General features: G+C 34.6%; 1 protein-coding gene and 1 long non-coding RNA gene across 3 annotated transcripts; one reads left to right on the forward strand and one right to left on the reverse strand.

Moving 5' to 3' along the window:
- Window positions 1–44,276: 44,276 nt before the first annotated feature.
- LOC124898837 lies at window positions 44,277–45,987 on the forward strand. The gene is made up of 2 exons (XR_007055620.1): window positions 44,277–44,563; window positions 45,702–45,987. It is a non-coding gene; the product is annotated as an uncharacterized LOC124898837 (long non-coding RNA).
- Window positions 45,988–46,974: 987 nt separating this feature from the next.
- Window positions 46,975–50,765, reverse strand: LOC107852079 (zinc finger protein CONSTANS-LIKE 12-like). Of its 2 annotated transcripts, none has more exons than XM_016697130.2 (5): window positions 49,756–50,765; window positions 49,148–49,372; window positions 48,525–48,880; window positions 47,242–47,331; window positions 46,975–47,160 (listed from the first exon to the last, which is right to left on the reverse strand). In XM_016697130.2, the coding sequence occupies exons 1-4, from the start codon at window positions 50,326–50,328 to the stop codon at window positions 47,292–47,294; spliced, it is 1,194 nt and encodes a 397-aa protein (XP_016552616.1). In that variant the 5' UTR covers window positions 50,329–50,765; the 3' UTR covers window positions 46,975–47,160; window positions 47,242–47,291. The 2 variants fall into 2 exon arrangements, with proteins under 2 accessions (XP_016552616.1, XP_016552612.1); XM_016697126.2 differs by lacking the exon at window positions 46,975–47,160 and adding an exon at window positions 47,966–48,151 and having other exon boundaries at window positions 47,241–47,331; window positions 49,756–50,764.
- Window positions 50,766–66,764: the final 15,999 nt, after the last annotated feature.

The following is a 66,764-nucleotide window of genomic DNA, read 5'->3' on the forward strand; positions in this document are numbered from 1 at the left end:
GCTGGCCTGTTTTGCTCCTGAGATGACGAGTACTATGAGGGCCCGAATGAGGAAGTTTGCTTCCGTCCTTTCAAATGATCTGGTGCTTGAGTGTCAGGGAGCTATGCTCAATAAGGATATGGACTTTGCGAGACTGTCAGTCAACATACAGCAAGTTGAGGAGAAAAAGAAAAAGATAATCGAATCTAGGGAAAAGAAAGGTAGGCAAAGAGAGCCAGAGCGACAGACCAGAGTTATAGTCAGTAGCAGAGCGGTAAATGGGGCAAAAAATGGCAAAAAAAAAAGAATTAGGATAATGCACAGTCGGAAGCAAGTGCTCCAGTATTCAGACCCACAATTGAGTAGCGCAACCAGAATTTTCAATCTAGTCAGGATCCAAGGATGCAGGGTATGCAATCGCAGGAAAGTGTAGCCCAGACCTCTCGGTCCTATCTTCGCTGTGGAAGATATGGGAGGAATCATCTAGGGAGATGTCAGTTTGGCTCTTTGGTGTGTTATTCATATGGCCAACTAGGCCATATTCAGAGAGACTGTCCGGCAGCAAAGAGTAATGTTGGAGGAGTTAAGTCGCAGGCGAATTCATTTACACCACCACCTCAGAAGGGTGCCACTTCAGCCGCCGAAAATGATTGGAACCGATTGTATACTTTGACCAACCGATAGGAGGCAGAGGCCTCACCAGATGTAGTCACCGGTACATTGCAAATCTTTTCTCGTAATGTGTATGTATTACTTGATCCTGGGTATACCTTGTCTTATCTGACCCCATACGTGGCTGTTGGTTTTGGGTTTGAGCCTAATGTGATTGCTGAACCTTTTTTGGTTTCCACCCTGATGGGAGATTCTGTTGTGGCTAGAAGGGTGTTTAGAAATTGTGTTATGTCTATTTTCAGCGCGGGATACTGAGGCAGATCTCATAGAACTTGATATAGTTGATTTTGATGGCATCTTAGGGATGGATTGGCTCCATTCGTGCTATGCCACCTTCAATTGTAGGACCCAAAGAGTCACCTTTTTTTTGAATGAGTCGATGATAGAATGGAAGGGACATTCTCTAGCACCTAGAGGTCATTTCATATCTTATCTCAGGGCCCGTAAACATATTTCCAAAGGTTTCTTTTATCATCTTATTCGGGTTAAAGATTCTAATGCTGAAATTCTTCCTCTTCAGTCTATCCCAGTAGTGAATAAATTCTCGAAAGTCTTTCTAGATGATCTCCCAGGAATACCACCTGATAGGGATATAGATCTTGGTATTGATTTATTGCCAGATACCCGTCCTATTTCTATTCCGCCATATAGGATGGATCTTGTAGAGCTAAAAGAGTTGAAAGAATAGTTAGTAGATCTTCTAGATAAAGGTTTTATCTACCCCAGTGTCTCCCTGGGGTGCACCTATACTTTTCATGCGAAAGAAAGACGGTTCCCTTCGTATGTGCATAGATTACCGCCAGTTGAATAAGGTCACGATTAAAAATAAATATCCCCTTCCTAGGATTGATGATCTTTTTGATCAACTTCAGGGTGCTAAATGTTTTTCAAAGACAGACCTTCATTCGGTATATCACCAGTTGAAAGTTAGAGAGTCATATATTCCCAAAACAGCTTTCCGAACCAGATACAGTCATTATGAATTCTTAGTCATGTCCTTCAAGTTGACTAACGCCCCTACAGCTTTCATGGATCTAATGAATAGGGTTTTTCATCAGTTTCTAGATTTGTTTGTCATTGTATTCATTGATGACATTTTGATATATTCTAAGAGCGAGGAGGACCATGCCAATCACCTCCAAATCATCCTTCCAACCCTTAAAGATCATAAGTTATATGCAAAATTTTCCAAGTGTTAATTCTGGTTGAATGCTATTGCGTGAGAAAATGGCCCATACCCACGACTCCAATCGATATTCAGAGATTCTTGGGTTTGGTGGGTTATTACAGAAGATTCGCCGAGAGTTTTTCTTCCATAGCTGCACCACTTACTATGTTAACTCAGAAAAAGGTGAAGTTTTTGTGTTTTGACTCTTGTGAGAATAGTTTTGAGAAGTTGAAAGACAGGTTGACTACTGCTCCTATTCTAACTCTTTCAAAGGGTACAGAAGGTTTTGTTGTATACTGTGATACGTCCCGAGTGGGACTTGGATATGTTCTTATGCAACACAGTAAGGTAGTAGCTTGTGCATCTAGGCAGTTGAAGGTGCACGAATGGAACTACCCTACTCATGACTTGGAGTTAGCGACTGTGGTTTTTGCACTTATGATCTGGTGTTACTATTTATATGGGGTACACGTTGATATATTTACTGACCATAAGAGTTTACAGTATGTTTTCTCGCATAAAAAATTAAATCTCAAGTAGAGGCGTTGGTTGGAACTTTTAAAAGACTATGACATGAGACTGCACTATCATCCGGGCAAGGCAAATATGGTAGCTGATGCCCTAAGCAGGTTGTCTATGAGCAGTCTTTCTCATGTTGAGGAAAAGAAGAGGGAGATAGTGAAAGATATTCACTGACATGCAAATCTTGAAGTGCGACTTTTGGATTCCGAGGATTGAGGAGTGGTTGTTCATGAGATAGCTAAATCTTTCCTTTGTCTAGAAGTTAAAGAGAAGCAGATTGAAGATCCCATCTTGATGCAAATCAAAAAAGATGTGGGTCAATAAAAGGTAATATTATTTGAAATTGGTGGTGGTGGTATTTTGAGATACTAGGGCAGGTTGTGTGTGCTAGATGTAGATGGTCTGAGAAAGAGAATCCTTGATGAAGCTCACACGTTGAGGTATGTTATTCACCCTGGCTCTACTAAGATGTATCAGAATTTAAAAACCATTTATTGGTGGAATAATATAAAGCGTGATGTGGCTAACTATGTTGCCAAGTGTTTGAATTCTCAACAAGTTAAAGTGGGACATTTGAGGCCAGGCGGTTCTTCTCAAGAGATAGCTTTACCTTTGCAAAAGTGGGAGATGATTAATATGGACTTCATTATAGGACTTTTAAGGTCCCAAAACCAGTATGATTCCATTTGGGTGATTATGGATCAGCTGACCAAGTCAGCTCACTTTCAACATGTCAGGACAAACTATTCGGGAGAGGATTATGACAAGCTGTTCATTGCAAAAATAGTTCGTTCGAATGGGGCATATGTGTCCATCATATCTGACATAGGTACACAATTTTCTTCACAGTTTTGGAGATCGTTTCAAAAGGGTTTAGGTACCTAAGTGAATTTGAGCACGGCTTTCCACCCTCAGATAGATGGGCAAGCTGAGCGCACCATCTAGACCCTTGAGGATATGTTGAGGGCTTGCGTGATTAATTTTAAAGTATTTGGGTAGAGCACTTACCATTAATAGATTTTGCATATAATAATAGCTATCATGCCAATATTAAGATGGCTCTGTTTGAGGCCTTATATGGGAGGAGATGTAGGTCGCCTAATGGGTGGTATGAGGTAGGCGAGACACAGTTATTCGGGCCTAACCTTGTTCATCAGGCGATGGAGGATGTGAAAATCATTAGAGAATGACCCAAGACAGCTTAGAGTCGCTAGAAGTCTTACGCTAATGTAAGAAGAAGAGACTTAGAGTTTGAGGTTGATGATTGGGTATTTCTTAAAGTCTCTCCTATGAAGGGAGTCATGCGATTTGGGAAGAAAGGAACCTTATATAAGACCATACCAGATTGTGAGAAGGATAGGTGGAGTTGCGTATGAGTTAGAGTTGCCTATAAGTTTGGGTTTCGTTTATCCGATATTTCACATATCCATGTTGAAAAAGTGTATTGGGGACCATTCATTAGTATTGCCTATTGAAGAAATCAAAGTGATAGACTCCTTATCTTAGGAAGAAGAGCTTGTAGAGATTTTGGATCACCAATTTATAAGATTGAGGAACAAAGAGATAGCCTCAGTTAAAGTGTTGTGGAGAAATCAGAAAATTCAAGAAGCGACTTGGGAATCAGAAGTTGATATGAGAGCTAGATACCCAAACCTTTTTGATCCAATGGACGATGAAATAAAAGGTACAATCCTTGTCCTATTCTTTCTATGCCTTAGGACGCTTGAAATTAGACTTGTCTGTATCTTGCGTCAACATTCGAGGATGAATGTTCCCAAGGAGGGGATATTGTAACGCCCTAAAGTTTTTCTTAGCTAAATTTTATCCCTAAAATATCAAGCATTGTCTTTTAGAATGATTTATACTTATTTTCCTATGAAATCCCTTAGATTTCAACTTTTTATTGCGTAGATGACTGGATAAGCTTTCCGTTGATATAAGATTCATCAAAAATGGAAACTCGGTGAAGAAGTTATGGTTATTTTATGTGCTAGTTGTAAAACATCGCCATTCTTGTGTTTAGCGCATTGCGGAGAGGGTTTAATTAGCAATTGTCATATTCCAGTGGGACCTCGCAATAGTGGCGCGTCGCGGAGGATCCCAATTTCCCTTTCATTAATTTCTAGTGAGCCACCGCGATAGTGGTGCGTCGCGGTGGCCCATAAAATTGGGTTCCCAGTTTAATTTTTTCCAGCTTCGTTCAACAGTTAAAAAGGGTAATTTGGACTTTTTCCAAGCCTCTTAAAATGTCCAAACAGTAGATTAAGACCTCTACAAGCAGAATATATAACATTCTCAAGATTTTCCTCAAAATAAAAATCCTAGTTCATATACATCTCCTTCAAGAAACTCAAGATTCAACCGTGGATTTTTAAAATTAATCAGAGATTTGGAATCCCCAAACCGTAGGCTTCAAGGATCAGCCATTATTCTTTATAATCGAGGTACATGGGGTTTATCCTAAAAACTACATGGGCTTGAAATTGTTAAAGCATAATTTAAAGGTTTTGATGCATGTATTTTATTGTGGTTTTGAAAACTATATTATTTATTATGCATTTCGAAAGTTTCAATGCAACTATTGTTTTGGCCTTGTGGTCTTTTTTCCTAAATTGATTTACATATATATATATATATATATATATATATATATATATGAATTTGAGATTTAAGATTGTTGAGAGTATAAATTATGAACTCCCTCTCTTGTATTGAATTAAAGATTATGATTTTGTGATTTAAAAGATGTTTTTGCAATATCCTGGCATTTGAACATGATTTAGAATTGTTGAGAGGGTGTTTCTTGATATCAATATGTTCTTGTATGTATGAGAAAGAATTACATATGTTTACATGAGGTTTGAGAAAAAAGATTCATTGAATTGAATTATTGAAATGCTGGTCTCAAAACTTGTGTTTTGAATAGAGAGATTCATGATAGACTAATAATGGCTCAGAGATGTGACTTGCAAGTCAATGGTATGACGATACCATATGTATTTATGCCATAACAGATTATGTTTTCAGAGTATGTTTTCAGATACTGCATGTTTTAATAGATTTTAAAAAGAGGCTTAAAGAGGGTTAGGTGGTTACCCGAAGAAGGCGCGAGTTCAAGCAACTCTTAGCCTGAAACCGTATTTATCGATACGGGTAGATTATTATTGTACGCTGGCGATGGCCATGTGGCATAGTAGATTCAGAGACTCCGACCCTTGCGGTACACTTAGGTTGGGGGCTTCACTGCCGAGTTAATGGAAATTTCCATATAGCCCATGGAATTTTTTAAAGTTGTAGGGTATACCACCTAGCACAGAAATAACACAGATTTCTCAGAGTTGAGATGATTTTTACAAAGTCTTTAAAAGGCCTTTGTGAATTCTTACTATTTTATATACTTATGAACTGTTTTAAATTGCTCTCATATATGTTGAATAATAAATGATTATTTTGGATATGCTCTGCGTACCATTACATCAGTATTGATCCCCTCCCCTACCTCTTAGGTTCTGAGACTCAGTCTAGTGGTCCAGATAAGCAGCAGATAATTTAGACAGCTGATCAAATTATGCAGTGGTGATCCTACTCTATTCCAGAAGGTCTGTCTTTTTAAATTATGTCACTTATTTTAGTTTTGGTCTACTGGGGGCCTTGTCCCAGTTTTAGAGAGTTGTCAGATTTTTATATAGTAGAGATTTCACAGACTGAGTCAGATGTTATTTAGATGTAGTTGATTTATAGTTTCCATACTTATGTTGAATTCAGAATTGCCCATGTTTCTGTAGCAGATTATGTTTCCATATCTTCTTTTATTAAATGAATGTTGTACATGATTACCAGATAGAGAAGGGCATTCCGGGCCTTCATTGGTCGGGATATTCGTCACGGCCAGGCCCTAGTTTGGGTCGTGACATAGAGCTTTAGGTTCAAGGTCAATTGGGAGTTCATAACGCTGTGTCTGGTAGAGTCTCTTTTAAGAGTGTGTAGCGTGCCACAATCATAAGAGAGAGGCTACAGGGCATTTAGGATTTTTTTATTTTCTTAGTATTCTATTTTCAAGCTTAGAGTCTAAGTCCTAGAATTCTTCGCTAAACCTTGGTTGTTTACGTTTCAGATCATGCCTCGACGACGTTGATGGAGTACATCCTACGTCTAGAGTTCATCTTCGATCTCAGGGTCTTATTCCTGATTGTTCTAGAGTTCCTCCGATTGCTACTAGTTCTTCTCAGGGTGAGGTAACTAATGCCGAATTTCACCAATCTATTTATACTATTTTTAGTTGGTTTCTGCTCAGGTTGAGCGGGATACGTTTGGTGGGTTGTCTGTTAAGGCCACGAGGGTTGGCCAGTTTATGAAACTGAAACTTCCTATTTTTACTAGTGTGAAGGTGGAGGAGGATCCTCAGGGATTCTCTCATGAAATGGAGAGGATATTTAGGGTAGTGCAGGCTATTAATATGAAAGGTGTAAACTTTACAGCTTGTCAGCTTAAGGATGTTACATACCAATGGTACGAGAAGTGGGATAGGGATAGCGTTGATATGGTGGAGTCATCCTTATAGGATTCCTTTAATGGTGCTTTTCTAGATTGTTTCTTTCCTTAAGATCTGAGACAAGTGAAGATGGATGAGTTTATGAATCTTAAGAAAGGTAGAATGTCTGCAAGGATTATGCCTTGAAATTTCATCAGCTATCAAGGTATGCTCCTAATTTGGTGGCTCACATGAGCGCAAAGATGAGAAATTTTGCTTCTGGGCTATCTCAAGATTTGATCCTTGAAAGAAACACTTCTTTACTGATTAAGGATATGGATATTTCGAGGTTAGTTATCCGCATGTAGTAGGTGGATGATGAAAAATGAGGCAGACGGAGTTTAGAGATAGGCAGAATAAGAGGAGCAGGTTTTCTGACTAAAGAGGTACTCAATCTCAAGGTGGTCAGGATAGAGGTAAATAGCCGAAGAAGGAGTGGGGGAGTTCTGGTTTCTTTTTTACTGCTAGCACTCCTTACCCAAGGCAGTTGGGTGGCAGGCATCCATAAGGTGGTGATAACTTTCGGGTATAGGGTGCCCAATCTCAGGAGAGTGGAGGTCTATCGGCTTCTTTATTCCCTTTTTGCCAGTTCTATGGTCATCTTTATCAGGGTTATTATAAGGAAAGAAGGGACAAGTGTTTTAAATATGGCCAGCCAGACCATAAGCTCAAGAATTATCCAATTGGTAAGGGATCTTCAGGAGCGGTCAAGTTTTAATTGCATCATCTTCTGCTTCTACATTTAGTGGTGTGGCTTCAGTGTTTACTCCTAGTTCTTTTATTGGCCGAAATAGGTTGTATGCTCTTGTATCTTAGTAGGAATATGAGGCATCACCTGATGTCGTTACTGGTATGTTACAACTCTTTTCTCGTGACGTATATTATCTGTTTGATACAGGGTTCACTATTTCATATATGACCCCATTCGTAGTTGTATGTTTTGTTTTTGATCCTGATGTTGTTTTAGATCTTTTTTCTATTTCTACCTTAATAGGTGACTCGGTTATTACTAAGAGCGTCTATAGAGGGTGTGGTATATGTTGGTGGTAGGCAGACTTTGGTGGATATTTTTAAACTTGATATGGTGGATTTTGATGTTATTATAGCGATGGATTAGTAACACTTTTATTATGCATCCTTGATTTATCAGACTCATAAGATTGTTTTTAGGTTCACTGGTGAACCGATTATAGAGTGAGAGGGTGGTTCCCTAGCTGCTAGGGGAGGTTTATTTTTTATCTTAAAGCTTAAAGGTTAATCTCTAAAGGTTGCCTTTATCACTTGGTCCAAGTTAAAGATTCTAACCCGGAGGGTCCTTTTTTTATTTAGTTTTGATGGTAAATGAGTTTCCTGAGGTCTTTCCGGATGATCTTCCGGGTGTTCCTCCGGATAGGGAAATAGAGTTTGGTATTGATTTGGTTTCGAACACTCGTCCAATATCTATTCCTCCTTATAGAATGGCTCCGAATGAATTAAGAGAACTTAAGGATCAACTTAAGAATCTTTTAGATAAGGGGTTTATTCATCCTAGTATATCCTTGTGGGGTGAAACGGTGTTGTTTATGCGCAAGAAGAATGATTCCCTTCGGATGTGTATTATCGATAGATGAATAAGGTAACGGTCAAGAACAATCATCCTCTTCCAAGGATAGATGACTTGTTTGATCACTTGCAAGGTGTCAAGTTCTTCTCTATGATAAATCTTCAGTCTGGTTATCATTAGCTTAAGATTAGGGAGGAGTATATTCCTAAGATGGCTTTTCATACTCGATATGGGCACTTTGAATTCTTGGTGATATCATTTGGTTTGACAAATGCTCCAACAACATTTATGAACTTCATGAACAGGGTTTTCAGGCAGTTCTTAGATCTTTTTATCATTGTGTTTATTGATGACATTCTGGTTTATTCAAAGAGTAAGGTGGATCATGCTAATCACTTCAGCGTGATATTGTATACCTTGAAGAAACCACAATTGTATGCGTTCTCTAAGTGTGAGTTTTGGCTGAACGCTGTGACTTTTCTTAGTTATATTATTTCTAGTGAGGGGATTATGGTGGATCCTCAAAAGGTGGTTGTGGTTAAAATATGGCTTAGACCCATGAATCCAATCGATATTCAGAGCTTCTTGGGTTTGGTTGGGTATTACCGGCGGTTTGTGGATAGTTTTTCGATGATAACTTCTCTTTTAACTAAGTTGACTCAGAAAAAGGTAAAGTTTTCTTGGTCGGGTGCTTGTGAGGGGTGTTTCAAGAAATTGAAAGATAAGCTAACTTCGGCTCTAATTTTGTTTTTCCTTGAGGGCAGTGAGGGGTTTGTGGTTTATTGTGATGTATCTCGAGTAGGGCTCAATTGTGTTTTGATGTAGCATGGAAAGGTGATTACCTATGCTTCTAGGCAATTAAATATGTATGAGAAGAATTATCCAACTCATGATTTAGAGTTGGTGGTGGTGGGTTTTGCTTTGAAAATATGGTGGCATTATTTGTATGGACTACACGTGGATATCTTTTTTGATCATAAGAGTCTACAGTATGTGTTCATTCAGAAAGAGCTTAATCTCAAGCAAAGGAGATGGCTAGAGCTTCTCAAGGACTATGACATGAGTCTTAACTATCACCTTAGTAAGGCTAATATGGTTATTGATGCTCTTAGTAGGTTATCCATGGAGAGTTTGGCTCACGTGAAGGAAGGAAAGTAGGAATTGGTGAAGGATATTTACTGCTTGGCTAATCTTGTAGTTCATCTCTTGAACTCCAAGGATAGTGGTGTGATGGTACATAAAGTGATTCGGTCACCTCTTGGTGCAGAGATCAAGGAGAAGCGAGTGCTAGATCCCATCTTAGTGAAAATCAAGAGTAATGTGGGTATGCATAAGGTAATAGTGTTTGAGGTCAGTGGTGATGGTACTTTATGGTACCAAGAGAGGTTGTGCGTTCCTGATGTAGATGGGTTGCGACAAAGAATTTTGGCTTAGGCGCATGAATCGCGCTATGTTGTTTATCCCAACTCTACTAAAATGTATCATGATCTCAAGGAGATGTATTGGTGGAATGGTATGAAAAGGGGCGTGGCTGATTTTGTAGTCAAGTGCTTGGTGTGTCAATAAATTAAAGTTGAGCACATGAAACCTGGTAGGTTGTATCAAGAAATTATTTTGCCCAAATGGAAATCGGAGGTAATCAATATGGATTTCATTATCGGTCTTTCTCGGTCTCAAAATCAATATGATTTGATTTGGGTCATCATGGATAGGTGACAAAGTTTGCTCACTTCTTGCCAGTGAGGACTACCTTTTCGGCAGAGGATTATGTGAAGTTGTATCTTCAGGAGATTGTGAAGTTGCATGGAGTACCTATTTCGATTACCTCTGATTGTGGTATGCAGTTTTCATCTCATTTCTGGCGGTCTTTTCAGAAGGGATTTGGTACTAAGCTGAGTCTGAGTACCGCTTTTCATCCTCAGATGGATGGGTAAGTGGAAACAACTATTCTGACATTGGAAGATATGCTTCAGGCATGTGTGGTTGATTATAGTGGCGATTGGGTTAAGCATCTACCTTTGGTAGAGTTTACTTATGACAATAGCTATCATTCTAGTATTAGTATGTCCCCTTTAGAGGCATTGTATGGTAGGAGGTGTAGATCTCTGATTGGTCGGTTCGAGCTTGGTGGGGTGGATATGTTCAGTCCGAATTTGGTCTATCAGGCTATGGAAAAGGTAAAGGTGATTCGGGATAGGCTTAAGGCTGCCCAAAGTCGCCAAAAGTCCTATGCAGATATAAGGCATAGAGACTTAGAATTTGAGGTTGGAGATAAGGTATTCCTCAAGGTATCTCCCTAAGGGGAGCAATGCAGTTTTGTACAATAGGGAAGCTCAGACCCTATTATATTAGTCCTTATATGGTTTTACGGAGGGTTGGAAATGTTGCTTATAAACTGGAGTTGCCTTCTAGTTTGGTTCATCCGATATTTCATGTATCAATATTGAGGAAGTGTCTTGGTGATCCTTTTTGGATTGTTCCTTAGGAAGGTTTGGGTATCTCGGATTCTCTGTATTATGAAGAGGCCCCGGTTGAGATCTTGGATAGGCAGGTTTATAGGTTACAAACCAAGGATGTGGCTTTAGTTAAGGTTCTGTGGTGGAACTATAAGGTGGAAGAAGCTACATGGGAAGCGGAGGAGGACATGAAGTCCCAGTATCTGCATCTATTTTCTTCTCCTGGGATTTGTGCGGAAGGTATGTGTTCTTCAATACATCTTTATTTTTTAGAGTATGTTAAAGGAAAGATTAATATCTTTGTGTCTCTATTTTCAAATTTTGTTAAAGATTGGGAAAATATTTGATAATACAAATGACTCGTGCGTGTGGTTACCCCTACTTTGTCCGTCATTCGGGGACGAATATTCCTAATGGGGGAAACTGAAATACCTTAGTTTCTGGACCTTAGAAAATTTCCTTGATTTTTGGTTTTTGGGCAAGATACGACTTATGGGAATGCGTTGTACACTAGGGTATGGGTGGTATGGTCCAGTAGTATGCTGAACAGTGTTGGTTGATAGGATGGATGTAGTCACTGGAATAGGTATGATTTGGGTGGTACAAGTCGTATATTTGGGTAGGGGTTGTTTGGTTACTTCACTTAACCTTAGACTTGGTAACTTAAGTTGGATTTGAGTATGAGTGGCTCACCATGAGTCGTAAGCCAGGTATGAGTCGTACCCAGGACTCGTATGGTAGTCAGTATTCAAACCACCTGGGATTCTATTCTGTCAGGGGTACGATTTATGGGTACTAGTCATACATTTGGATATGACTTAGGTTTGGGTTTGTCGTACCTTAGATAGTATTGGGTCCAAAAAGGGAAAGCCTAGAGTACGAGAGGTGGGTACCACTCGTACAGGATGGGTATGACTCATAAGGGTCGTCGTACCTTATGAAGGGAATTTAATTAAGTTTAAGTGAGGGCAATCTGGACATTTTCCCATTTTTCCTAATCAGGTTCCATGACTTAGATTGCACTTGTGAGGTTATTTGTCCTATTATTCTATTCTTAAACACTTTTAAATACTCTCTAGAGTTCTTGGGCAAAGGAATCTAGGGTTTCATCTTAAGGAGTAAATTGGGGCTTGTCTTGGTGATTTCTCTCCATCATCATCTTGGTTTAAGGCAGGTTCTCTTCCCTCATTGTAAGTTCCAACTAAAGTCATGGTTTTATTCAATGTTTTCATGATTTGAATGTTGTATGATTTTGGGTTTTCAAATATGATTTAGGGATTTTGGTTATAAATGCTTGGTCATGTTTTCCCATATTTTAATTATGCTTTTATATGCTTTAATGGTAGTTTTGGATAATTGGTTGCACGATGGTTCTTTGGTAATGGACTTTGGTTTCTGAAATACTATGCCCCCAATGGGTTTGATAAAATGTTTATAACAATGTTTCACTAGAATATTGGTTTTTCAATGGAACTTATACATGGTTTAAACTTAGTAATGAAACCTAAATGATATGAATGGTTTGAATGATTTTAAATGGATTGAAAAGGCCTTTGTGGCCATGGTTTTGGTTTAATTGGAAACCACGTGGGATACATAGGAGTCCCCTAAGGATTGGCTAAGGACAGTAATTACAAGTTATAGTCAGCATGACGATACCACTACTAATAGCCTTGGTAAAAATAATGGTTTGATTGGAAAATGGTTTTAATTGGGCTTAAAGGAGAGGGGTGTAGTAAAGCCGTAGAAGGTGGAGGTCCTGAGGGGATCGAAACTGGAAACTCATATTTGCCAATGTGAGGTTTGGTCCTAGTGACCGTGTGCATAATGTCACACTTTATATTTTGGGGGATGTACTAGTCATCCGAGGTTTTTTTCTCTGGTCGTGCGGCTTCACGTACTGGAATCCTTTAGTAGGGGGAGCTGAACCCATATAGCCCATGGGTGATTTTAGGACGACAAATCTACACAGCCCAAGTAAAAGGCATGCTATACCTGATTCTATTTCCCGGCATGGTTATATATATGTGTATGGTTTATGTGCATATGGATGGTTTTACCTAGTTTTATAATTGACATTATTTTATCCTTATCCTAAGTTTATGCTAGCGTTCACCCGCTAGCCCATCTTTGGGCAGCTGTATAACCACACGATGAAGGAACCAGCCGTTCTACTCTTCCTGCTTAGCACTCGGACATTCAGGGGTCAGCTTTGGATTGAAATGGTGAGCTTTCATCAATTCGGAAGGCTCTATTTCATGGATGTTATTTCATACTCTAGATTATTTATGGATATTGGTTTTGGCTATGATAGGTGTAACGCCCCGAATCTGGTACCCAAAACGCTACACGGTACTCATGACCCCGAAGGATCACAAGCTAACCCATGACTAATATTTGTACCTGAACACTCATAATATACTGTATAAATGCGGAAATAGTAGGCTGAAACATGCCATAAAGTTCAAAACTGATAAACATCTGATAAAACCATATCTGAATAATATGGTACGACAATACCAAAACTGAAACAATGTCTAAAAATATCTAGTCTGTAAACACTGTAGTCTGAAAGCCTCTAAACTGTTTGAATAAGGAGTTGATGGGATATGTCCCTAACTAACTCCAACTACTACATTAAACAAAGTAATGAAGAAATAATGTAATGATCATGTCCTCGAAGGATGAGGACTCACTTTTAACTCTGATTGCTGAAACGGGAATTCTACTGATACTCTAGAGCTCGTGCTTCTGAACCTATGGTATAAAAAAACATAGCACAAATGCGTAAGTAGGTTTGAATATACTGGTATGCAATTGAGGTAGGATGAATGCAAAGGGTTCAAATGCATGAACAATGCTAACTGACTGAATAACATGAACGTGAGAATACATGCATGAATAAGTGACTGTGACTGAATTCGTGATGGTATAGACTATTGAGTCTAATTATTGATAGCATGAGTCATTGATAACTGATATAACTGATACTGAGTGACTATATCTAACAGACTAGGTTCTGATGGAACTAACTGAGTTTCGTACTATTTTGACTTGACTGTATCGGACAGTCCAAAAATTTTAAAGAACTATCTGAGTTCTATTACAGAGACTGAGTCTGAAACTGCAACTGTGGGAAGTATTCATCTAACTGACATTCCCCTAATAAGCTATTATAGCTGAGTTGGGGTCAATCTGTAACCCCAATTAGAAGGGTGTCAATACCGCGCCACTGGTAAGGACAAGCTGTGAGTGACCCTCATTTGGTACTGACCCCAAAAGAAGAGAACGATGGGACCCTCATCTAATAGTGTTTATCCACCTTATCAACCCTCATCTGTCAGTATTGATGTCTCAAACTATGTTGGCTACATAGTTCTGGAATGCAAGGATTTCTTTTAAGGATCACACCCTCAACTGTCAGTGTGTGCTCTTCCTTGTGTTCACTCGGTGCTAAATCCTACTCCCATATGAATAGACACTGAACATGATTAACTGAGCTGAACTGGACTGAGTTTATTGAGTTCCATTGACTGACGGATTACTACTGAGATTAATGAAGTACTGATCTTTCTGAGATTACAGGGATTACTGAGTTTACTGAGTTTTCCTGAGTCACATGACTGACTGAATTCTACTGAACATGGATTGACTGAGGATATCATGAAAATATGACACTGGCTCTAGGCACACAGCTAAATTGTTAGGTCTTAGATACCCCCAGTAATCGATAACATAATATGTAAATCATGACACAAGCCTAAAAGCCCAACAATGGCTATATACACAAAATTCATTCATTAAAACATTTCAACGAACACTTGGGGTGTATCACTTGTACATGAATAGGGAATACATAATTGCATACTATATCGTGGTATTAATCCATTCTCATGGACAATTTATCAAACACTTGCACATAAACTTATCATGGCATGGTTTCATCTCTTATTAGTTCACATAGCAATTCATCAAGCACATAATGAACATAGTATATGTAGACAACATTGCACAATAAGTAAACATTATGATTCAATTCTACTTTCACAATTCAAGGGTTTAATCATGGGTTCACATGAATCTACTCATATAATAACTAATTCCCCATAAAATTTATCACCAAACATAGATTAAAATTCAATTGGTCATTATCAACATAAACGAAAGCAAACCCAACATGGGATTCATAAAAATCCATATACTTGAACTTTGAAAAAGACATTCTTAAGCTTCATGGGTGAAAAGGACCCATAAATCAACACTTGACATACCTTGATTGTAAGTTTCTTGAAGTTCTTGGAGAGATTCTCGGAATTGTCTTTAATTTCTTGAAAGCTAGGATTTTGTTTCTTGGGAGAGAATGTTCTTGATTTGGGGAAAAAGTCAGTAAATAATGATTTGAAACATTTTTAGGGATTAAACTCCGGACCTGAACATGTTAAAACCTTGAAAAAAGACCAATTTATCCCTGGACTAAATATTTATTTTTTGTCAAAATTTTCCGATTTAGCAGGCTAGCGCAACGCGACGCTATCGCATTGTCTCTAGAATTTGACAACTGGAAAATTGGGAGATGGCACGAAGCGGAGTTATCGCGGAGATTCACTGGAAAAAAGGACAATTAGAATTTAGGAGCCCTCCACGACGCAGTGTAATTGTAGAGTCTTACTAGAAACTAACAAACGTCTTTTTCACTTATGGCGCGACACGCCACTGGCTGAAATGACGGTGTTTTATGACTGAAACTGTAAATCTCCATAACTTCTTACCCGGTTATCGGATTTAGACAAATTTGGTATCGATGGAAAGATTATTCAATTTCCCACACAACAAAAAGTGAAAATATTGAAAATTCTACATATATAAAAGTGTATTCATATTTAAAGTGTGTCTTTGACATCTTCAGGATAAATTTAAGCTACGTAAAAATACGGGGTATTACAATATCTCCCCCTTGGGAACATTCATCCTCGAATGAAACTGACTGACATGGGAGAAATGATAGACTAGAGTACATACTGAACATGAACAATTGAAACATGATTTCATGATTGATATAACTAATAAGCTGAATGTATTATGCTGAATATGCATATCTAATGCATGAATAATGGATTTATGGTTGCATGACTGAATTACAAATAAGATGAGTTTCTCATCAAACTAAACATCCATATCTAATGCATGAATACATGACTGAACTGACACTTGAATGCATAACTGACTATGCAATGGTAATTGATACCAAGTTTATAATGGAATTCTGAACATGAACTGGACACCAAGTTGTAACTGAAATCTAAATATGAAACTGAAAGGCTTAAGAAAAGTTGTTACCTTGGGCTGAGTCTGAATTAGCAGAGAAGAGGTGAGGATCCTTGGTACGAATGTATGCTTCTGTTTCCCAAGTAGCTCCATCAATGGACTAATTCTACCAAAGGAATTTGACTAGAGGGACTCCTTTGTTCATCAATCTGCAAGTCTGATAGTCAAGAATTTCTACCAAAATCTCTTCGAAAGAGAGGTTGTTCTAAATATCTATACTTTGAATAGGGACTACAACTGCTGTGTCATCTATGCACTTCTTGAGCAAAGAAACATGGATGAACTAAGGCTACATATGAAGGCAATTCGATCTCATAAGCTACTTTACCAAAACGACTGAGAATTTTGTAGGGACCGACATACTGGGGACTGAGCTTTTCCTTCTTGCCGAATATCTTCACTCCCTTCATGGTAGAGATCTTTAGATAAACATGATTACCAATATTGAACTCGATATCCTTCCTACGCATATCTACGTAAGACTTCTGTCGGCTCTGAGTAGCCTAAAGGCTTTCTCTGATCAACTGGATTTTTTCTAAGGCATCGAATACTAAGTCAGGCCCTATAACTGAGGCCTCACTAACTTCAAACTAAGCGATTGAAGATCTGCATCTCCTACTATAGAGATCTTCGAAGGTAGCCATCTTAATACTGGAATAATAGTTGTTGTTGTATGCAAACTCAATCAAAGGCAAGTGGTCATCCCAACTACCTTTGAAATCAATTGCACACGTTCATAGCGTATCTTCTAAAGTCTGAATGGTCCTTTCTACTTGACCACCTATCTGACGATGAAAGGCAGTACTGAGATAAACTCGGGTACCAAGACCCTTTTAGAATTTCTTCCAGAAATGAGAGGTAAGTTGGGTACCTCTATCTGAGACAATAGACAATGGAACACCATGCAATCTGGCCAATTTCTGATATAGAGTTTGTCATAATCCTCGGCTGAATAAGAGGTATGGACTGGAAGGAAATGAGCAGATTTAGTCATCCTATCTACAATGACCCAAACTTAATCATGCTGATGATGAGTACGAGGCAAACCCATCACGAAGTCTATGTTCACTTCTTCCTACTTCCAAGTAGGAATATTGAACTCTTACATGGACCCACTATGCTTCTAATACTCTATCTTAACCTACTGACATGTAGAGCACTTAGCCACAAACTCTGCCATATCTTTCTTCATCCCACTCCACTAATAGATCTTTTACAAGTCGCAGTACATTTTTGTGGCCCCTAGATGAATAGAGTAGCGCGCATTTTGCGCTTCTACAAGAATTTGTTGTCTCAAGTCATCTACACCTGGAACAAACAGATGACCCCGATAATGCAAAACACCATCTCCTTCTTGGGAGAAAACCTCAACCTTCTGATCCTTGACTAACTCTTTCAACTTGACTAGACTGGGATCTCTATCTTACTTTTCTTTCACCTCAGAAACTAGAGATGATTCTGAACTATTCTAAACCCATATATCACTCTCCTCTATATCGACTAAGCGAACACCTAGTCTAGAAAGCTGATGGACTTCCTGAGCTAACTTCTTCTTACTATTCTCAACATGAGCAACACTACCCATAGACAATCTACTGAGAGCGTCGGCCACTACATTGGCCTTGCCCAGATGATAAAGGACACTTATGTCATAATCTTTCAAGAGCTCTAACCACCTTCTCTAATGAAGATTAAGACATTTCTGAGAAAAGATATACTGAAGGATCTTATGATCTGTGAACACATCTACATAAACTCTGTACATGTAATGTCTCTAAATCTTTAAGGTAAATACTACGACTGCTAACTCAAGATCATGAGTCGGATAATTCTTCTCATAGGGTTTAAGATATCTGGAGGCATAGTCTATGAATTTACCATGCTGCATGAGGACACAAACCAAATCTAACACAAACCAAACCTACTCTAGATACATCACAATACACTATAAAACCATTTAAACCATCTAGAAGAGCCAAAACTGGAGCTGAGGTGAGTCAAGTCTTCCACTCTTGGAAACTCTTCTTGCAAGGATCCGACCACTAAAAGTTGCCTTTCTTCTGGGCCAATCTGGACATAGGGGATGCAATAGAAGAAAATCCCTCTACAAACCATTTGTAATAGCCAGCCAAACCCAAAAAACTCCTGACATCTGATGGAGAGATAGGTCTGGGCCAGTTTCTTACTGCTTTGGTCTTTTGAGGATCTACTCTAATGTCATCATCAAAAATGATATGACCAAGGAATTCTACTAACCTTAGAAAAAATTCACACTTACTAAATTTGGCGAACAACTAATGGGATCTAAGAGTCTGAAGTACAATTCTAAGATGGTCTGCATGATCATTCTCACTGCGAGAATAGACAAGAATATCATCTATTAATACTATGATGAACATGTCCAAGTACTGCTTGAACACACGGTTCATTGAGTCCATGAAAGTTGCGGGGGCATTGGTAAGACAAAAGGACATGACTAGGAATTCAAAGTGACCATACCGAGATCGAAAAGCTATTTTTAGAATGTCACATTCTCTGACTCTGAGCTGATGATGGCATGATCCGAGGTCAATCTTAGAGAAATAGCTGGCACCTTGAAGTTGGTCAAATAAGTCATCGATTTTGGGAAATGGATACTTATTTTTTACCGTTACTTTATTGAGTTGACGGTAATCAATGCACATTCTGAGAGAACCATCTTTCTTGCACATAAATAAGACTGGTGCGCCCCACGGGGACACATTAGGTCTAATGAATCCCTTATTTAAGAGATCCTTTAACTTCTCTTTCAGTTCTTTGAGTTCTGCTGGTGCCATTCTGTATGGAGGAATAGATATAGGCTGAGTATGTGGAAGAAGATCAATGCCAAATTCTATTTCCCTTTTAGGAGAAATTCCTGGAAGATCTTTGGGAAAGACATCTGAATATTCACTCACGACTAGGACTGATTCAAGACTGGGAGTTTCAAAACTAGTGTCCTTAACTCGAACAAGATGATAGACACATCCTTTAGATATCATTTTCCTTGCCCAAAGGTAGGAAATAAGCTGACCTCTAAAATCTGAAGTACTACCCCTCCACTCTAGGACAGGTTCATTTGGAAACTAGAACTGGACTATTCTATTTCTGTAGTCGACTGTGGCATAGTAGGAATGAAGTCAATCTATGTCGGGAATGACATCAAAATCGGTCATCACTAATTCGACTAAGTCTGTTGAGGTGACTTTCTGAAATATCATAAATGGGTAGTTCCGATATACCCACTGATCTATAATGGTTTTACCTACTGGGGTAGATACTGAGAAGGGCTCTGCTAGAATTTTGAGACTAACTCCAAAATCAACTTCTATATAAGGAGTAAAAAAAGACAAAGAAGCCCCTGGATCTAGCAAAGTGTAAACATGCAAGAAAAAGATTTGTAACGTACTAGTAACTACATTCAGAGAATTTTATTGATCTTTCCGGGACTGAAGAGCATAAAGTCTGCTTGGGCGTTGCCCACTAGTAGCATTGGAAGTGGCACCCTCCTGATTTAGGTGACCAGACTGGGCTGAGGAACAGTTCTACTGACCCTAATAACCTGACTGGGGAAAATCTTTAACTCTGTGGCCTGGCTTGCCATATCCAAAACAGACATCACTACCAGTTCTGCAAGTACCCTTATGGTTCTTACCACTATTCTGACAAAGAAGATTAGTTCGGGCATTGCTGACACTGCCCTAAGACTTAGATCCTGGCACCCTATGTTTATTATTATCCCTAAACTTAGGAGATAGAACACTAGTTGAAGAAGAAGATGGAACGTATAACTTAGGATGGAAATGAGAATGGTTTTCTCTCTCTGACTTAGGCTGAGCAAAGTTGAAACTACCTGTCCTTACTCTTTTATTCTGCCTCTCTCTCATCTTAATCTTTTGCTCTTCTATCTGTTGAGCATGGGTCATAAGCCTGGCTATGTTTATGTCACTATTCGATATCACGGACCTGCACTCATTGACCATACTATCATTCACCCCAGAAACAAACTTACTCATCTTGCCCCTGCTATCTGCAACAACATGAGGAGCATATCTGGGCTAATTGAGTAAACTTAAGTGGATACTCTTTCACCTTCTTGTTGCCCTACCTGAGGTTGATAAGTTCTAACAACTTAGCTTCCCTCAGCTCTTGGGGAAAGAATCTATCTAAGAATACAGTGACAAATTTTTCCCACTCAATAGGCCCTGCATCAACTGACCTCTCTGTCTTCCACTATTTGAACCAAGTGTGAGCAATATCCTACAACTAATATGCAGCTAGCTCAGTACTCTTACTAGAAGTAACCCTTATGATATCCGTAACCTTTTGAACTTGGTCTAGGAACTTCTGAGGATCCCTTTCTAACTTAGACCTAAAAAAAATGAAGGATTCATTCGGGTGAAATCCCAAATCCTGGCTGTAGTTGAATTGGCCACTAGGTTGGCCGAAATGACAGCTGGTCATTTATTCTGAGAAGCAACTGAATTACCAAGAGTGGTGAATGCAGCCCTGAACTCTGTATAAGAAATGTGTTCATCCAAGGGATCTTCTTGGATGGGCTGAGGGGCTGACTGATTTCCGTTTCTTCTTTTAGGAGGTATATTCTATAGAAGAAAAGGAGAAACGGATTAGACTAAGAGTTAAATTTGAGCACACGCTCACTGGCACAACATGAATTCTGAAAGAACAGAAACTGTTCCTAAAATATCTCATAGCCTCTTGCACATAAATGTGCCGTGCAACACACCCATGTACAAGACGTTACTAGATGTGGCTTTCAGACTTCCTAAGACTCTATTGAACCTTAGTCTCTAATACCAAGTTTGTAACACCCCAAATCTGGTACCTGGAATGCTACACGGTGCTCATGACCCCGAAGGACCACAACCTAACCCATGATTGATATATCTACCTGAACACTACATAATATACTGTATAAATATGGAAATAGTAGGCTGAAACATGCCATAAGGTTAAAAACTGATAAACATCTAATAAAACCATATCTGAATAATGTGGTATGACAATACAAAAATTGAAACAATGTCTGAAAATATCTAGTCTAAAAACACTATAGTCTGAAAACCTCTAAACTATCTGAATAAAGTGTTGATGGGACATGTCCTCAACTAACTCCAACTACTAAAATAAACTGAGTAATAAATAAATAAAGTAATGATCATGTCCTCGAAGGATGAGGACTCACTACTAACTCTGACTGCTAAAACCGGAATGATACTGATACTCTGGAGCTCATACTTCTGAACCTGTGGTATAAAACACCATAGCCCAAATGTGTCAGTACATTTGAATGTACTGGTATGCAAGTAAGGTAGGATGAATACAAAGGGTTCAAATGCATGAATAATACAAATTGACTGAATAACATGAACGTGAGAATATATGCATAAATAAGTAATTGTGACTGAATTCGTGATGGTACTGACTACTGAGTCTGAATAATGATAGCATGAGTCACTGATAACTGATATAACTGATACTGAGCAATTGTATCTAACAGTCTAGGTTCTGATGAAACCAATTGAGTTCCGTACTATTCTGAGTTTACTGTATCTAACAGTCCTAAAATTATAAAGAACTATCTGAGTTCTATTACTGAGACTGAGTCTGAAACTGTAACTGTGGGAAGTATTCATCTAACTGACATACCCCTAATAAGCTATTATAGCTGAGTTAGGGTTTAATTTATAATCCCAATTGGAAGGGTGTCAATATCGCATCACTTATAAGGATAAGCTGTGAGTGACCCTCATCTGGCAGTGTCTCAAAATAAGAATGGTAGGACCCTCATCTGATAGAGTTTATCCACCTCATCAACCCTCATTTTTTAGTGTTGATGTCTCAACCTATGTTGGCTATATAGTTCTAGAATGCAAGGATTGCTTCTAAGGATCACACCCTCAACTATCAGTATGTGTCCTCATCCTTGTGTTCACTCAGTGCTAAATCCTACTCCCATCTGAAAAGACACTGAACATGATTAACTGAACTGAACTGGAATGAGTTCATTGAGTTTTGTTGACCGGTGGAATACTACTGAGATTACTGAAGTACTGAGCTTTTTGAGATTACTGAGTTTACTGAGTTTTCCTGAGTCATATGACTGACTGAATTCTACTGAACATGACTTGACTGAGAATATCGTGAAATCATGAAACTGGCTCTAGGCACACAGCTAAACTATCTGGTATTATATACCCCCAGGACTCGATAGCATAACATGTAAATCACGACACAATCCTAAAAGCCCAACAATGGCTCACAATTCATTCATTAATACATTTTAATGAACACTTGGGGTGTATCACTTGTACATGAATAGGGAATACATAATTGCATACTATATCGTGGCATTAATTCATTCTCATGGACAATTTATCTAACACTTGCACATAAACTAATCATGGCATGGTTCCTTCTCTTATTAGTTCACATAGGCAATTCATCAAGCACATAAAGAACATAGTATATGTAGACAACATTGCAAAACAAGTAAACATTATGATTCAATTTTACTTTCACAATTCAAGGGTTTAATCATGGGTTCACATGAATCTACTCATATAATAACTAATTCCACACAAAATTTATCACGAAACATAGATTAGAATTCAATTGGTCATTATCAACATGAACAAAAGCAAACCCAACATGGGATTCGTAAAAATTCATATACTTGAACTTTGAAAAAGAGATTCTTGAGCTTTATAGGTGAAAGGGACCCATAAATCAACACTTGACATACCTTGATTATAAGTTTCTTGAAGTTCTTGGAGAGATTCTCCAAAGTAGCTTTGATTTCTTAAAACCAAGGGTTTTGTTTCTTGGGAGAGAATATTCTTGATTTGGGAAAAGAGTGAGTAAATAATGATTTAAAACATTTTTAGAGATTAAATCCCGCACCTGTACGTGTTAAAATCTTAGGAAAAGACCAATTTATCCCTGGACAAAATAATTATTTTTGTCAAAATTTCTCGATTTGGCAGGTTGGCGAGAAAAGGTACTATCGCATTGTGTCTCTAGAATTTGACAACTGGAAAATTGGGAGATGGCAGGACGCGGAGCTATCACGGAGATTCACTGGAAAGGGACAATTAGGATTTAGGATCCCTCCACTATGTGGTGTAATCACGGAGTCTTACTAGAAACTGACAAATGTCATTTTGACTTATGGGGCGACGTGCCACTGGCTGAAATGATGGTGTTTTATGACTGAAACTTTAAATTGTCATAACTTCTTATTCGGTTATCAGATGTAGGCGAATTTGGTATCGATGGAAAGCTTATTCAATTTTCTACATAACAAAAATTCAAAATCTTAAAAATTCCACATATATAAAAGTGTATTTATCTGTAAACCATGTATTTGACATCTTCAGGACAAATTTAAGCTAGGTAGAAGTATGGGGTATTACAGTTGGGGGCATGTCCCAACCGAATATTTGTATTCTTTTGGTTAGAGGTTTTTGTGGAACTACTATGGGTTGGAATGGACAGGATCGATATTAGTGTCATCCTTAGCATTGGTATTGGTATTGGGGCTGATATCGGTTGACGATATTGTTAGTTGCTCCATCCTCTTTTATTTTGGGATTATTTAATTATTAATGGAACTTATTTGAGTACGATCGGATTTATAGTTTTGGTTTGGCTATGTATGGCTGGACGGTTGGTATAGGATGGTTGGACTCGATTGGGTTGGTCATGGTTGTGATCCTATCTTAGAGTCTTTATGTGACCTATTACGTTATCTTGTTATATGCTCAAAATTCAGCCAACTCATGGTAGGCAGCTAGAGATTGGGTTGGATAGTGGGGGTGATCTCCGATCCCGGTTGAACTTGGGATGCCCATTATGACTAGGCCCCAGGTCAGGTCGTGTCAAAAATAGTATAAAAAATTATAAACTGTGCTTTTACTAGATATGCTACAAATAGTAAAGCATGTCAATTTTTTATTCACAAATTCAAACATCCTAATATCCATGATAATATGATAGTTGAATCAAACAAAGCTGAATTTTTTTAACTCACTTATCAACATAAAACTAGATATGAGTCGTCTAGTGATGGGTCTAAATAACCTCGGAAAGAACTAAAGCAAAATGTACTTAATAAAGAGAATTCGAGATGTAGTAAACGTCAAAGAGCATATACTTACTTTGAATCAAATTTTGTAACATTTCATCTTATAAATGAGCCTCAAACGTTCAAACAAGACATGTCTTTTGCAGATTCATCCTTTGAAAAAGAGGTAGTCAATAGCGAGATTGAATCAATCTTGAACAACAATACTTGAAAATTGGTTGATCTTCCTTCAGAAAATCAGCTTTAGATTCAAAATGGATATTAAAAAAAATTGATGGAACTATTAAAAAATATAAGGCAAGACATTCCATTATGGAATTTAGATAAAAGGAAAGTCTTCGCCAGTAACAAAGATAGCATCCATTCGGATGTCGGTTGCACTGGCGGCAGTATATGAAGGTGAAATCAATCAAATAGATATGAAAATAACTTTCTTAAATAGAGAATTAGTGGAATAAATTTACATAAAATAATTCGAGGGTCTTGTGATTCTCGATAAAGAAAAAAAGTGTACAAACTTGTTAAGTCACTTTATAGATTAAAACAAGCATTCAAACAATGACATACGAAGTTTGACCAAATCATGTCGACAAATGAATTTAAGATTAATGAGTGTGACAAATATTTTTGCATTAAAGAAACTTCAAATCACAAAGTCATTATTTGTTTGTATGCTGATGACACGTTGATCATCAGTAAAGGCATTTCTGACATAAATGCTACTAAGTGAATGCTACCTAGCAAATTTGATATGAAAATCTTGGAGTTGCTAATGTAATCTTAGGGATAAGAATTCATAGAATTCCACAAGGTTTAGCACTATTACATTCTTATTATGTTGAAAAAGTGCTTGAAAAGTTCAAGTATTTGAATTTCAATATTGCCAAAACACTAATTGATGTGAATTTTCCACTTCAAAAGAATGAAAGTGAAAGTAACTCACAATGAACTATGCAAGAGTATTGAGAAATTTAATGTATATCATGAATTGTGGGTGATTAGATATAGCATATGCTATTAGTAACCTGATTCAGTTCACAAGTAATCTCACAACTCATTGGATGGCAAAGAAAAGAGTCTTGGGATATTTAAAACATACTCAAAACTAGCTTTGTATTGTGACAAACATCCAACAATAATTGAAGAATATATTGATGCAAAGTGAATCACATAATAAAATAAAGTTAAATCTACAAGTGAAATGTATTTACTCTTTGTGGAGGAACAATCTCTTAGAAATCATCCAAATAGAATGTATCGCTCACTCTATGATCAAATCTGAATTTGTCGCTTTAGATAAGACTAGTGAAGAAACTGAATAACTCCGAAATTTCTTGAAAGCTACTACATTTTGGCCAAAACCTATTACATCTATATGCGTAATTGTGAAAGTTAAGCTGTAATATGTAAGATAGGGAGCACGATGTATATAACAAAAATCTCATCAAATATGATAGAGACATAATACCATTAGACAACTACTCTCTAGTGAAATTATCACAATTGACTATGTGAAGTCAAAGAATAATGTATCAGATCCGCTTCTAAATGGTCTAACTAGAGAGGGAATTGAAATATCATCAAAGGAAATGAGTTTAAGGCCTAAGACAAGTAATCATAGAGGTAACTCTGCCTAGCAAACTGGAGATCCCAAAAGTTAGGCTTAAAGAGATAAAACAAAGATATGACCAATGAGTCAACATTGTCAAATAGATCAACCCACTCTTATAATGAAGACAATATTCAAAAAATAAGGATAAAGCTTAAGGTTCGAAGCTTTAGTGGTTTCTAAGTTTGATAGGTATGAATAAATAGTTTATCTATATAATTAAATATTTATGAATCACCTATGTGATTGTGAATTGAAATCCAATTCAAATAAAATAATGGTAAAGATCGTTTCTCTAAGCTCTCATGAAATCAGGCAGTGTTTATGACTGAAACGAACAAAAATGTGAGAACTATAGATGGTAAGATACTAGTTGTGTGACTTGTATTGTCTAGGTGTACAATCAAGTTTGAATTTCAAAGGTATGATATTTAGGAATCGCCTGTAAATTGGAAGTAGGTTCAAGGATGATGATGGTAAAGTCTGATTCTCTAAGCTCTCATAAAATCAGGCAGTGTTCATGGATGAAACAAATAAAATCATGACAATCATACACGATAAAAGACATTATGTGGCTTGTATTGTTTAGGTCTAAAACAAAGTTCGATGGTTCAAAGATATTACATCTACCAATTAATAGAGTGTATTTGATATAAGCTGACTATGAAAAGTTTAAAGAAAAACCTACATATCCAGATGCAATTATTCTTTGCTTGTAAATCACACACTTGTCAATATATTTCTTGATCTTGTAGTCATTCCCATTCATGTGGAAGATTGTTGGGTTCTAGTTTTAAAATGTAAATAGAAAATATATGGAGGAAAAAATAAAATATGTTTTTACTTTATAGAAGAAGTGTTTCTCCCACATTGGTAACAGGGAAGAACTTTCTTGTGCTTAAAAGTGGAAGCAATACTTTATGTTGTTAGTGAGGTAAGAAGAAGACAAGTTTTGCATCATCGTCGCTCGTTCGCTCAACTTTGACTTTAAATTTGAATTTAAAAAATGATCGATCAAATGTCTATCTTTTTAGACAAAATTCATTTGAAACTTAATTATTTAATCCAAAATCTAATCAAAAGTTTTTCCTCCATTTGTAGCCACATAAATGAATTTGTAGACGTATAATCAATGTACAACGAAGGGACGCGATCATTCAGTTTACAGCGCAAATTATGCTGAGGAGTCTGCGGCCACAGAAAGGCTTATGCTCTTCGCAAATGCAATGCAAAAGCCTTACCAATTCACTGAATTGGTTTATGCAGTGACTTGCATTTGCAAAAGCCTTGTGCCATCCGTAAAAAGTTTTGATCGATTTAAAATAGTGTATTTTTTAGAGTCTTGCTTCTTTTTGAAGCAACACTTAGTGGCTATTAATGTCTGATTTTTCCTCAGATATTGATGCTAAATTAAGTTAAGAACTCTTATTTTCTTACAAAATCTCAAGTGTGATTTGCTATCGTTGAATGAGTTTGAAGTTCAGCAAAATTTGATGTACCACTATTCTGCTGAAATGAATCACTATATCTTGAAAATGATATATTTCATTAACATAGGGTACTTGATGTGAATAATTTCATTCAAGGTACACTGTAAATTCAGTGGGTTTGATTCTTCCATCTTTATTTTTTTCTTTTATTTATGGAGAAAGGGTCAAATTTACCCCTTTACTTTGAAAAAATAGCTAAATATATTTTTTATCATATTTTAGGGTCAAATTTACTCTCGTTGTCATACTTTGGGGTCAAATTTATCCCTCTACTTTGTAAAAAAGGCTAAATCTATCCTTCATCATACTTTGGGGTAAAATTTAATGTCGGTGTCATACTTTGGGATGGGAAGGGTGTCGACCTAGAGTTAGGTGGGGCAGTCTGACTCCGGATAGTGCTTTAGAGATAGGGGAAAAGTTGGAGGCGAAGGGGGTGTGGGCGTAGGGGGTGTGGATAGTATGTGGGATAGGGCTATTGGTTGCATCAGAAAGTCTTCTAGGGAGGTGTTGGGTGTTTCGAGGGGTTGGTCTGGCCGATTTTAGGGGGATTGGTGGTGGAATAAAGATGTTAAGAAGAAGGTAGAGTCGAAGAAGGCGGCTTACAGTAAGTTGGTTGAGAGAAAGGATGAAGAAGAGAAGCGGGTGAGCAGGGAACAGTACAAGTTAGCTAAAAAGGAGGCTAAGCTAGTAGTTATAGCTGCTAAGACAGCAGCTTTTAAGAGTTTGTATAAGGGGTTAGAGGAGAAAGACAGGGAGAAGAGGTTGTTTAGGCTGGCCAAGGTTAGGGAGAGGAAGGGTCGTGATCTGGACTAGGTGAAGTGCATTAAGGGGGAGGATGGCAAATTTTTGGTGGAAGATGCCCTCATTAAGAAAAAATGGCAGTCGTATTTCCATGGGCTCTTGAATGATGAAAGGGACAAAGGTATTGTGTTAGAGGAGTTGGAGCTTTTCGGGGAGTGTCGCGACTTTGGCTTTTGTCGGCATTTTAAGGTAGAGGAGGTAAGTGAGGCTATTCACAAGATGCTAAGGGGCAGGCGACGGGGCCCGATCAGATTCCAGTGGATTTTTGGAAGTTCTCTGGCAGGGCAGGGTTAAGGTGGCTGACCAACTTATTTAATAATATTTCCCAACTTATTTAATAATATTTCCAAGTCAACAAAGATGCTTGAGGGATGGACATGGAGAACGATGATTCCCTTATATTAGAACAAGGGTGATATTCAGAGTTGTAATAACTATCGGGGTATTAAGTTGTTGAGCCACACGTTGAAGATTTGGAAGAGGGTGGTGGAGCGGAGGTTGAGGAAGATTGTGCCTATTTCAGAGAATCAATTTGGTTTATGCCTGGTCGCTCTACGATTGAGGTAATTCACCTTGTGCGGAGACTAGTAGAGCAGTATAGAGAGAGGAAAAGAGATCTTCACATGGTGTTTATTGACTTAGAAAAGGTGTATGACAAGGTCACTAGGGAGGTTCTTTAGAGATGTTTGGAGGCCAGAGGGGTCCCGGTGGCGAACATCAGAGCGATTAAGGATATGTATGAGGAAGCGAAGACTTGGGTAAGGACTGTGGGAGAAGATTCTAAATATTTTTCGGTCTTAAAGGGTTGCACCAAGGATCAACTCTTAGTCTGTTTTTATTCGCTTTGGTGATGGATGTGTTGACGCGAATATACAAGGCGAGGTGCCTTGGTGTATGCTTTTCGCAGATGATATAGTTTTGATTGATGAGTCAAGACAAGGGGTTAATGATAAGCTGGAGGTTTGGAGACAAACCCTGGAGTCTAAAGGTTTCCGGTTGAGCAGGATCAAGACGGAGTACTTGGAATGCAAGTTTAGTGACTCGAGGAACGAGGAGGGCGAGGTAGTAAAGTTGGATTCTCAGGTGGTTTGTAAGAGGGATAGTTTTAAGTATCTCGGGTCTATGATTCAGGGGAATTGAGAGATAGATGAGCATGTCTCTCACTGTATTGGGGCTGGTTAGATGAAATGGAGGCTCGTTTCAGGTATTTTATGCGATAAGAAGGTGCCCCACAAGCTAAAAGGTAAATTCTATAGAATTGCAATCCGACCTTTTATGTTATATGGAGCGGAGTGTTGGCCGGTTAAGAATTCTCATATTCAGAAGTTGAAAGTGGCGAAAATGAGAATGTTGTGTTAGATGTGTGGTTTCACAAGGGCTGACAGGGTTAGGAATGATATTATTCGGGAGAAGGTGGGAGTGGTATCTTTTGAGAAAAAAATGCAGGAAGTGAGGTTGAGATGGTTTGGTCATGTGATGAGGAGGGGTACAGATGCCCCAGTTCGTAGGTGTGAGAGGTTGGCCTTGGAAGGTTTCAAGCGGGATAGGGGTAAACTGAAGAAATGCCGGAGAGAAGTGATTAAGCATAACATAGAGCAGTTACAATTGACTAAGGACATGACCCTGGATAGGAAGATATGGAGAAAAAATATTAGGATAGAGGGCTAAGGGTGTGAATGAGTCGTAGCCAGTAATTAGGTGGACTTTGGTGTTCGTTGTTTGGCAATGTACAATCTTCGTTGGATGTCATACCTATGTTCTTTTATCATGTTCCTTGCTTTTGATGCTTTTGTATACTATTTTTAATCTTGAGCCGGGGTTCTATCGGAAACAGCCTCTCTACCTCTTTAGAGGTAGTTGTATGGACTGCGTACACTCTATCCTCCCGAGACCCCACTTTGTGAGAATATACTGGGTTTGTTGTTGTTGTTGTTGTTGTATACTCTGGGATCAAATTTACTCTCATTATTAAGAAACTTTTTACATGTACCCTTCTTTTAACAGAAAAACTCAAATCAATGTTAAATGACTCATTTTTTACAAATAAAACACACTTTAATCTAATCCACCTGATCTAATCCACAAAAATACACAAGTAAATATAACTCTCCCTCAATTTTGTTGGTCAAATTTTTTTAATGAACAAATACACTTCTCTTTCAACATGCAACACTGGTAGGTTGTTTGTAAATAAAAAAAAAAGTAAAATGGAATGGGGTAATGTACAAGTATGGAATTAGACAAAATGTCTATTACAAACTATGCTCTTGTTCCTTTTATGTTCACAATTTAGATTGGTAGGAAATTTTATGTACATCTAGATTCTAGAATCACTGGATAAGTTTTCTGAGCAAATGACATGATAAAAAAAATTGTATAGATCCAATGAGCTATGCATTGATAAATATCCAATGGCTTAATTTCATTAGAAAACTTTGATCTATAACTGAGGGAAAGATATTTTTTTGTGGCTCAAGTCAGATCGGACGAGTTAGAGTATGTTTATTTTTTTAAAATGGGGAATCTAATGTTGATTTGGGCTAAAGGAAAGATACATGTGAAAAGTTTCTTTACAACGAGGGTAAATTTGACCCCAAAGTATGACATCGGGGGGTTTGGCCCCAAAGCATGACGAAGGGTATAGTTAGCCAATTTTTCAAAGTAGAGAGGTAAATTTGTCCTCAAAGTATGACAATGAGCGTAAATTTAATGTCAAAATGTGATAAAGGATATATATAACCAATTTGACAAAGTAGAGAGGTAAATTTGACCATTTACCCTTTATTATTTACTATTTTTTGAAATAGTTTGAACTTCATTTGTTGTTCATAAATTGGTTTGAACTTGTTATTTGTAGTTCATATATTTGAATACAGATTTTATTTGACAAAAATAACAAAAAACCACATTTAATTGATACAATGTTTTACCGCTGGTTAAAATAGTGACAAAAAGTTAAGAAGTGAAATAATTGTAAAGAAAAATAGTTTTCGTTCAAAAGCTAGAAAGTCAACTAATTTTTTTTGATAGAAAATATTTTCAAATATCAAAAATAATTTGTTTCTTTAAAAAAGAAAGTTCTTCTCGAATATTATTTCATCACAAGAAAACGTCTTTGGATGGTTACCACCTAGGCTTCCTTAATCAGTCCTTGAGTTTGCCTCGCTGTAAAAATATTATACGTACTCACCTTTCTTATTTTAATTTATTTGAAATATATATATATATATATATATATATATATATATATATATATATATATATATATATCCTTATTGTTACTCCTCCTAACCTTTTGCTTTCTTGATTAATTTAATTTGATGAATATCTTCTTAAAATATTCCATTGGAAAAAAACGTATTACCTTGGGCATGAAAGTGCTCCTAGTTTTTTCTCAGCTGTTTGACAAAATTGTTTCATTTTCTACTTTTGTTCGGCTTTCTCTTTAATCGTCAGCAGGTTCGAAAACTTCGACAAAAAAATGTGGGGCAGTGAATGAAGTTGATCTTTTCTTAAATTTTAATAAGGAGTAATCTCTCTAAAGATCCTACACAATATGAATTTAAATTAGCCGAACTTCAATATGAGCACCCAACATCAAAGGAAAAGAAATATTTGAAAAATGATACCGTTGGCGTAAATATTTGAAAATACGTTCGGAGATGAAGCCCTATTTATTTGTCTTTATGTACTTTGGTAATGGAAATTTCTACTATTTTCTCACTTTTTGGTAATTGAAATTACTATGTGGTACATAAACAAGTTTACCACTCTCTCTGATTAGCTATGGGTGTCCATGAATTTTAAAAATCGATCTAACCGCACTGCACTCAGATTTTTATGTGTTAAAAGAAAATGGCATTTTCATATATGTTTTCATATATTTAGAACTCTTTCCATTCATCTTTTTTGACAATAATATTCATATTAATTAGTGTATACCCTTACTGTACTTCAAAAATGATTTAAAATGAGTTATTAATACTAAGAATAAAAAAATTCTCTTCATATGTTAAAGTGAAAGTAAAAGTAAGAATATATTTAATATAATGCACAAGTAATTATGGATGTAGAGAGTGACAATTTAAGTTTAATATTCTCATGATTTAATCATTAATGAAATTATTTATAGTCACAAAAATTAATATTTTAGATCATAAATTCAAAATTATACTCTCTTTTTTTTTTCAAAATTTTGTGCTCAATCTAGCAACTTAACATGAATTGAAACGTAAAGAATAATCGTAAGAGCAAATAAGAAGGACAAATCAATCTGGTTACATATCTTTTCCTACTAATGAAGAATAGATTAAAATTATTGCTATAAAAAAAATCAAAATAAGAAGGGAGCCAATTAAAAACTACAAGAAAAAGTAGTGTTACGTGGCTATCTTGAAGGAGGTCTCTGCAATTTTTTCTAAACAAAAATAAAAGAATAAAGAAGTTCACTTTGAACTCGGTAAATTTGATAAAAATAGTAAATTATAAATTTAAATTCTATATCCATCTTTAATCACTAGTAAGTATAGTGTAAGTTAGTCAAATTAATTTATTATAACAATTATTTTACTTCTTCGTCATGTTAGGGTTTGGTGTTGAAATATTCAAACTTCCAAGGTTGTAGGTAGGAGCTAGTAGCACCATAAGCATTAAGCATATGTACAATGCATATAACCAAATCCTATTTAAATAGGTTTCCAAAAATTAGTAGTAATAAATTTTGTGGCTTAGTCCTTTTTAGACTCAGCTGGAGTTCATCGAAAAAAATAAAATGAAATTCATCTTTAAAGAAAAAGACAAATATTTTTATATAAAAGTAAATCATATTATTATCTTTGCATCTCAAAAATAAGAATAACAGAATTTTCTAAAAAAAATATTTAGAATCTCTTATTATAATTTGGTCTGCTTATAAGCTAACGCTCTTTAGACGGAAACGTTTGCATTGAAAGGCATTGTGTGATTATGTTGTTATACTAGTACTACTCTAAGTCGTTTGGTGTGAGGCATAAGAGATAAGTAGTTTTGAAATAAAATGAAAGATTATTTTATTCTATGTTTGGTTGGAGGTATTAGTTAATATCGAGATGACTTATCCCATCATTTACACCATAGTGATGGGATAAGTTATTCCATATGGATGGTGTAATAAGTTATCTCGAATAAACTTGCGATGACTAATCCCGAAATTAATTACCTCGGGATAACTATTTTCCAACCAGACGACCCCTAAGTGCCCTTTATGCTTTATTTGGCAGCTTATCTATTTTTTCAGATCAAACTATAAAAAGTAGATTGATAAATTTCAGATCAACTTCTAATTTATGAAACACATAAAAGAAATAGTATATGTTTTAACAAAATAAGAGTGTTGTTAATCTAACTTTCAAAATTACAATTCATAACTTTTTTTTCTCTTTTTTCTTTGTTACTTTTCTTTTTAATATTTTTTTCTCTCTTTTATCTCCTACCTCAATTTCTCTCTTTCTTTTTCTCTCTCTTTTATCTCTGACTTTTACTTCTCTTTCTTTTTTTTTTCTTTTTGTTTAATCCTTTTTCTTTTTTTGGTTGCATCTTATATTTCATATTTTTTTTATATATTTTTGACAACATGGCTACATTGAATCAAGCCATGAATGATGGCAAAAATATCATAATTGATCATTGTATTTGTATTCATCATTTTTTTTATTTTTTTTTTGTTTAAATATTTTTTTCTTTTTTATTCTTTCTTTTCATTTCTTCTTTCCTCTTTTATGTCTCTACTTTCATTTTTCTTTCTTTCATTTTTTCCTTTCGTTTTTTCTTTTTTTTTTTCCTTTTTTTTTTTTTTTTTTTGTTTTTCTCTTTTTTTTTTTCTCTCTTCTATCTCTAACTTTTATTTTTCTTTTTACTCTTTATTTTTGTAATTTTTCCTTTTTGATTTTCGTCTTGTATTTTTTTCTTATCTCATATTTGCTTATACATTTTTTTTTTATATTTTAAAAAAAATTGACTATGTCGAGTATAAGTTGTAGTTGATAAAGAAAATATCGCAATCACTTATTATATTTATATTCGTATTATTATTTATATTTTTGTATTCTTTAATATAATTGTATTTGTATTTTAGAGTCCACCCCTGTATTTGTGTTTGTATTTTATAGTTCATACTTGTATTTATTTTTGTATTATATAGTTAGCACTTGTATTTAATTTTATTGTTCGCACCATCATTTATATTTTATACAATTCGAACTTGTATATTGAAAAATTGTTTTATATTTGTATTTTACAGTTGACTACATATTATATTTGTATTTTGTGATTTTATTTTGTTTGTATTTGTTATTGAATTCTATTTTCATTGATACACTTGTATTCTTAAAGAACTGTTTTTTATTTGTAAGTAGATCGCATATGGTATTTGTATTTGTAATTTCGTTTGTTCATTTGTTTGTATTTAAATTTGTAGTTGACAACATCATTTATATTTTTAAACAATTGAAAAAAATTATTGTTTTTCTTTCTATGAACACATGTATTTATATTCATTGATGCGATTTTAGTGATACAAATTAAAAAATGCAAATACAAATAATAAATTATACAAATACAAATGTTAAATTATGCAAATACAAATGTTACATTTGTATCAAATGATACATGTTTATACAACTTGAACCATACACATACAAAGAATACTTGTTTATATGCAAAATACAAATGATAAATTTGACATACAAGTATTAATAATACATTTGCACTAAATGACATATTACATATTTATATATTTTAGAGTTAAACAAATACAATTAATTCATATATTTTTTTGTATACACACACAAATGATAAATTGTATATATCTTCACGGCTAAACTATTCAAATATAAATAATAAATTTATTTTAAATATATAGTATGATACAAATAAATATAAAATATAAAAAATAGATAAAATATATAATACATCAACAACAACAAAAAATGAGAGACAAAAAAAAGAAAATTAAAAAAAGGAGAAAAAATTACCAAAAAAAAATGAAACAAGAATGAAAAAGAAAAAAATAAATACAGAAAAAAGACTGCAAAGAAAAAAGAAAAAAGAAAAAAAAAAGATGGAAAAACAGAAAAGAAAAAGAAAAAAATATATAAAAAATGAAAAAAAAAAGGAAACAAAAGAAATAAATAGAAAATAAAAAAGCGGAAAAAATAAAGAAAAAACAAAAAAAAAGAGAAAAAAAAGGAAAAAAAAAAAAAAAAAAAGAAATAGAATGGGAGAAAATAAAGGAGAGAGAATATGAATTGTATTTAATTGACAAAAAAAGCTATAAAAACTTAGGTTAAATAGAATAATTAAGAGTTGTTAATATATGTAGTTATTCCTTAATTTGTACACGGACCAGATTAATTACTAGTTAATTATTTAGAACTAACAAATTGGACTGTTTGAGCAGATGAATTTAAAGGCTGTTTTACATATAAAGTTTTCAATTAGCAGCTTGTTTTAAACAATTTGTTTGTATATACATATAAAGACAAACCATAGATATATAGTCCATTATGAAATTAGCATAAATATTCTCGCGATGCGTGGAACTTTCTTTTTTAAATATTTATTAAAAAAATTAGTTTATTCATTTTGAAATAATAAAATTAATTAAATATTAATTACTATTAATATTAAGTAATTACTATTAATTTTATTAAATATTAAAATTAGTATTAATTACTATTAATGGTTTTTTTAAAATATTAAATAATTACTATTAATTTTGCTGTCAGACGTTTATCTTTATATTAATCAATTAAAATATGTAATTACAATCTTTCCCTTCCATTTCAAATTTTAATTTTTTTTTCTATCAATTGAACTTCAACAACTAACTATACTTTTTTAAAAGGTTTAATTTTGAATTTCAATTCAAACACTAAAAGTATTTAATTGTGTCAATTACAAAATTTTTTATTTCAAAATTTTAATTTCACTACTCTCAATTCAAAAATTAAGCACATACGATTTATTATTTTATTTAAAATTTTTAAAGTCTATTCTATTATTCATTTCATTGTTTGATTTTATTACTAATATCTTTTAAGTATTTTATTTATAATTGTCATTATATCTTTTAAATTAATTCAAGTTCAACTAAGATCTCTCAAATCCCCCCTCCCCCTCCCAAATGACACACCCACCCCTTCCTCCAACTCTACCCCACCACCAATTAATTCAGCTTATATATTGCACCTTTTTTGTGGCAATTAGGCATATTTTCTTACCTAGTGGATATATTTGTTATTTTTTTTTTTAAATATACGATTCTAAATTATTAATTTTAAATAAAAGATATTAAATTTGCATCAAATTACAGAAAAAAAGAAGCTTAATTTCTCCATAAACGTCAATATGATGAAAATTCTCAATAAAAGCTGAGCTTTTCTTATGTATTCAAATTTATTTATATTTAAGAAAAATCAAACAAACAAAAATAGATTAAAACATATCAGTTTCTTGAATCTAGACTTGGATATAGTAGATAAAAATTAACATGTTAAATATAATAGTAAAAATTAAAAAAAAAAATCTAAACTGTGAAGAATCTGAAGAATATAACAATCAATAACTAAAAAATAAAAAGAGAAAGAAACTTAAAATAATACATCAACATAGAAGTATATGTAAGAGAAGTTAAGAAGATAAAACTTTATTCCAATTAAACTATTTTTAAAATTGAAATTCAATATTAAAATAAATATGTACTTACTTGAATTCTGAGATAGATATAGTAGAAAAAAATAGTCTGCACTACAATTATCACTAATCTACATAGTAAATAAAAATGTTAAAACCAAAAAAAATAAAATTAAACAATAAAAAAATATGAAAATGCAGTAAATGAAGCTAATGGTCAATAACAAAAGAAGAGAAACAAACTTAATATTACCTATTATTGTTGGAGAATATATGAGAGAGGTTAAGAAGATAGAACTTCATTCCATCTCAAATTCATTTGATTTCAAATTTAAATATCATATAAGTTATTATAAAAAGATTAGGTTGTTGATCTTTCTTATCCATATATTTTTAAAAAATACATATTTATCTTATAATTGATATTTGAATGAGAGAAATATTTTAAAATTGCTATTTATAATTTTATCTTGTTACTTTATCTATTACACCACACAATTTAATATTCATAAAAGATATTGTGTGAATTGTTTTAATTACTATCACTATTATGATTATTATATTATTATTAGTATTTCAACTACTACAATTATTGTTGTTGTTGTTGTTAATAATACGTTGTTGCTGCTACTGCTAATACTAATCATCATCATCATTACTACTCCTACGTTTTCTTTTTAAATTTAAAGTACTACAACTTGTGTACTACTATTTTTATTAACTTTATTATTTTAATTATATTTTTTTCCTTTCCTAATGTGTAAATAAATTATATTTAAATATATTTTATAACATTTAAATTTTTAAAGAGATAAGTTTGAAATAGTAAATGTCTATTAGAACTCTTTAATTATGGTTTCTATTTTTCCGATAATGAAAGTATTTTTTTTTAAAGGATAATGTAATTCAAATACTTAATTTTTCAATTCAAAACTTTTATTATAATATTTTTAACTTTGTCCTAAAAATTGCCACGTAACTTTTTAATATCTTGCCACTTGATTTCTTGTCTTGCTTTTAGTTTTGCTCACACACACACACACATATATATATATATATATATGTGTGTGTGTGTGTGTGTGTATATATACACACACACTTTGCTGATGATTTATTACCCCACTGAACGATTTAAAAGTGAAATAAATATACTATTTTTCAGTCAATATCAATTGCAAGAAAAGAAGTGCATTCACGCACCAACTACTATTTGACACATGTCAATTCATTTAATTTTTAGTTGTTTTATTATTTTTTCTTACTTTATTTGTTTTCCTTTTTTTTCCTATTTTTCTTTCTCTCTCCTTCATTGTTCTCCTCCATGAACTCCCATTACTTCTCTTCTAAATAATCCTAACTTTTTTATTATTAATTATTTTATTTTATCTTTTTAGATAAAATACAAAGATAAAGTGGGTTGAGTGATATGATTGAGTTTGAATTTTTTTCTTTCGATCGATGTTGTTTTAGTTATCTCCGTCATCACAATTACTGTTAAATAATAATTAGATTCAAATTAAACTTTAAAAATCAAATATAATTATGTTGAATTAAAATTTTATTAAATTTAAATCTTGCGCTTTTCTTAACCAAAAAATCATAGTTTCATCAAAAAAAATTTAAAAAAAAATAGTAGATATATAGTAATGGAACAATTATAAACATAAGGTGAAAGAACTTGAAAATGGAGGAGAAAGAAATAAAAGAAAAAAGAGAAGTAAAAGGATAGAGAAAATGAAAGAAAATGGTGAGGAGTTGGATGAAGAAGATAAAGAGAAAAAAAGAATTGAAAAATAAATTAAAATAAATAAAGTAATCAAAAAATATTTCTAATTAAATAAATGTTGAATTTTTAATAAGAAAAATATAATTTTACTTGTTTCGCGCTGTATTTGGAGAGTGAAATACACTCTCCACGTCATGTGGGACTAAAAGGGATATTTATGATGGTTTTTATAAGTTTTGTGAGGTAATAGGTCGCCTGCAAAGTTTAAGTGTCTTTTTGCAAAAGTCGGACAAGTTCAGGGGTGACATTGTATGACCAATTAATCTAATATATGTAGGGGTGTTCATGGGTTTGGTTAAAAACCAAACCAAACCGTAAACCGAACCAAATCGATTAAAAAAACCGACGTTTGATTTGGTTTAGTTAGGTTTGATTTTAAATTTTTAAAAACCGATGCTATTTGGTTTGGTTATGGTTTTACTTAAAAAAAATCGTGAAAATAACTAAACCGAACCGATAAATTATATATATATATATATGTTATAATTATTTATATATAATTTATGAATAAAATATAAATATTTTATTAAATTTAATCTAAAACTAAATTTTAATTTATGTCTAGCCCAACCAATACTTTAGCCCAATTGTCCAAAGCCCCCAAACCCAAGCCCAACTCTACCTACTATTACTAATAAGTTAACCCTACGGTCCCTACCTCACTTTTTCTACTTCAGCTTTCACAATACGAGTTACCATGGTGTCTGGTTCAAATGGTACTTTTATGTCTCCTTGTTTATTCAATCGTTTCCCTATAGGATTAGCTCACCTAGCTAGTCTATAAAGTAAACAGATAACTCAAGTTTGTCCAACTCTGTTTCTTCTTGCAGTATACTGCAACAGAATACAAAGCTCTGTTTTACAATGTACATGTATGTGTTGTATGTTGTTGGATATTCTTAGTGCCTACAATACAAAGCTGGTGCTTTACATCTCAATGTTGGTTTTGTTTAATGTGTTTGTTCTGATTTTTAAAAGTTTATATTGTCATTTATTTATCCATCACTGTACAAATATTTAATGAGAAATTGTTCAATGTGATATTCTTTTCTATGGGTTAAAAAAGGAGTTCATTCTAGAGATGGTTGGAGTAGGCTAGTCAATAACCAAAAAAACCGAAAAATCAAACCAAAACGAACCAAACCGACAAAAACTAAATCGACGGTTATTTTCTTTTTGTGGTTTGGGGTTTTAGAAATTCAAAAACTGATTAAATTGATTTTGGTTATGATTTTAATCACTAACCGATCCAAACCAACCCATGAACACCCCTAAATATATGTATGGGGCATAAGGAAGATTAAGTGTGATAATGTCACTTGGTGTTCTCATATACGTGGATTTTAAAAACTTTGAAGTAATTTAAGTCATGTTTGTCTTATTATTATATTTGCAGAGCCACTGCTTGGGATGCATGGGCAGTCCATATCCTGAGCAGATCGACCGAAATGCAGCAATACTTAGGTAGCAATTGAATAAAGATAAATATAGATGAGTGAAACCAAAATCTAGTGTTAAATAACGGGCTCAGTTGAATTTGAGAGAGTTGAAATGGATTTGAGTTAGATGAGTTATTGATTCGTCTAAATATTATTTGAGTTAAAATGAGTTAAATGCGGATTTTAATTCAACATGTCTAATTTTTATTAAACGTTGCTGCTTTATTTTTCTTTTATAATTTTTATTATCTTATAACATAAATTTATTCAGGTGTGGCTCTACCTCATAAAAAAATAGGTGGCTGCCTTAGGCCTCCAAATTTGAGGGGCCTCATTTTTTTACGATAATATATTATAATTTTTTTTTAAAATTAAATATTATTTATAGAATTTTTATTTTTTTTTATAGAAGAGGAAAGAATTATTATAAAAAGTTCATATATCTAGAGTACCATGTCTCAGAAAAGTTTAAATATATTGATTATATTATTGCATAAAAGGAATAATTTAGAAAAAATAATTATATAATTTCAAAAATAGAGTTCATTTATAAAAGTTACTTTTCGTAAAAATTTAAGGCTTCTGTTTGATTTTCGACTTAGGCCACGAATATGCTTGAGCCGCCCCTAAATTTATTTTATGATGACTATTTATATCATATTAAATAAATAAATAAATAAATAAATATCTTGTTGAAAGTATTTTCATAAGATTTTGCACGGGTGAATTTGTGCTAAATATAAGCTCAATTTTTGATGGATTGAAATGAATTGGGCTAACAAATAAGCAGCACACTTGGACAAGTTATATTTTCATGAACTAATTTTGTCATCTTTACCAAAATTATTAGGATTTTTGTCTAAAATTTTCTTACTAAATTTAAGCTTTACTTTTTTTTTTTTTGAAGGAAAATCAAAGTAATGTCATAATTACTTTTACTCTTTTTGAAAAGAAAATATAATTCTTGTCTATATTTGGCTAACCTCTTTTTAAAGTAAAGGTTTTGTACCTATATAATTTGAGAATCCTTCTTCTTGTTCCATGACACAATAACATCTATAATGTAATGATTAAAACAACTTTGTTTAGGGAGAGATTTTCTCTTAAATAGGTTTTATGTTTTTGATATTAATTTTCATCATATGTAGGTCACTTGACCAAATAATATTAATAATATGTTTTAACGTGTTTTTCTTTTCGTTTGGATTATCGCCTCGATGGCTTGCAAACTAATAGCTTCCGCATGATGCTTTCTCAATTTCGAACCCAACAAGTGGTATCAAAGCATATAGTTCAAAAGTTCAATGGTTCAAATTGAAGACATGCCAAGATCAAAGCTACAATCAATTTGACGACAGTGGAAATATTTTAACAAAAAAAAAGTCCAAAAGAAAAAATAATGTGGAGACATTGCCAATCATATTTTCAATAATCCTACTGCTTCATCTTTAAAACAAAATCAATTTTCAACCTATGATTATTGGCTCCAACTTTCAACCTCTACTTTCTTTTAACACTTGAACTCCTTTCAACTCGTGCATATACTTTTAACGCATGAGCTCCATTTTAACCTGTGCTCACTTTTAATGCACAAGACTTCACTTTCAACCCCATTAGCTCACTGATAACATAGGGTTCCAATATTTTTAACTTATGCTTTCACTTTTAACGCATATGGCTTCAATATTTAATCCATATCATTTTTAAGCATGCCAATCAGCAGCAATATATATGAAGATTATGTAAAGAATCAAAATCATGCATGTGACATGAAGAAGACAAATCAAGTTTTGTTAAGAAAATTCAGCCAAAATGGAGAGAATTGTTATGGTTTTTGCTCAAATTTTTTTTATCAAATTTGAGTTTTACTTTTCTTGGAAGAAAAATCAAAGTAATATTATAATTACTTTTAGTTTCTGAAAGAAAAATATAATTTTCTTCCACATTTAGCTAATATCTTTTTTGAAGGAAAAGTTTTGTACGTCCTCCTTGTTTCATAATACAATAACATCCATGATATAGTCATTAAGAGTTTTATTTAGGGAGAGATTTTTCCTCAAATAGATATCATATTTTTGATATTAGTTTTCATAATACGTAGGTCACTTGACCAAATGATATCAATAATATATTTTTTGTAGTATGTTTTTCTTTTCGTTTGAATTATTGCCTCGATAATTTACAAACTATTAGCTTCCACGTGATGCCCTCTAGATTTCCAACCCAACAAAAACCACATAATAGATGAGGCTGGCTGAAAATTCTACCATCTCAAGGGTATTCAATGTAGATTAGTTGTGAACTGAAATAGTGGGATAGAGAAGGATCCATATATATAGCTAGGCAATACAAACTAGTAGAGGAGTATATGATATTAAAGTTCAAGTGTTCTTGCAGTTAAATTAAGTTTAGCTAGGATAAATGTGAGATTCAGAGAATCTTCGATTTTTAAAAATTCATAATTTACCTTAAAAGACAAATTATTAACTAGATAAGGAATGAAATATTTTTGAATTGAATAAAATGAATACCAATGATCACACATCTAAGACACTTTTGGCCCATTTTGGTTCCCCAAACATGAAGTAATATTTGGAGATCATATCAAATAGTTACATAAAGGCTTGTGCTTTACTGTAATGCCAATCTCTAAACCTACCTTTAGGAAAGGATGGCTCATTGCATATCTGCTTCTTCCTGCATAATTTGATTCCTCAGTGTTTGATGTATCATAAGTTACTATAGTATGCACATATAAAATGAAATAGTCGAGGTGCATGCCAGTTGAGCCAGATCAACTTTACAATTAATAACAAAGAGATGCTACAGAATCCAACTTCTGGTAAAAAGAATATGCTAACTAATTCAATTGATCATGAAAAATATTTATGCATTTCTTCCAACCACACACGAGTCAGTTATCAGTCAGCTCACATGTATATTCTAGCATAATTTTTTTTGAAGTATGCCAAGTACTTGTTGGGGATGAGCTGAAACTAATTTTGATAATTGACAAGCAACTATAGAAGAACTAGGTCCTTAGTAGGTCTCAATAAGAAACTCATAATTTGATGACTGAAAACAATTACAGAAGAACCAGGTCCTTAACAGGTCACTTGGACAAATTGGTTATGCTGACAACTGAGTTGCAGAAGTTCTACACACACAGTGCAAGAATCAGGTCCTTTTCATACCACTGGAGATGATTGAGGATCAGAAGCTGCAAAAACAGATTCCACGTGCAAGGAGGAGCCCTTGAGGAATTGAGTTTACGAGTTAAACACATGGGTCAAGGGATACGAGTTCAACATGGAAATATTGCTACACTTGCAACAAGAAAAGAGTTGTGAAATTAAGAAAAATCGTGTGGAGGTAAAAACAAATAAGGAAATCAAGTCCATGTAGGATTTGATTCCTTAACCAAATTTCAATGGATTTTGGAGAAAGAAGCCAACAGAAATTTAACCTTTATTATTCCTAGATAAAGCACCACATTGATGCTGTCATCATGGACGCTATTAGCGCAGTTCGACATTTATTCTTGGAAAATAGTAGTCATTGTGAGAGAGTGCTTTGTAAGATTCAACTGATCAACCAAAGAACCTGTTCCAGATAAAAATGATGCTTTAGTTCTTGAGTTGTTTAGGCTCGAGTCTTTTGTTCTTTAAATTGTAACCTATTTACTTTCATAGAGGCTTTGTTAAATGGGTGATCTGTAACACCCCGTAAAAGTCGTGCATGGATTAGCCTTTAATAGAGTGCTCTTAGACGTAAAAACTTGAAAAATTTTCTAAGTGTAATGAGGACTTAGAGTCATTTTAGCTGGCAATCTTCGGGATATAACTTTTCAACCTTCCCAACCTCCGTTTTTAGATTTTCAAGTTGCGTTACGATCGTACAAGCTCATAGTACATCTCGTATAAGTTTCGGAATTTTTCGGAACGCATAAGGCTGCGTTTGGATTTCAAAACAATAGCAAAACGCATAGCCTGTTGCCCAGTTTTCAGCATTTCAGGGTCAACTTCAAATGATCATAACTCTCTGAATATAATGACCTGGGAGATCTGCTACCTATCAAATAAAATCTCTTTGAGTCTTCTTTCCAATGCGGACTGGTTTCATCCAAATACAACATCTGAATAAGGAGTTATACCCGTTTTACTTCATCCTGTCAGCTTGTCAACTGAGGGACAGTTTCGACTTTGTTTTCTTAGGGGCATTTTAGTCATTTCACCTCACCCAAATTTCGTCTATAGCACCAGATTTAGACCCCAATTCATCAAAATGTAATCCTTTTCTCAAATTTTCTCTCAAGAACACCCCTTAGAGTTTCAAACAAAAATCCCAAATAACTCAAGATTCAACCGTGGGTTTTGAAAGATAATTGGAGATTTGGAATCCCCACATCGTAGGCTTCAGGGATCATCCCTTAATTTCTTAAATAGAGGTACGTGGGGTTTTCCTAAAATCTCATGGGCATAGAAATCATGTTTTAAGAAAGGGGTTTTGAAATTTATGTATATATTCATGTTTTAGAAGCTTTAAGGATACTGTTTTGGCCTTTTGGCTTTCCCCCAAAGTGATTTGAAAGTTATATATATTATATATTGTATGTAAGTGTTCAAGTTTTGAAATATGAATTGAGAGCATGATATATATGAAATCCCTCCCTTGATGTAATTTTTTCCATGTTTCACATGATATGGATTGTTTCGAAATACATTTTTAAAAGTATGTTATGAAAAGTCTTAAATGGTGATTTTGGATTATGATTTTTGCTTTCAAAAGAGAGAGGATTGTTTACGTTGATGAATGTTGAATATACATATAATGAAAGAGTGCATGGTTTTTGCGAAAAACACATGACCACCATATGTTTGATAAAAGTTTTTGCATGGTTTTGACTTGAGTTTCGGAACATGAAATCTCTTATGCAAATTACATGTTTGGGTGGTCTGAAATTATACTTTTATGAAAAAAATCATGCTTATTGCATTATGACTCAGAAATAGAACCTGCAAGTCTTGATGTGACAACACCAACTCAGAAAATGCCATGATAAATTCAGAACAGAATAGAATGCATGTTTGAAATCAAATTTACAAATTTTGTGATTAGAATGTTGCATGATTAGAAATGGTTAAAAATTGGGCAGAAAGAGATGTTAGGTGGTTCCCCGAAGAAGGCATGAGTTCAGACAACTCATTGTCCAAAACCGTGATTTGCCGATCCAGGTTTATATATTACGCTGGCCTAGAGCCGTGCGGCGTATTAGAATCAGAGATTCCAACCCTTGTGGCATACTCGGGTGGGAGGCTTCCCCGCCGAGTCAACGGCGGATTCCATACGGCCCGTAGAATATCAGAATTGTAGGGGAATGCCACCTAACTCAGAAGTAATACAAAGATCAGAAACTGTTTTGACAAGAATGTCTCAGAATGTTCAAAATGATGCCTATGTGTTTTGGAAACTATTTTATGCATGATGTTTTGTTAAATTTCTCTCATCTACTTTATATGTATACAAATACACTATTTTGGATTGCTTCGCGTGCCAGTATATTTGTGCTGACCCCCTCCTTCCAGGTTTTGAGGCTCAATCTAGGGGTCCAGGTAAACAGTAGATATTTCAGATCGCAGATCAGATTGTGCAGTGGTGAGCCTTCTATAATCCAGAAGGCCTGTTTATTTTCAGATATTTATCTTTAGTCATGTTTTGGTCTACTGGGGGCCTTGTCCCAGTTTTCAGTCAGTTTTGTTTAGTTCATAGTAGAGATTTCGCAGACTGAGTCAGACATTATTGCTATTCAGATATATTTTGGACTTCAGTTTGCAGTATTATGATCACTTTCAGATTGACCATGTTTCCGTACTAGATGTCTATTTCCGCATTATCTTTTATATTGTGAATATTGTGCATGATTACCAGATAGAGAAGGGTGTTCCGGGCCTTCATGGTTTGGAATGCTCGTCACGGCTAGGGTCCCGGTTCGGGTCATGACATGATTAAAGTGTTGAGGTTTCAAGTTTACTTTCTAACTAGGAGGAGTGCAGTATTGAAAGGAATTGCTACGACCAGTTTAATTGTAGAGGTGAATAGGTACTAGAATTAACTGCTCAAGTTTGGTGGAGTTTTTGAGGCAAATCCTAGGAAAGTATGTCATGGTTTTTTTCTCGTTTGAGCAATGAGTCTTCCACAATAAAATTCTTTATGTTTTTATCTTCCAGAATTTACATTTTGTTTAGTGTCTCCAGTTCTCCAGCACAGTAGGTGATAGCTAAAATAGCAATATTAGTCCTCCTCCTTTGCCCAAATACTTGAACGCGTTCATCCCTGCACTTCTCCAACTTTGGAAGGAACAAATTTTTTTAATGAAAGTTAAGCTTTTACTCTGGAATCTATTAGGGATAAGTTCATCTTATTGTTACTTGGATGGGATACTTATACTGTTACCATTGGATTGGACTTACTAGAGTTTCTTTTACTTTTTCATTTTCCTTACCTAACATCAAGATCAATATAGTCTCTGCTTGTTAGTAAGATACCAACTTCTGATGCATGCATATTGTCTTCGAATCATATAATAGGGATGCATTTTGAGAAAAAAATATCATCAAAATTTCAAGCATCCAAGCATATGGGAAGCCAAGATTGCACACTCACTGCCACAAGTATTTAACTGTAATAAGATTAAGGAAAATTAAGGTGACCATTTTGGCCACAAATCCCTGCTGTTGTTCTGTCCTTCAAAATACCTTATTTGCAGAATTGCTAAAGCCAATTCAATGAGATGAATATAGCCCGAGTTCAATAGTAAGCGTCTATTAAACGAGAAGGAAAAAGTGAAAGCAAATGATCTAAGTGCTAATAATTTTGAAGCTTATTAGATGTCACAGATATGGAAGACACTGAAGGCACCTCGGCAATGGATATGATTTGCATACACCAACGGATTATAAGGTGACTATGTAGGAGGTTTTCTGAGATCAGAATGCAAAGGAAAGGCAGAGTCCTTTTGCAATTGTATCCTCTGACTGCCGGATCCTTCAAGATCGAAATAAGTGTGAGAAAAAAACAGCAATACAAATGCGAATTATAATGAGATTACATGTTTGCTATTGTTACCTATGAGAAAGCAACAGTCTATTAGAAACTACCAGCTAGGTCATTGGAAATCATGGCAACCTCTTCTTGTTCAGAGTGTTCATTAAAGGCCTGCTTACATAGATAAGACAAAGATGTTAACGTCAACCAGCACTATTGTCGTAAATCATCATTCTGCACAGTTGAAAATATTTCAAATAGTAGAGTAAGATAATGCGATGCAGCACCGTAATCATTCCAAAAAGGAAACTGTAAATATTTCATAGATCATGATTCTGCATCAGTCCCTTCAGTGTAGCTTACAGTAACTTACTAGTAGTAGTTTAAATTTCAAAAAAGCACCATGCCACAGCATTAGTTAAAAGACATGATTATAAGGGAACATCAGAGTTGGTGTGTTTTGAAACTAGCCTAGAATGTCCCTTGGGCTGATAATAAGAGTCTACCAAAGAAAATTGTTTGGAAAAAAATTCTAATACCCATCATCAAGTATGATAGTGGGAAAAAATGTTTTAGGTCTTGAGCACCTTTTGATTTGGACGTCCACGTTTTCCATTATGGTAAATATACTGGGAGATGATTTGATTCTCTGATATGGCTTTCTCAGGCCTCCGTAGCAGTTTACAGGTTACTCAGAAAGTGAGTTCATCTCATTGAGTTTTGTCATCATAGATAAGCCAAACAGAGATGTAGAAACAACATTACAAATTATTTGATCATTTTGATTATTGTTGTTGTAAGATACCTTAATACTTTGGTAAGTGTTGACAAAGTAGAAGGGAGACCAAAATCAGCCGTCTTATGTCAAAAATCTCTTGTTTCTGATGGATCATAATCATAAGCTTCCCCAGCCTTAACAAATCTACCTTTAACTCTTCTTCTGGTATCTGCCCTAGCCTTACGTGAAGCATATCTTATTTGCTTACCAAACCTTCATGTCACAAAGCATAATATCAATGAAGGGAAAAAGTTGCTATTTAATCGCTTATCTAATCTACATACTGAAAATGTTAGATTAGATAAATGTTAGCAATTTGGTATCAAAATTGTTGGAAAATTGTACCTAGGGAATAAAGAGAAACTATGAGAAGTTAAGTCGAGGTGAAAATGAAGAAAAATAAAGAACATTCTGAGGCCTCTAAATGCAAGAGTTGCAAAAGATGAACGTATGAAAGCTCCCCCTATTTGAACATAGATTACTTCTGGAAACGAAATTGCAATTTTAGAGAGAGAATGAAATTCATAACAGCAGCAATAAACTAGCTATGACAGATCAAATGTAGGAGTAGTACGGATCAACTTACGTTCTAGTTTTCTTTTTCTCGTTATATCTCATTTTGGCTTCATGCCTTCTCTGTGGACAATTTTCTAAACTCAAATCCCATGGTGCTTCATTAAGGAACCCTGGTGACAACCCACAATCTTGATACTCAGTTGTTACACTACTTTCACCAGTGATGTTGGAGAGTGATAGTGACATGCTTGGATGAATTGGTGCAGGTAGATAGGGTAAGGCGCCAATGCTTCCATTGCATGTAGGATTCATAAGAACGCAATTAGCAGTAGCATTCATTGTCTGCAACAGATTCGTTGAACTCGCAGCTGCAGCCATTTGCGAAGACTGCAAGCCCATGTACTCTTGCTGCACAGAAGAGGTTGCCTAACAAAAAGTACAAATGGAATAACTAAAGCTATAGAACAAAGACAAAAACAGAAAACAAAAAAACCAAAAAGGCACAACAACAGTAACAGTTTACAAATTAAAACAAGTCACCAAAACTGAATTAGACTGGGAACAAAAAGTTGTAAACAAGTTGCCTTAATTGTGTCAACCATAGAATCTGGTTTGTATGCAATTGGTATACTTCCTTTAAAACTTGATTCTGGGGCACGAAAGTGAGTAAACTAAGAAAGCAGTAACACGAACCTCGTGAGAAGTTTCCACGTTATTAGATCCTGTGACGGAAGAATTTTTCTCCATGACTAGGCAATCCAATTCCTTGTCTTCATTAGAGTATCTTGGATGACTCTGCTGTGAACTACCCAAAATCTCGTAACCACAGTCAAAATTCAATGTCACATCATCAAAATCAACACCTTCTGAGAGATCATCACCTTCCTCTAATCCGAGATCCTTGATTGGACAATCTTGCTGCATCCGAAGAAAACAACGAAAGTACCATTAGAGCATACAACATATTCAACATTTCAAAACCAAGACTGATATGATGTTTATAAATATGTAGCAGGGGAGTATCCAAGGCAGGTTCTGTGGTTCAAATGAACCAGTTACTTTTGGCTCGAACTGTGTATACACATGGAGAAACAATTTAAAGTGTACACATATAATGAGCTCAAGTTCATTCTTAACTATTCTCACTCTAAATCTTGAATTTGCTCCTGAATTTTGAAGTCATTGCTTAGTCAATCACACACATGACGTATCTGATCTAATCCAATAGCATTGCCAATCATATCAGAACAACCCAAACAAATGAAAAAGGAAATACGAGAAAATCAAGAGAAGTATATCACCTTAGGAAGACCAGATCCCTCAGAGAAGGGTGCCGGATCTTTGTTATAGGAAGTCATGTAATTGGGATCAGGAGGAATGACCCATGATTCAAACTTATAGTTAGAAGCAAACTCATTGAGTTTACTAGCAACCAATGAATCATCATTCCCTTTACTCTCCAAACTGCTATTATTCTCATTGATACATAATGAACTACGAGGACGAGTACCAAAGCTGCCAAAACTGGTGTCATTACCAATAGACGTTTCAAGAACTAGTGAAAACATCCTTGTAAACTCATCAGGAGATGGACATCCAGTGTAAGGATTCAACTTCTGCAGTCGATGTCCTGTCCCTATGCAGCCATGTCCATCCCAATCACAGCCTTCACACAAGCACACTGCCTCATCCATGCATCTCACTAGTGCTGGCTGTGAATTGCATTTGTCACAAATGGGAGAACGCGAATGCCTTCGTGATAGAGGATTTGCAGAGTGAACGTATCCATCACATGACAAACAAAGCCTAGCTGAATCTGGTTTACAATACACCACTGCCCTCGCCACCCCACATAATTCACATACAGGATCCATTGAACTTTAAAACTAGCGAGTAATAATGTGCTTCTTCTTATAATTTATTTGTTTATTCTTGAAATCTATTTATTTGGCCTAATGCCTATAGAAGATAAAATAGAAGGCTCAATCACAAATTGTAGTGATTCGTGTGAAAATTTTTAGTGTAGTCTCCACCTTAAGGACAGAAAATAGGCGGATGATCAAATTCTCTTAGTTGGTACTGAAAATTGATGCTAAAGATTTTATCAGAATCAAGCATTTCTCTTCTCACACAAAAAAAAAGGATCGACACAATTTATATATGTTATGATGAGCTAAACATGAAAAGAGAAATGGGAAAGAGAATCTGCAAGAACATAAAAGTTGTTTTTTCTTTCATTAGTAATAGGACTTACGCCATCTAAAAGAAGTTTGAGTGAGGAAGATATGTTAGTATTTATTATGGAAGCCTGCCATGTGGATAGTACAGCTGATTAGAATGGTACTTTTTTTGCTTAACTGATTTTGTTTGCAGCCTACAGACTCGCTCTCTTAAAACAAGCTAAATAAACAACATAAAAAGTACATTCAAAAAAATACAATACGATAAGGGTTGTGTATATTTCTCTCTCTCATTTTAAGTGTCATTTTCCCCAAAATTAATATGCCAAACAATTGCTGGACTAAAAATTCGAGACACAAGTTAATCTAGTTATAAAAGAGATAGAAAAAAGATAAGTCAAACTCACTCTACACAAGAACATCTCAATAAAATGGCAAAATGATCTTCTGCACCTCTACACTAGGTGAGTTTTATAAGCTGGACATTTTTACTTATATTTTTATCATCTGAACTCCTGAACCCACTAAAAAATAATATTTTAAACTAATTTTCTCCCACGTCAGTTGTCACATAAACTGCCACGTGTGCCACTTCACCTGCCACGTCATTTTCAAGTATTTCATGAAATTCCAAGTCATTTTTAAAATGCTATATGACAAATTAAATATTAAAATTAATTTAATTTAATAAAAATTTTTATAAATTGTAGAAAATTTAAATAATCATGTTTTTATTTTTGCTCACAAATTAAATATCAAATTCATTTTAAATAATTAAAATTCTTCTCCAACTAATTTAATTTTTTAACTATAAATTCATATATACAAACATAAATGAATTTTTTATTTTTAAATTTGAATATCTTTAACAAACATAATTAAATAAATTATTTTTATAAATTGTAGAAATTCTAATACACAAACAGAATAAACTTTTTATTTAAATTAATTTAAATTTTTAACTATAAATTCTAATACACAAACACAATAAATTTAATTAAACATCAAATTTATTCCAAATAATTAAAATTTCTCTCCCATTAATTTAAAGTTTTAACTATAAATTCACATACACAAACATAATGAATTTTTAGTTTTTATTTAAATATCTTTAAAATTTTGTAAAAGTTACAAATTAATCCTAAACAAAATAAAAAAATTTAAATTGAGAACAACAACAATAATATCTGCCACAGCAATGAACAACCAACAACAATATCAATGGTGATGAACAACAACAACAATATCAATAGAACAAAGAGACTTGACCAAAAAAAGGCAAAAAAAAAAAATCAACAACGACAATATCTGCCACGGCAATGAACAACCAACAACAATATCAATGGTGATGGTAATGAACATCAACAACAATATCAACACAGCAAAGAGACTTGACCAAAAAAAGGCAAAAAAAAAAAGACCCTCTTCAGGGATTGCCCAAAAATCTGTCATATATGATAATGAAGAAAAAGAAGACAAAGAGAGAGATATTTACATGGTGATGGTGATGGCTATAACAGCCATGCCTGTGGGGATTGGGGGGAGAAGAGAGATGAAGAGAGCTGTAGGGATGGAGGACGTTAATGGTGATGCCATGTCAGCTATGACAACTATGGCTGGATGAGGGACGGGGGACGGGGGTGAAGAGTGAGGTTGGGGGCGACTGGACGAGGGAGGGGGTTGGATGGGGGTAAGTGGGTGGTTGGACGGGGGAAGGGGGCTGAGGAGGTGGGGTGGGGGTTGGACGGAGAGGGGGGTTCGGGGAAAGGAGGATTTTTTATTTTTATTTTTAAAATTTATTATTTTTAAATTTTAAAAATTATTTTTTAATTAAAAATGATGGAGGGAAAAAAAGTTATTTTTTATTTTTTTAATTTTAATATTATTTTAAATTATTTTAATATAAAATTGACCAAAAATTGACCCCCACTCGCACCCCAGGCGAGTGACTACACTCTCCTTGTCCTAGTCAGCCATTTAATGCCATATAGGCAAAGTCAACGGTCAAATGATTTGAAATATTGTTTTTAGTGAGTTCATGGATCCAGATAACAAACATGTAAGTAAAAGTGTCCAACTTACAAAATCAACTTAGTACAGGGGTTCAGAAGATCATTTTGCTCAATAAAATTAGTGAGCCAAGGCCAAATATTAATTTGAGGCCTTAAAATATACATATACATAATAAGTAAAATATTAATGTTGTTTTTTCTTGTTTTTTCATAATTGTTGTTTCTAGTATAGTATTATATTTTACATAGTAATATTATTATTTATAAAAGTAAGAATATTATAAATATTATTATTGATTCAAGTTAATAATACTCTAACCATGCATTTTTAACATATTACCTTGGATGTTATTGTAAACATATTGTTTATTATTATAAAGATTTGAGTAGTTTAATTTAAAGTATCAAAATATTATTATTGAATGGTGATATTTTTTTTACTATATTCAATATTGTTTAAAAAAAAAGAAAAAAAAATTAGAAAATTAACAACGAATTTTTTTTGAGGCATTGAGATTTTGGAGGCTTAAAGCAAAGGCTTTACTAGCTCACCTTGAGCCATCCCAGACTCGACATAGTAGCATCTAGTATTATACATAGAGCGGATCGGTTCGTGTTTTTCAAATACCAGAATCAAATAATTTGTGTTGAAATTTTAAATCAATATACCAAATCAAACTAATAAAAGCCAAAATTTTCAACTTCGTTTTTTTTCGTTAAAGTCTTCATATAAATATATAATTAATTTGTGATTCAATATTTCTTTAGTCGTAAACAGATATAACTATTTAATGTATTTCTTTAAAAAATAACACAAAATATGAAATGAATGCCGAAATTAAAATATTCAACAAAAAAAATAATGAAATTATATAAATAAATATTGCACATAATTAAGTCATAATAAAAATAAGAGTAAACTTCAAAAACACGTCTCTTTTTAATAGCTAATTACTAAGCGAGATAGGAGTTTTAGAAAATAAACAATTTGTTTGAGTTTTAGCTTAGGTTCGTCGGGTTGGGGAAACATATATTTGAGATACATATGTCTTCCTCTCTCTCGCCCCTCTTCTTCTATTGTCCCTCTCCTTTTCTGTATCCTGTTTCAAAATTTCATGTATCTGAGTATTCGGTATCAATTTCTACAAGCTAGTGTCTAGTAGAATATGAACTCATGCATTCAATATCAATTTCACCATAGTATTCAAAAATTAATTTTATCTGCTATATCTATATCAATTTCATTCAATATAAATATCTGATCAATTCCACATCGAATATAAATTTGGAGGAAACAAATAAAACTTATTCAGTGTATAGATATATTCTTAGAAAAAAAAAGCATAATACATATCCTAAATTTGACACCAAATTATAACGTTGACCTTAAACTTTGATAGTGCACAAATAGGACTTTAACTATTCAAAATCTAAACAAATATGACCTCCGATCCTATGTGGCAAAACGTGTGTTGTACAAGCAAAACTCTGCGTGTCGGGCTAAAAATTTGAGCATTCCAACAGTAAAAAAAGGTAAAATGACTATTATGCCTTTACTAATTCCTTTTTATATATTTAAATGACTTTTCACTATCAGTTTTTCATTATTTTCAGCTCAAAGATGAAACTATACTAATAATAAATAAAAAAATTATAGTTTTAATAAAACATTATTAAATTAACGTTATTAAAATGTTATTAATAAAATATTATTAAATTAACGTTATTAAATTAACTTTACATTAAATTAACGTTATTAAACTAAAGTTATTAAATTAACGTTATTAAAACGTTATAAATAAAATGTTATTAAGAACAGTAGTAGTATTATATTAAATTAACGTTATTAAAACATTATTAAGGGCAGTAGTAATATTGTATTAAATTAACATTATTAGAGCATTATTAATAAAATGTTATTAAGATGAAAATTTTATTAAAATATTGTTATTATTATTATTATTATTATTATTATTATTATTAGTCGTAGTAGTAGTATATTGATAGAAGCAATAGTAGTACGTAATATGTAGAAATAGTAGTAGTAGAATAATAATAATAATAATAATAATAATTATTATTATTATTATTATTATTATTATTATTTTATTAGTCGCAGTAGTAGTAGTAGTATATTGATAGAAGCAATAGTAGTACATAATATGTAGAAGTAGTAGTAGTAGAATAACAACAACAACAACAACAACAACAATAATAATAATAATCAAAACGACGTCATTTTAAATAGAAGCAAAACAACGTCGTTTTAATTGAAAGACAAAAGTCCCTCCATGTCAACCCTTTTAATGATGTGACACCGTATGATTGGATTACATATCCACGTAGGCGCAAGTAGTTACACGCATGGAGGGTGCAAAATCGAAGGTCATATTTGTTCAAGTTTTGAATAGTTAAATGTCCTATTTATGCACTATCAAAGTTTAAGGTCAATGTTACAACTTGGTGTCAAGTTTAGGGTCATATTTATGTATTATGCCAAAAAAAAGATGATGATGATGTTGTTTCCAATGTTTCTGTGCATAGATACATACTTAGGAAAGGAAAAAGAAGAAAAAGACAACGTTGTATCCAGTGTATCTGTTCATAAACACATATTGTCACGACCCAACTTATAGAATCGTGATGGAACTTACTCAATTCTATCTAGATAGGAAAACCCTAATCACTTATGATGTGGAATTCAATTAACAACTTGCAGCTTTTATCTTACGATACCTATAATTTATCAAACAATCTCCACAACAGTTAACTTAATTAAATAAAATAAACTCCCAAAACCTGGTCTAGAAATGTACAAGAACTTTTATAAAGATTAAGAAAAAAAAAGAAAAAAAACAACTTTCGCTGTGAAAGAGAGGTGCGAAAGTTGATGATGAATAACTGTCATTCCACATGAGAGACTCCTAAACAATCTCCAATAAACCTATATCCCAAAAAGGAGATTTAGCGAAAATGGTATCAGTACACCACGTAAAATAGCAAGCATCATCGGATGACCAAGGCTAGATCATGTAATATCATATAAAAATCACAAAAAAAAATATGACAATTCTAATATAATAATCTGACACCAAGATTCTCATTATATACCACGACTCCCATATCCTAGAAGCTTCCATTTCTGCTATTATTAGATTAGCTAAAAATTTCATATAAGCAAACCATCTACTATCCATTGAGTAACTTCTACCCAAATGTTAACCTTGTGAATATTATCTAGCAACCCTTCTTATAATTTCAATTCAAAGATTAGCCAATAGATCTTAATTTCTACACCACGTATACAAAATGAATACCAAAACCAACCTAATCTACCAAGCAATAACATATACTATAACCCACGTACATAACAACTATACTCTTATCCCCTTAACAATTAAATGGCAACACCACAAACATAATTAAGATATTGTTGGGTCATGGATCTTTGTCCCTTCATATGTGGATAAATAAAGCCCAATTTAGACCGACCCACTTTTGTTCATAGACCCATTACTATGGGGCATTTATATAGATCTTTTTGGATCTTATTTCACCATCCACAAAGAGATTTTTAGCAGCCACAAAAGAGAGAAAAAGTGCAGATTTTCGTTCAAAAATTTCAGCTACAGTTGTCAACTTTAAATTGTGATTTTCGCTTCATTTTTTGCCCAATTAAGATGATTTTTGGAAAAATTATTTCTCTCATCTCAATCTTTGATTAAAAAACTAACAGAGGTAGATTTGGTGGCATGTAGCTCCTATTTTTCATCCCTGAATAGCTGCTATATTTTTGGTATTCTTGCTCCTTTTTATTCTCTAGTTTTAGTGCTATGTGTTGTTGCTCTTTGTTTGACACTTGTTTGGTGGACATTTTGGAGAACAATATTGTTTTTTACTCTTCACATCGAAAGTTTTTTAACATAAATTTGGTGTCTTATTATTCTTGTCTTTCCGTATTTATGCAGTTGATTTATTTGCTGCCATATTACTTTATTTTGCTCGGGTTTGCTTGTCTCCTCTTGGTTCAAATTGGAAGAGAAAGTTTAGACTTGGGTATTCTTCCGCTGCTGCCCTGTTAGATTTTTTGATTATGCCCTTGCCTTTCCTAACAAAGTAGTATCAGAGAATTAGTTATTGTTAATTATCGATTTGATTGATGGAGGAAAATATGAGAAAAATGGTGTGTTTGAATGGTAGTAATTATCATACTTGAAAAGAAAAGATGAAAAACTTCTCTTTGTCAAGAAAATGCATTTACCTGTGTTTGCGTCTACTAAACCTCAGTTCATGACAGATAACGATTGGGAATTTAAGTACCTATAGGTTTTTGGCTATATCAGACAATGTGTTGAAGAAAATGTTAGAAACTATATTGTGAGTGAGACACATGCAAGAAGTTTGTAGGACAAGCTCGAGACACTTTATGCTTTGAAGACTGGCAATAACAAGTTATTCTTGCTTAAGTAATTGATGAATATCAGGTATAAAGAGGGAAACCCTATTTTTGATCATATAAATGATTTTCAGGGTGACCTTGACCAGCTGTTCGAAATAGGTGTAAAGTTCGATAAAGAAATTCAAAGATTTTGACTTCTTAATACTCTGCCTGACTCTTGGGAAACTCTTCAAGTTTCTTTGATGAATTTTGCTCCCGATGCTGTTGTAATTATAGAATATGTTAAGAGTGGTATCTTGAATGAAGATATGAGAAGAAGATCTCAGGCCTCATCTTCTTCATCTTCACACTATAATATTTTGGTTACTGAAGAGAGGGGGAGAAATAAGTCTAGAGGTCTGAAAAATAGAGATAAAAGTAGAAGCAAGTCGAGGTCCAAATTTAAGAATGTTACATGTGACTATTGCAACAAAAATGACCATATCATGAAATATTGCTACAAACATAAGAGAGATATGAGACGAAAAAAAAGAAAGCGATAATGAAAATCGTGTTGCCATTTTTGCTAATGATGATCTTCTTGTTGCTTGTGGTGAGAACTCCATTAATCTTGTTGATGATGAGTCTAGCTAGTTTGTGGATTCTGGTGCTACTTCTCATGTTACACCCAAAAAGGAACTATTTTCTTCTTATACTCCAAGTAATTTTGAGATGTTAAAAGTAGGCAATAATGATGAAGTTAAAGTACTTGACATTGGTATGTTTGTTTGGAAAGTAACAATGGTTCCAAACTAGTTCTTAATAATGTCAAGTACGCTCCAGATGTTCACCTGAATCTGATTTCTGTGGGAAACCTTGTTGATAAGGGTTATGTTAACACTCTTGGTACTGGCCAGTGAAAGCTTACTAGAGGTTCGATGATTATGGCTCGAGGTGATAAGTTATCTAATTTGTACATATTTCAGGGCTCTACTTCTAGAGGCTTGATCAACTTAGTGGAGAATGATACTTCATCAGAGTTATGGCATAGAAGAATGAGTCATATGAGTAAGAAGGGGATTGATAGTTTTGCTAAGAAAAAATTGCTTTTAGGAGTGAAACAAGCGAAGTTGAAGAAATATGTTCATTGCTTAACTGATAAAAAGAAAAAAGTTTTTTTTCAGAGTCATCCGTCTTCAAGAAAACTTGATTTTCTGGAGTTGGTATATTCTGATTTATGTGGTTCTTTTAAAGTAAGGTCTTACAGTGGTGCACTTTATGTTCTGACTTTTATTGATGATCATTCTTGCAAACTCTGGGTATTTCCTTTGAAGTCCAAGGATTAAGTATTTAATGTGTTCAAGGATTTTCAAGCCTTGGTTGAGAGACAAACTTGGAAGAAATTGAAAAGTATTCGCTTAGATAATGGTGGTAAGTATATTGGTCCTTTTGATAGATATTGTAGAGAGAAAGGTATTCGGTATCAGAAAACTCCTCTAAAAACTTTTCAGTTAAATGGTTTAGCAGAGAGAATGAATAGAACTCTAGTGAGAGGGTTAGATGTATGCTTTCAGAAGCTAAGCTGTCAGATGTCTTTTCGGCAGAAGCACTTAATATTACTGCTTATGTTAACAATTTATCTCTTACTGTTGCTTTGGATGGTGATATCCCTGACAGAGTTTGGTCTAGGAGGAATGTTTTTTATAATTATCTTAGAGTCCTTGGCTATAAAGCTTTTGTGTATGTTCCTAAGGATGAAAGATCAAAGTTGGATGTTAAAACTAGATAGTGTATCTTCATTGGTTATGATCAAGATGAATTTGGCTATCATTTCTATGATCTAGTTGATAAGAAACTTTTTAGAAGCCGTGATGTTATGTTCTTTGAAGACTAAACAATTGAAGATTTGACAAAGCTGAGAAGGTTGATTCTCAGAGTAGAGAGAGCCTAGTTGATGTTGATCCAGTTCCTTTGACTACTGCTCCTGAAGAAAATCTTTATAATGATGAAAATCAAATTGATGATTAAGATGATGATAATGTTTAGAATGACTAGCATGATGCTATTAATGCTCCAGTGCAAGTTGATATGGTTGATTAATAACCAGTTATTGATGCTCCAGATAGTTCTCCTAGATGATCTATTAGAGAGAGAATAACTTTATCTCATTATTCTACTAGGGAGTATGTACTCTTGATTGACGGGGAGAACCTAAGTCTTAATGAGTCCATGGAAGTGAAGAAAAGAAAAGTGGTTTGATGCTATGGAAGATGATATTAAATCTTTGTATGATAATCATACCTTTGATTTAGTTAAGCTGCCTAAAGGCAGAATAACTTTGAAAAACAGGTGGGTTTTTTGGGTGAAACATGAAGATGGTAACCCAAATCTACGATACAAGGCTAGATTGGTTGTAAAGGGATTTAACCAAAAAAAGGGAGTTGATTTTGATAATATATTTTCTCCAGTTGTGAAGATGTCATCCATTCATGTGGTTCTAGGCTTAGCTGCAAGTCTAGATTTAGAGGTTGAGCAAATGGATGTTAAAACTACTTTTCTCCATGGTGACTTAGATGAAGAAATTTATATAGAGCAACCTGAAGGTTTTGAAGTCAAGGGAAAAAAAATTATGTTTGCAAATTGAAGAAGAGCTTGTATGGTTTAAAACAAGCTCCTAGGCAGAGGTACAGGAAGTTTGATTTCTTTATGAGTTAGCAGGACTTCAAGAAGACTACTTCAGACTATTGTGTTTTTTGTGCAAAAATTTCTGATGGTAACTTTATTATTATGTTGCTTTATGTTGATGGCATGCTTGTTATTGGTCATAATACTTGCAGGATTCAAAAGTTAAAGCAAGAGTTGAGTAAGTTTTTTTCTATGAAAGACTTAGGACCAGTAAAAAAGATTTTTGGCATGCAGATTGTCCGTGACAGAAAGGCCAAGAAGTTGTGGTTATCACAAGAGAAGTACATTCAAAAAGTACTTTGAAGGTTCAACATGGATAAGACTAAGGTTGTCACTACACCTTTAGCTATGTATTTTAAATTGAGCACAAAACAGTGTCCTTCTAGTGATGATGAGAAGGAAGATATGAAGAAAGATGTTTATGCTTCAGCTATTGGTAGTTTGATGTATGCAATGGTTTGTACAAGACTGGATATTGCTCATGCTTTTGGTATTGTTAACCATTTTCTTTCTAATTCGGGAAGAGAACATTGAAATGCTGTAAAGTGGATTATGAGATATCTTTATGTCACTTCTAGTCTGAGTTTGTGTTTTGGTACAGGGAAGCTTATTCTTTGTGGTTATACTAATTCAGACATAGCTGGTGATGTTAATACTTGCAAGTCTACTTCAGGGTATTTGGTTAATTTTTCAGAGGGAGCTGTTCTTGGCAATCTTGGTAGAAAAAATGTGTTGCTCTATCTACTACAGATGCAGAGTTTATTGTTGTCGTTGAATCTTGTAAAGAATTACTTTGGATAAAGATATTCTTTAGGGAACTTGGTTGTGTTTAAAATAGGTATGTGCTTTATTGCAACAGTCAAAGTGCCATACATCATGGCAAGAATTCTACATTTCATGGTCGGTCTAAACACATGATGTGAGATACCATTGGATTCGGGATGTGTTGGATTCTAAGTTGCTTGAACTTGGTAAGATTCATACAGATGATAATAGTTCTGACATGATGACTAAATATTTCCCAAGAGGTAAATTTGAATATTTGTAACTCCCTAAAAATCTGTTTCGAGATGTCACACGGTGCTTAGGACCACAAGTGATTCCAAGCTAACCCTTCTACTGGCATAACTCATGAGCAACTGAATAAAGTACATACATTTGAACAAAATAAGCGAAAGATAACTCTTTTTTGGATTTGACCAAAGTAAAACTGAATTAAGATAATTATAACTCTACTTTTACAACAAAACTAAAATAAAACACACAACTTTACTGACTGTCTATGAAGCCTCTACTATATTGACTATGAATGGTTGGGAAGCTACTCCAACTATCGCTAATCAGTACACATGAATAAGAAGATAAACAACATAAATGAATCAAACTGAAGTCCCCAAAATAGGAGGACTCATCATCTTGCTGGCTGGAATCTGCAACTGCCTAAATCTGAATGTGCATACTAAGTCTTGTACCTACATTATGATATAATGTCGCACTGATGTGTGAGGTAATGCTAACACATTTGAGGCTTTTAACTAAGAATAATTACGAAGTCTTAAGCAACTTTGTCGTTTTTCATTGGTTTATTCTTGATTTTACAGTTTAAGTTGATATGATAGAGAACCAATAAGAATAGAAGAAAAAAAGTTAAAATCTGAAGAAATTTGAAGACAAGTGTGGCTGACGATATTTTTGATAAGTCATCAGCCCTGTGATAAGTTATGAAGTTCATCGTCAGCAGTAAACAGAGAATTGGCCTAAGTTGAAAGATGTGATGACAGTTTATGATAAGTCGTGAAGGGTCTGATAAGCTATCAAAAATATCATCAGCCTAAGGTAGCACAGGAGAACTGAGGCAGAGCTTTGACGATATTTTGTGATAGGCCGTCATGAAGCTGATAAGTTGTCAAGTTTGTCATCAGCCTTAAATAGAAGGAGCCAAAACTAAAGAAGGAGCTGACGACATTTGTGATAAGTCGTCAGCCTCCTGATAGGCTTTCACAAATGTCATCACCTAATCTGAGGAATTCTGAATTCTATTATTTTGTTTCCATGATTAGGGTGAACTATTTAAAGCCATGTTTAGGGTTTTCTTGAGAGTTCAACACATTGAGTTTTGAGCAATATACTTTGATATTTTCTCTCTACTTTTGGCTTGAGAAAGCAATTACTTTGAAGATATTATATTTATTATTTTGGGATTTTTGTTGTGATTTAATCTGAGAATCACTAGTTTATATTCATCTTGTGATAAGTTTATCTTTCAAAGCATGAATTTATCTATTTGCTTCAATTTTTACGTCATGAGCGGCTAAATTCCTTTAACCTGAATTTGGGATCTAGGGTTAGGTATTGATAAGGTGCTAAGTGATCAGGATTCGAAAGGTGGTAGGACTTCTTGATAATTCTGAGGTTTTAATTAACGTCTGTTGGTTGCAAACAATAGATAAAACCTACTTTGATTTTCTTGAGAAAAAAATCAAATATAGCAGAAAGTGAATTATCAATAGGGACTTGGAAATACTTCGTTTAATAATCAGCGTTGTAACAAGGTTGGTTAACCTAAGGTAAAATCTGGGCAGTGAATATAAATTCCCTAAGTCCGAGTTGATTAGGTAATTAAATGCTTAAGTAGGTCGAGAGACATTTAAACATAACTTCGATAAAGATAACTTGTTTTCCTACCTACCGTGAGAATCCTGAACCACTAGTAGCATCTGTCAAGTACCAAAATCCCTAGTGAACATAATTCTATTTTTTTATAAACTCTTAATTACGAACACTGAAACTAACGTAACCAAAAATTGCTTGTTAAACTAAAAAACCCCCATTTCTGGAAACATCCAACTATAAGTTGATTAGTTTGCAAATGACTTACGTTCACACCATATTTCTTGTGGGATTCGACCCCAACCTGATTGGGTTTTATATTGACAAAGATCACTTACATTCTTATTGAGAGGTGTAGTTTGAGCGTTATAAAAAATGGCACCGTTGCTGGGGAATACGGTTGTAAACTGAAGTTTGTGTGTGCAAATTGACTGTTGGTTAAGTTTCCTAGTTTTACGTTTATTTGTTATTTTTGTTTATTTGTAGGATCTTTATAGTGTATGCCAGGAATCAGAAGTTTCAGAGAACCATTATTACCACTTAATCCAGAACCACAATGAATTGGAAGAATGACAGAATAGCAAGAGGCTGATAGACTGGCAGCCTTAGCTCGAGCTCAAGTGAATGTGCAAAATATCAGGCAACAAGCACGACATCCAAACTCTAAGGAAGAAGATTTGAGAGACGAGGAGTTGCTGAATCGTGGTAACCTAAGGCGTGCAGAGCAGATAGCTGCACCAGTACAGTGTAATATTAACAGGAACTGTTTGTTTTGAGTAAGACAAGACTACTGATCGGTCCAATATGATCTCAATAATGATGATGATGGAGTGGACGGAGTAGGTACAACGGGTACAATCATTCCTCCACTGTTGGCACCTGGAGGTAAATTCAATATTACTAGTACTATGATCCAACTTCTCAATTTGAAGGGGTTATTTGGTGTCTTTCCTGGGGATGACCTAAACCTGTATCTGGTAAATTTTGTCACCATCTGTAAATCTTTTAATAACCCAGGAGTGGGCCAAAATGCTATCCGATTAAGATTGTTCCCATTATCTCTGTCTGGGGAGGCAACTTTATGGCTAAATGAACTGACGCCCAATTCTATAACCAACTGGAGGCAGTCAAAAAGAGATTTCCTAGAAAGGTTCTTTTCGCCTTCCAGGAGGGTATAATTGAGGGAAAAGATCAACAACTTTAGGCAGATCCCGACTGAATCCTTACATGACACCTGGGAAAGATTCAAGAAGAAGCTGACATAGTATGCGAACCACAACATGACAGACATACACTTGATGAAGACTTTGTACAGGGCTCTTAACTCTATTACAAAACCAATTGTAGACAATGCTATTGGTGGTTCATTTGTTGATCTTATATTCCCAGAGGCTTCAGAGATGCTGGACAGAATGACCAAACAGAGTCAGGCATGGCATACTACAGACTCTGTGGTGGCCAGCCCCATCGGTTCTATAGGTATTACTGCAGAACAACACAGAAGAGAAGAGGAGCATGACCAAGACATGGCTCACCTAAGAACATAGATAGACTTGCTAACCAAGCACTTACTATCAAGCAAGGTTGAGAAGGTGAAAGCTGTGGGATCTCAAGATAGGATTGAGGCTAATGTAGAAGAAGAGGCTAACTATGTTAATAATCAGAGGGGTTTCCGAGGCAATAGCCAAGGGAATCAAGGTCAGAACTTTTATGATAAGCCTGTTATAAAGATAGGGAGCAGGAAAATTAGAGGAATAGCAATGACAGGAGCGGGCTATATATTCTTCCTAGAAATCGTGAGGCTGCTTTAACAAGTTCTAAAAAGATGTCCGTGGAGAACATGATGGCTAAGTTATTGAAGGGAGTGAAGGATACCAACTTTGGTGTGACCACCATAAAGACCAATCTGATATCCATCAGTCAGTTGGTCCATTCACACTTTACCATAATCAAATAATTGGAGCAGTAGATGAGCCAACTCTCTACAATATTCAACCAGAGGAAGAGCAGAACGTTACTAAGCGATACGGTCCAGAATCTACGGAATGATAGCTCATGTATGGCTATTTCCACTAGAAGTGGTAAGATATTACCTGGACCTTCTGTGGGTATACCTATAGTTGATGAGGTAGCTATTGATGAACCGGAAGAAGGAGGTCTGGTGGAATCTGAAAAGCTGGATAATTCTGATGATGTTCTAGAGAAAGGTGAAGAGAAGGAGAAGAAGGTAGTGCTGAAAACTATCCCAACACCACTACCTCCCTTTCCTCAGCGGTTGAAGAAGAAAATTGATAATGTAAAATTCAGGAAATTCATGGCAGTACTCAAGCAATTGACAATAAATGTACCTTTGGTTGAGGAACTTGAGCAAATGCCAGGATACATGAAATTCATGAAGGACCTTGTGACTAAGAAAAGTGCGGTGAGCTACGAATTAGAGGGTAATCTTCATCATTGTAGCACTATTTCTACAAGGACTTTGGTGCATAAGAAACCAGACCCAGGCGCATTCACTATTCCCTGCACAATTGGGACCTTGTACTTTTCCAAGGCATTATGTGATTTGGGAGCAAGCATAAATTTGATGCCACTGGCTATTTATAGAAATTTGGGTCTGGGAAATCCCACACCCACCAACATGTGATTCATGATGGCGGATAGGTCAATAAAACAACCTGTTGGCATATTGTATGATATGTTGGTGAAGGTGTCCAACTTTATATTCCCTGCAGACTTCGTCATTCTGGATTATGTGGTGGACTTCGAGCAGCTAATAATCTTAGGTCGACCTTTTCTCGCAACTGAAAGTGTGTTGATTAATTTGAGAGCGAATGAGCTCTTATTCAGGATGAATAATAAAGTGGTACAATTTGATATGTATAAATCAATGAAGCAGAATGAAGAAATAAGTGTGTTCTCAGTAGTTGATGTGTATTATGAGGACGAACAGGAGGTGTCAATAGCTGAGCAACTTATTATCGAACCTTTGGCCGTGGTTATGATGATTTTTGATAGTGAAGGCATCAGGGAGTATGAAGACACTATTTGTTCTTTGGAGGGAAGGGGTTCATATCCTTATTCTCCTAAAAAGCTAGACCTTGACCTTGCTAATCGACCAACACCACCAGCCAACCCATCTATTGAGGAGCCACCGGTGTTGGAATTAAAAGAATTGCCTGGGCACTTACGGTATATGTTTTTGGGCAATGGGAACACACTACCTGTTATTATTGTGGCTTATTTGGGTGAGCGACAGGTAACACACTTATTTTAGTACTTCAGAGGCACAAGAGAGCTATAGGATAGACCATCGTAGATATTATTAGCATTCCTTCTGGTATCTGCATGCATAAAATTCAACTTGAGGAAGGTTGTATTCCAACCATAGAGCATCAACGCCGTCTTAACTCACCAATGCAAGAGGTGGTTAAGAAGGAGATCATTAAGTGGTTGGATGTAGGAGTGGTTTACCCTATTTCTCAAAACAAATGGGTAAGCCCAGTTCAATGCGTGCCCAAAAAAGGGGACATGGCTGTGGTTACAAATGAAAGAAATGAGCTGATTCCACTCAGGTCTATGACTGGATGGAAAGTTTGCATGGACTACCTGTCACGCCCCAAAATCCCATCGGGCCGGACTGGCACCCGAAGCTGAGAAGGCCCGGGAGAACCCGTTCAAATACCTGTACTTTCACTTACATGTCACCAAAAATTGGACAACACTTTGTTGCATATAGAAGGATCTAATTACCTGTATCAGCACAACACGCGCAAATATATATATATATATATATAATACTTGGCCATCGGGGCCACCACATATATAGATATAACATCACTATATAAACTTCCATGACTTTACCCTTCCTTATGTCTACAAAGCCTCTAAGATATACATGACATAACTAGGGTCGGGACAAACCCCCGCCCACACATGACTCATGTACAATAACAAAACATAAGGAACCGACTCGGAAAGCTCCGAACCTGGCTCCTACTTGTGCGGTGTATGAGCTGAGGTACCTGTGTCTGCAGCATGAAATGCAGGTCCCGCGTGAGGGACGTCAGTATGAAATATGTACTGAGTATGTAAATCTGTAAATAATCACATATGATATAGGAGCTCAATAGAAATCAGAAACAAGTGAATAAGTCGTAATAAGAGTGGACCACACTTACTAGAACTTGTGACAACCTGTACATTGTATTTATTCAATCACTTTACCTTCATTCTTATCGTCTTTGTAATCATTACTGTACTGTACTGTGACCATTAGGCTGCCTCCAGTACATATCAACTGGGATCGACCCATGCTAGGCTTATGCCCCTGGGATACCACCCATAAACACATAAATAGGGATCGACCCATGCTAGGCTTATGCCCCTGGGATACCACCCGATAAGAGAGAACTCCCATCACTTAGTTCAATTAATCTTTGAGATTG

The sequence above is a fragment of the Capsicum annuum genome, chromosome 5 (assembly GCF_002878395.1).
Source record: "Capsicum annuum cultivar UCD-10X-F1 chromosome 5, UCD10Xv1.1, whole genome shotgun sequence".
NCBI classification, from domain to species: Eukaryota; Viridiplantae; Streptophyta; class Magnoliopsida; order Solanales; family Solanaceae; genus Capsicum; species Capsicum annuum.

What these genes read in the sequence shown, in the direction of transcription:
- LOC107852079 (XM_016697126.2), bottom strand. Translation starts at nt 50,328, where the DNA reads ATGGATCCTGTATGTGAATTATGTGGGGTGGCGAGGGCAGTGGTGTAT. An exon ending in AGGGATCTGGTCTTCCTAAG is followed by an intron (nt 49,373 to 49,755) that starts GTGATATACTTC and finishes CTTCGGATGCAG; the next exon opens with CAAGATTGTCCAATCAAGGA. An exon ending in GAGAAAAAGAAAACTAGAAC is followed by an intron (nt 48,152 to 48,524) that starts GTAAGTTGATCC and finishes TGTGACATGAAG; the next exon opens with GTTTGGTAAGCAAATAAGAT.